The sequence below is a fragment of the Boleophthalmus pectinirostris genome, unplaced genomic scaffold (genome assembly GCF_026225935.1).
Source record: "Boleophthalmus pectinirostris isolate CB_2022bp ecotype Guang Dong unplaced genomic scaffold, ASM2622593v1 HiC_scaffold_10, whole genome shotgun sequence".
NCBI classification, from domain to species: domain Eukaryota; kingdom Metazoa; phylum Chordata; class Actinopteri; order Gobiiformes; family Gobiidae; genus Boleophthalmus; species Boleophthalmus pectinirostris.
The window spans coordinates 34,396,044-34,468,132 of NW_026570971.1; the positions used below are offsets into that span (position 1 = coordinate 34,396,044).

General features: G+C 39.1%; 3 protein-coding genes across 4 annotated transcripts in view; 2 read left to right on the top strand and 1 right to left on the bottom strand.

Moving 5' to 3' along the window:
- Nucleotides 1-1,384: 1,384 nt before the first annotated feature.
- LOC110153413 (sodium-dependent multivitamin transporter-like) lies at nt 1,385-31,271 on the bottom strand. The gene is given in 20 exon segments (XM_055162039.1): nt 1,385-5,065; nt 6,196-6,318; nt 7,347-7,468; nt 7,646-7,749; nt 8,058-8,215; nt 8,326-8,412; nt 8,494-8,564; nt 8,650-8,762; nt 10,338-10,426; nt 11,220-11,349; nt 13,436-13,493; nt 13,496-13,575; nt 13,812-13,966; nt 14,755-14,822; nt 14,902-14,953; nt 15,896-15,961; nt 17,969-18,213; nt 23,676-23,713; nt 23,715-23,876; nt 31,075-31,271. Coding segments are annotated over 18 exon segments (1,794 nt in total). The 5' UTR covers nt 23,780-23,876; nt 31,075-31,271; the 3' UTR covers nt 1,385-5,065; nt 6,196-6,225.
- Nucleotides 31,272-31,319: 48 nt separating this feature from the next.
- cenpo (centromere protein O) lies at nt 31,320-59,919 on the top strand. The gene is made up of 6 exons (XM_055161785.1): nt 31,320-31,467; nt 46,542-46,693; nt 48,489-48,627; nt 49,935-50,206; nt 53,336-53,495; nt 58,002-59,919. Exons 1-6 carry the CDS (start codon nt 31,446-31,448, stop codon nt 58,109-58,111), a joined length of 855 nt encoding a protein of 284 aa, XP_055017760.1. The 5' UTR covers nt 31,320-31,445; the 3' UTR covers nt 58,112-59,919.
- A 9,637-nt stretch (nt 59,920-69,556) lies between these two features.
- tp53i3 (tumor protein p53 inducible protein 3) overlaps nt 69,557-72,089 on the top strand; it is a 10,229-nt gene continuing 7,696 nt past the window's right edge. The window contains exons 1-3 of one of the 2 annotated variants that reach the window (XM_055159617.1): nt 69,557-69,644; nt 70,470-70,535; nt 71,593-71,748. In XM_055159617.1, the coding sequence (XP_055015592.1) occupies nt 71,608-71,748 (141 nt within the window). In that variant the 5' untranslated portion in view covers nt 69,557-69,644; nt 70,470-70,535; nt 71,593-71,607. Of the gene's footprint in view, nt 69,645-70,009; nt 70,122-70,469; nt 70,536-71,592; nt 71,749-72,089 lie in introns of those variants that run through there. The other variant, XM_020926846.2, reaches the window with a different exon arrangement.

Here is a 72,089-nt window from a genome sequence, read left to right on the forward strand (position 1 = left end):
AAGTGTATTACAGGGAAATAAAGCTGGGGGTTTCCAGTCAGTGTTTGTATCAGCCTCATTCCCTTAAACATACTGGAATATTTTGGGTTTTGTGATGTGTGGTTCGATTTTAAAAAGAAACAAAAAATACAGAAATACAAAATATCTTTATAAATGTATTTTTTCCCCACAATGAGTAAAATAATAAAAGGTGAGCTTAAAATTTTCAGACTAACAGCCACGAGAGGCTCTAGTCTCGTGTGTCAGTATCTAGTTCTACTATTACTCCTGTACCACTGTTAATTCGTACTCTACTGCGCATGCCTCCTGTAGAAATAGCTGCTGTCACGCTGCAAATAATGAAATATTCAGCCGAAAACGGTAATCGAGCAGCAGAAAAAAAGTTTGAAGTGAGAGAAAAATTTGTGAGGGACTGACAGAAAGCAGGGATAGAGAACACAGCTTCACGGCAACCGGGAGAGTGCAGCATGTAACTTTCCTGGAAGTCACTGGATGAATCGACAAAGCCTGAGCTTCAGTGACAATCAAAACCATCCTGTTGAGATTCAGAAAGGCCCGAATAATTCTAACTGGAACTGATGCTGAGTCTGACGACAGCGACACAGAAGAGGAAGCGGCGCTCTGTTTACCTCATGGATCTGTGGTTTATCTCCACAGGTCGTGCAGAAGTGACACCGAGGATGAAGTATTCAATGGATTTAGTGATTTGGAGTGAGATCATGAGTTTGGTAAACTTATCTTATGTTGTTTATGCTATAATTATCTGAATAACTGTTCATATGTTACGTTCACATATTAACGCCTGTTCGGCCTGTTGTTCTATTGTGTTTACTATAACTTGCCTGTCAAGATGAAATGTCGGTTCCTGATCTATGATTTTACTAAATACATTTACCCAAAAAGTGTGACTTAATAGTTCAGTGCAACTTATATATGTTTTTTCTTCTTCATAACGCATTTTTTGGCTGGTGTGACTTCTACTCCGGTGCGACTTATAGTCTGAAAAATACGGTAATTGACTTTTCAGTATCAACAGTTTGAGGTCTGTCTGAAAGGAAACGTAAAATAAGTCACTATTTTTTCATTCTAATCTTAAAGGTCCATTAATTAACTTTTTGGTTGGAGGCTTGTCCCTTTTATCTTATTGCTCTGCTAAGAATGTTCCACACTATGACTTTAAACAGCTCTTCCTTACATTTACTGAATTACAGGTGAATTTGTCACTCAAAAATACAGAGAAAAACAAACATTCTAACTGTGAGTGGAGTCGCCTCTCCACAGATCTGACCTGAAACTTTCTCTCCATGATGATAGAAAGGTTAAAAGCCACACTGTGAAACATTTCTGACAAAGCAAAAACATCTCCATGGAGAAAATCAGGTCATGGAGTTACACAAAGCACATTTAATGCCCATTTTTGTTTGTATGGATGAGAGAATCATTATGTGAGTATCAATACATAAATACTGACTCATGCATAGTAGTATCAATACCAACATTTGCACCATCTAGACTCATTAGCATATACAAATCTTAAAGGTGCACTGTGTAACTTTATTCAATTACAGGTGGTTTTAGACAAAAAAATGCAAAGAAAAAGAGGCATTCTGACTGTGAGCAGGGTCGCCGCTCCACAGATCTTCACCCGTAACTGTAACATTACATTTCAGCCAAAGCCAATAACGTCTCCATGGAGAAAAGCATTTAACGGACTCTCCACCAGAAAAGTTACACAATGCACCTTTAAGTTGGGCGTCAATCTGAGCCCATTTCTTCACAATACTTTGTCATTCAGAGCCAGTTTGAAGCCTTTTGTATACATATATACATGTATATCTTTAATTTAACTAAATCCCATCACCCTTAAGAATAGACCAGTATCAAGCATTGAGTATCGAGTATCAAAAACACCCCCTTCCCCCAAAGTATTTAGTATCGTATCAATATCAAAAACTGTGACATTGCCCATCTCTGTCCTTTGTCATTTCTCTTGCTGTTAATTTTTATTTTAGTATTTACTAGAGCCTGACTGATATAGATTTTTGTTGTGGCCGATATGATACCGATAAACTGGGAGTTGGAGCTGCCGATAGCCGATATAGTCGCCGATATTTCCAACACTCACCGCTCACACAGGCTCCTCCTCACATCACAAGTCTGCACTAATAAATGTCCTTTTAATTCAGACTCAAACCGATTGTCCGTAAAAAGAAAATAATCTCAGTGTTTGGATCTGTGTGTGTGAGTGTAAACAAACACACGTGAGTGACGTCACTCTGTGGTGTGTTCAGGGACAGTACGGACACACACAGACAAATGACTCCGCAGTTAAATACTGATGCGGAGCCACATATTAGGACATTTATCTGTCTGTAAACTGGATTAAATGAACATAATGTAGAGAGTCTAAGATTTATAACGACATATAACATGCCCACGTGAAATATCGGCCCATATCGGCAAGATTTAGGCCGATTGCCGATATGTTTCAGCCAAATGCTATATCGATCGGGCTCTAGTATTTACCTTTTTATATCTTTTTGGTTTGTTTTTAAAGCTCCTATATTACACAAAACTGACTGTTGTGAGCTTTAAGTCATGTTATAATGTTGTTCCCTCCTCAAACACAGACCTGGAGTTGTGTTTTGTTTCATTCACACATATGTACAGTGAGGAAAATAAGTATTTGAACACCCTGCAATTTTGCAAGTTCTCCCACTTAGGAATCACAGAAATCACATAAATCACAATGTATGATTTTTTAACTATTTATTTGTATGATACAGCTGCAAATAAGCATTTGAACACCTGTCTATCAGCTAGAATTCTGACCCTCAAAGACCTGTTAGTCCGCTTTTAAAAAGTCCACCTCCACCCCATTTATTATCCTAAAGCAGATGGACCTGTTTGAGGTCGTTCGCTGCATAAAGACACCCGTCCACCAAATACAATCAGTAAGACTCCAACTACTAACATGGCCAAGACCAAAGAGCCGTCCAAAGACACCAGGGACAAAACTGTCCACCTCCACAAGGTTGGAAAGGGCTATGGGGAAATTGCCAAGCAGCTTGGTGAAAAAAGGTCCACTGTTGGAGCAATCAGTAGAAAATGGAAGAAGCTAAACATGTCAAACTTTCTCGGACTGGGGCTCCATGCAAGATCTCACCTTGTGAGGTCTCAATGATCCTAAGAAAGGTGAGGAATCAACAAAGAACTACACGGGAGGAGCTGGTCAATGACCTGAAAAGAGCTGGGACCACAGTTTCCAAGGTTACTGTTGGTAATACACTAAGACCTCATGGTTTGAAATCATGCACGGCACGGAAGGTTCCCCTGCGTAAACCAGCACACGTCAAGGCCCGTCTTAAGTTTGCCAATGACCATTTGGATGATCCAGAGGAGTCATGTGGTCAGAGACCAAAATAGAACTTTTTGGTCATAATTCCCCTAACCGTGTTTGGAGGAAGAAGAATGATGAGGACCATCCCAAGAACACCATCCCTCCTGTGAAGCAGGGGGGTGGTAGTCTCATGCTTTGGGGATGTTTTTCTGCACATGGGACAAGGCCACTGCACTGAATTAAGGAGAGGATGACCGGGGCCATGTATTGCGAGATTTTGGGGAACAACCTCCTTCCCTCAGTTGGAGCATTGAAGATGGGTCGAGGCTGGGTCTTCCAACATGACAATGACCTGAAGCACACAGCCAGGAGAACCAAGGAGTGGCTCTGTAAGAAGCACATCAAGGTTCTGCCGTGGCCTGCCAGTCTCCAGACCTAAACCCAACAGAAAATCTTTGGAGGGAGCTCAAACTCCATGTTTCTCAGCGACAGCCCAGAAACCTGACTGATCTAGAGAAGATCTGTGTGGAGGAGTGGGCCAAAATCGCTCCTGCAGTGTGTGCAAACCTGCTGAAAAACTAAAGGAAACATTTGACCTCTGTAATTGCAAACAAAGGCTCCTGTACCAAATAAGAACATTGATTTTCTCAGGTGTTCAAATACTTATTTGCAGCTGTATCATACAAATAAATAGTTAAAAAAAAAATCATACATTGTGATTTCTGGATTTTTTTTTTAGATTATGTCTCTCACAGTGGACATGCACCTGCGATGAAAATTTCAGACCCTCCATGATTTCTAAGTGGGAGAACTTGCAAAATAGCAGGGTGTTCAAATACTTATTTTCCTCACTGTATAATCCTTTATCTTTACTTTGTCTACATCTCCAAAGCTCAAAATGCTCTGTTCCACCGTGTGATGTCATGAACCAGTAGTTTTCAACAGCTCCTTTTACCTTTAGTTCAGTAAAGATTGGAAAGTCCAGAGCTAAAATTATGCAAATGACTACGTGAGTGAAGGTGCATGGAGTTTAAAAACACTTCCTGTATTACTACATCAACTCCAGATCTATTTGTGATGAGGAAACAACATTAGAACATAGATCAGAAAACAGTATAATATGGGCGCTTTAAACTTTTTTATTATCTCTTGTTTTTGGTAAAGTCAGACATACGCCCAAATGCAACAATGCCTTTTCAGATAAACATTCTTTCATAGATCTAATCACATTCAGTTAAGTTACAAACATATTTAGCATTCCTTGAGATTGTCACGTGAGTAAGTGAGCGCTTTGGGGCCAGTTAAGTGCATTCAGTTGTCCTTGTTCACATAATTTATTCATCTTTCAAATGTTCAAGTATGTAAATTCTTCTCTGTGAATTCCAAATGGCCACCTTCATTCCAATCATTAGTAAATCAGTTTAAAGTGCGTATGACAGGCTTTCATGTTGATTTGGAGGGATAATACCTGTGGTCAATTTTTATCATAGTTTTACATCAGTTAAGTGGCAGTTTGTGAAAAATAAAAAGTACAAAAATACAGGAAGTAGCGATGAATTTTTAAACAAAATCCCTACTACCTCTGGCATTACAACTACATCCAAAATACCAGGACAATTTAGACACACAGCCCATTTTTCTGCCAGTTTAAGCCTTCATTTAACTAAATAAACATGGTAAATTGGAATTACCTCCACGTATGTCACATCTGCTGCCTCTGGCCAACTAGAAAGTAAAAAGAAAGTAAACTTCACTGAAATTAAATTTTAAAAATAGGCCAACATTTTTAGTCTAATCTTAAAAGCTCCTATGTTACGTGTCTCTTGTGAGCTTTAATCCATGTCAGAATGTTGTTTCCTCCTCAAAAACAGACCTGGAGGTGTGTTCTGTTTCATTCACATGTTTGAGTAAATCTTTATTATTAGTCTGTCTACATCTCCAAAGCTCAAAATGTTCTGATCCAACTTGTGATGTCATGAAGCTGTAGTTTTCAAGTTAACAGCTCCTTTTACCAGTGGCAGAAGGCAACGAAGTACAAAAGTAAAAGTACAACACTTTGTACACACAGTATACACATACTTGAGGTAGCTGTAGTTTACTTTAGAACATTTTACAGTGGATACTTTTCACTTTTACTTCACTACATTTGAGAGCAGATTTCTACTCCACAACATATTAGATCTGGACTGAGAAGTAAAAAAATACTTTTTTGTGGTGGAGACTTAAGATGTTTAGCACATTTATTTTGAGTTAACATTCCAATTTTGAGCAACCCAAATACACAAAAGCGGTTAGAAAAAAAAACCTGAATCACTTAAAATCAGGTAAATTCATTTTCATCTATTTCATCATACTTTTACATTTTACTCCTAAAGTACATTTTTAAACATACTTTTATTTAAGTAGATTTTTTCATTCTATACTTTTACTTGAGTAACTTTCTCCCCTTGTATCTTTACTTTTACTTAAGTAAAAGTAAAGATACAAGGGGAGAAAGTTACTCAAGTAAAAAAAATGAGTTCTTCATCCACCACTGCCTTTTACCTTTAGTTCAGTAGAGTCTGGCAATTCAAGGGCTCAAATGATCCAAATGATTCTAATGACAATGTACTGAGTTTAACAACACTTCCTGTATCACCACATGACATCACAAGGTGGTACAGAGTGTTTTCTGTTTGAGAGAAGAACTAAATGTGCAGGGTTTGTGTATTAAACATGTGAGAATGAAACAAAACACAACTGCAGGTCTGTTTGTGATGAGGAAAGAACGTTATAACATAGATCAGTGAACAGCGTAATGCGGGCCGTTTAAATAATAAATAATAAAGATGTTTTGGTGGACAGAGTGGTCTGACCTGTCACAGGCACTTTAACATTAGCTGTGTTCATACAGACGTCTCATGTTCTGTCAGTGTTGTCTGAGTTTCAGGTAGAAAAGTTCGTCTCTCCTCTGAAGCGTTCACACCGTTCACCTCCTTCTGCAGAAAAACAAAGATCATATTATTATCTTAAAGCTGCACTGTCTGGTGAAGGGTCCGCTGAACGCTTTTCTCCACGAAAATGTTCTCGCTTTGTCTGGAATGTTTCACAGTATGGCATTAAACCTTTCTATCTTCATGGAGACCAAAACCAGACCAAGTTACAGGTCAGATCTGTGGAGAGGCGACTCCGCTCACAGTCAGAATGTCTTTTAATGCAAAACCACCTGTAACTGAATAAATGTAATGTAGAGGTGTTTAATGTCACACTGTGGAACATTCCAGACAGAGCAATGACATCTCCTTAGAAACAAACAGGTAATGAACCCTGCACCAGAAAAGTTACACAATGCACCTTAAAGTCTGCAATGTTCCTATATAAAACCAAAATAAGAATGTAGTTGCTGTTGTGTCTCTGAGTAAGACAGTTTACCCATGTATGAATGTGTGAGAACTGCTTCTCTCCTCACAGCACCAGTGGAGAGCATCCTTATGCCCTATGATGTCCTCCATAATCAGGATGTTAAAATTAATTTCCATACAAACAATAAAACGTTGAGTGCCCATATCTTTATAATAATATGTAAATTTGTATTTTGTTTATAAATGTATTTTCTATTCAAACTGATTTCAAACCGATGGACTGAGAGATGAATAATAATGCATCAGTTTTATACAGGGCATTTCTGGACACTCAAAGACACTGAGCATTATTCATTCACTCCATATCCAATGGTGATAAGACTGACGAAAGCGAGGCTGCCAATCTGCACCATCTGCCCCTCCAACCACCACCATCACTCACTTACACACACACCACTTTCATACTAGACAATGTGGGTGAAGTGCCTTGCCTAAGGACACAATGACAGTTTTTTGTGACTGGTGCCCCCCTGTGGCACCTGATTTTCCCAGTGTCTCCCCTCCAAGAACTAAACAGACCCAGCCCTGCTGAGCTTCTGAGATGTGACAGGATCAGGCTGTAGCAGATTACACAGATATTCAGTCTGTGTGTGTTTTTCTCTCACCGTCTGTGGCAGAGGCCTCACACAGCAGAGCTTCTGTTTGATGTTCTCAGGAAGAAAAAATAAAAGTTTGCCCAAAAGTGGAAAAACAGTCCCTGGAGTCAAGTCCTCCGCCCTCATCGAACCTGAAATTTAAATATATATATTCAGATTAAACTATGTTTTTATATATAGTTAGTTACTACTAATTAAATTAGCAAATTTCCTTAAAAGTGAGAGATCTTTCCTTAAAAGATTATTCAAATTGTTAACTGTTAAAACAATATTACACCTTATTTTATATCATAGTTTGTACATGTGACCTGTGAGGAAGCTGATGATGAGTCCGATGAAGATGACAGAGACACAGGTGAAGCCGCTGTACCACATGTAGGACAGAGAATAGAACCTCTGCAGCCCCGATGGTCTGAGGGACGGAGAGAGGGAAGGTTTACACTTACAGCTGTGGGGGTACGGAGACTGTCAGGCAGGTTCACGTGTGCTACAGGTTCACGTGTGCTACAGGTTCACGTGTGCTACAGGTTCACGTGTGCTACAGGTTCACGTGTGCTACAGGTTCACGTGTGCTACAGGTTCACGTGTGCTACAGCTGTTGGGGTACGGAGATGGGCACAAACATGGCGCTAGTGCAAGTGTTCATTAGCAATTGAGTTTTAATGGATATTGTTCTAAAACATTGAGTAATTTTATATAGTCGTGCCGAGGCAATGGTACCTGAGAGCCACAGTGACGACAGCAGAGGAGGAGTTTGAGGCCAGTCCAGCTCTACAGTCTGACAACACAGCCCTGGGTCCTGGGGTCTGGGACAGAATACTCCCGATGCCCACCCAGAAGGAGAGAGACAGGCCCCCACCTAAACCTGCCAGAGCGCCCTGACAGGAAATATAAAGACTGTCATGTTTTTCTTAGAGTAATCTTGTTCAGACAGGCACTACTTTTCCCCAGAGAAAAAACATTACTTTGATATTAATACTGTACGTACTATGGAGTTGGCCCATGGGAAGAACATGCCGAGACAGAAGAGGCCGAGAATAGGACCGCCCACCATCCCAAAGATTTTCAGAGCCACCTAAAAAAACAGAAAATATTTTTTAAAAAGCAGATTTGGGAAATGGTTCAACTTACTCTTGAAATCAAAACTCATCTTTACCAGAAGCACAGAGTCTCCCATGTGGTGAGTGACATAAGCCATGGCCAGACACAGCAGACCATAGAACGCCGCTGTGAAGATAGATTTACATGTGTAATTTATAGATTGTGTTTTCATAATTTTGTCTTTCTGATTTGACATAAACAGATCACAGACCCAGAGCTTTTGACAGCAGCGTGGCTCTCTTCTCACTCAGAGCAGGAAACTGGGGCTTGATCAGGTCCTCCATCGTCACAGTGGCCAAAGAGTTAAAGGCAGAAGAGATGGTGCTGAAGAAAAAGAAAAAAACAGGTTTTCAGTTATCTATATAGTCACTGATGTGCCCTTTAGCAAGACACTGCACTCACATTGCCTCATATGAAAGTGGTGTGTGAGTGCTGATGGGACGGACTGACAGCCTCACTTCTGTCAGTCTGTCCCAGGGCAGCTGTGGCGTCTGTCCCAGGGCAGCTGTGGCATCTTACCACCTACAACTGTGGAGTGAATGAAAAATGCTGTAAAGCACTTTAAGTGCCTTGACCACTGCTATAAAATCCAGAGTATTATTATTACTACAAACGCACCGATACCAATACAGAAAAATGATCTGGATCAGACATCAGCAGAGCTGCGTATCATTTAGACGCTGCCTCTATGACACATACCACCATACATTTTTCCAGACAGTGCACTGTTGATTCAATACGATTCAATACTAGGAATGTAACAATATCCAAATCTCGATACGATATTATTACGATATGCATATCACTGTATGATATTTATTGCAATATTTTGAAGAGGCTGATATAATTGTAGATAGGACACGTTTCTGCTTTTAAAATACACTGACAAGATTTTGATGTGAATTATTTCTGATTATTCCAAGAATTCAAGTAAAAAACATAACTTCATGTTGTCTGCGCTCAAATGAATCATGGGATATGTAGTTCCTGAAGTTTATTAGCTATTGCTACTATAAAGCAATGCATTTATGCAAAGGAACTTGTGATTTGATATATTGTGACAGTCCATGATATTATTGTGATATTATTGAGACTTTTGACAATACAATATCACAATATATTGTTTATTGTTACATCCCTATTCAATACGATACATTTCAAATCTATTCGATATGGTTCAGTGAAAAAACAAAGGCTAAATTTTGGCTGAGATTCGAAAAGTCTTTCTTAAACCACCATAAGTCCTTCACACTGTTACCATCAGGTAAAGTCCCTCTGGCCCGTAAAAACATACAAAAAAATCCTTTATTCCAAATGCCATCGCCTCTCTGAACTCCACCAGATGAACTCAGACCACTGTTTTTTTGTTTTTTTTTTAATTGTGAAGTGTTTTAAATGTGTTTTTGTGTGTCTTTAGGATGGATGTTGTGCTTTGTCAAAAGAAACATTTCTGTCACCTTCCGGGACAGACAATAAAGCTTATCCATCGAAGTCTGTATTTTTTCACTGAAAACAGTGAAAATGTCACGTGTTGCATAAACAAGTTTCCTTTCTCCAAACAAAGAGCACAACTGTAGCTCTTTCACAAAATAATTTTGTAAAATACAATAAAAAAATATTCTTGGCGATATATCAATACAGGAGCCCATCAAATTAAACAACACGATTCATTGATTTTTTATATTTCTGCACACCCCTCGACATCAGCTTTCAAATATCAGTTCAACTGAGATCTTCTGTATGTAAATAAAATGTAATAAACAAAGAAAATAAAAAACATTGAATGAAATTGAAAAGTGTGTCCAAACTTTTACTGGTAGTGTATCTCGCTCTATCTCGATCTGAAAAGTGAAAGTACGTTAAGCAGCATATATGAGTTTTATTTGGTTTTATTAGTACCTGAGAGCAGCACTAAACAGACAGGCCACGAAGAGCCCGGGGAGCCCAGGCAAACCCTGCAGCATGTCCATCACAAAGTAGATCACCATCTGCAGGACAAAACAGGAATTACATCTGTCACTGTTCAAACTGACGAATGCAAAGTGTGTACTCTGCTTCCTCAGTTATGTCTCATCTCTTATCTCCACTTCCTCAAAGCGCTGCATAGAAATGCATTATATTCTGTCTTTTTAAAAATTTATTTGTGAAGGATTTAGGAGCAAGTGAATTTTTATTTTCAACGTTGTTTTAAAAGCAAAAAAAGCAAGCTTGATGGAATTTATTGCCCAGAAACCACCCTGTTCTGCAATGGTCATCTTGATTTAGACGTGGTTTAGATCTGGTCTAGTTTTAAGTTTAGTCTTAGTTTAGTTTTGAGTTAAAATTTAGTCCTGTTTAGTCACACTTTAGTTTACAGGTACAGCATATCTATCAAAGAAACTTCAAACCTCGTTTAGACCTGCTTGAGACGTTGTTTGGGTGGAATTACATCCTGTTTAGACCTGGTTTAGTCCTGACTCAGTCCTGTTTTAATCCTCCTTGTAAAACTGGTTAAGCCCTTGTGTAGTCCTGGTTTAGTCCTGGCTCAAGTTTAACCAGTATTAAAGGAGGACTGGTTAAATTCGAGTCCTGTTTTAGACCTGGGTTTAGACCTGGTTTAATCGTACTGTAGTCCTGGTTTAGACCTGGTTTAATCGTACTGTAGTCCTGGTTTAGACCTGGTTTAATCCTAATGCAGTCCTGGTTCAGTCCTGGCTCAGTCCTTGTTTAATACTGCCTAAACCAGAGTCCTGGTTTATTTCTTGTTCTCAGTTCTCATAAATCTTCACTGTAGGGACTGACCGCATCTGCCTTGGTGGACTGCAGCTGGTCTGAGTGATCTTCTCCACAGTATCGAGCGAACATGATGAGACCCATCACACAGCTCAGAGCCAGAGCTAGCTGCAGAGACGGGAACACCATGTAACACGACCTACGGGAGAAAACATTATTCAAAAACATGTCAGCGCCGGTATGCAGATTAGAACTATAGGGTGAGGACTTATCTGGAACCATATATACTTCTATATACAGTCTGTGTCCTGTCAATCATCATATCACCTGTGCACTGTTGTTCCTTACAAACTCTTGTATGTAGTGGAGATAAATTCAGATTACATTATTTCTCTTTATTTGTACATATGCATTTATATAATTATGCCTCATTTGACACCAGTCTCTTGCTATTTTTGCTACTTTTAGAATTCATTATTACCTTTTATATTTTTTTCTCTTTATTATATTAGGGTGACCATATTTCTGTTTGTGAAAACCCAGACACCGTACCAGGGGTGGGGCCTCGACACTGAGCTACTCTCACCTCACAAATAGTACACATGGCCTCCCACTTGTCCTGACCGGGATGGAAAATGGAGAATTTCTTGTACAATTCATTGTTAAATGTGCATTTTCTCTTCGGCATGTTGCAGGCTGACCGACTGTTTGTGTCTGCTCGCTCCTTCTGAGTTACAGAGCTACGAGAGACGCTTAATCTAATGTCCCCAATGATAGATCAAGAAAACCCGGACATTTCCATCACTTTAAAAAAGAAACCCAGACGTCCAGGACAGAACACAAAAAACAGACATGTCCGGGGAAGAACAGACGTTTGGTCACCCAGTTCGCCGAACCTGAATAAATGACTGTAATTATACTATAAGTTCGCCGAACTTGAAAAAATTACAATAATAAACCTTGTTAATGTTTTATTTTTCCTGCATTTCCGGCGTTTCCCAGTAGATGACGCACTTTAAATACATTGAGGAGAGGTGCATTATGTTGGCCGCAATGCTTTATGGGAATGTATTCTTTCGGGCGGCGTATTTGGACCATAAGTCAGGTAGAAGTGTTCAAGACATAAAGCTGCACTGGTTCCAGGAATGTTTCACATGTGAAAAGTCTGCAATCGTTGAGATTCAGAGTTCTGATTCTCAATGTAAACACGCTACTGAGAGCTCGGAAACGAATGTGTTATTATTACCCTTAAATTGTGTCAGTGTTTTATTAGTTTTATTTTCAGGCGTGGGTCTGCAGGAACCGCCATTAACTTTTTAAACTGGAACGAGGCATCATCTAATCCTCAGACACAACAAAATACATTTTCAGCATTTTAGTAAATTGTAAACGTCTCATTAAAAAAAAGTAACATTTGTGGTGTTACGGGTCAAAAATGACCCGGCAGAGAATAGTGGCCGTTTTATGCCGCCCTCGTAGATTCTACACATAAAAGCGAATGGACCTGATTCACTGCACACCACAAGAGAACGAATATCATGAGCTTAAACAGCTCGAGAATTAAGCTCACGCCGTTCAGGCTCAATCATACAGAAACATATACCTGCGAGTGCAGTAAAACCGGAATCCACCAAGTTATTTACACCGGCAATTACAACTCAGAATCTAGAGGTTTTGTATGTTTGATTACAACCTAGTTTAAATGGAAGCAGTGCATCCTTATATCTTGAACACCAACCACTTCACTCATGGTCCGAATAACTCCTGTAAGAACACTTTCCCATAAAGCATTGCGGCCAACATAATACGCCACACCTCAATGTATATATAGTATGCCATCTACTGGGAAACGCCGGAAATGCATGACAAATAAAACATCAAGGTTTATTATTGTAATTTATTCCAATTTGTCGGGCCGGATTAAAAGGTTTAAAGGGCCGCATACAGCCCCCGGGCCGTAGTTTGCCCACCCCTGGCTTAGAGTTATTCAAGATCACAACATTTGGGAAAAAATAATCCATATTGGTCTTAAAAATATACTTATACTTACATACATAACTTATCAAAGGCCCTATATTATGTAAAATAGATTCTTGTCAGTTTAAATCATGTTATAATGTTGCTGCCTCCTCAAAAACAGACCTACACAACTCCAGGTCTGTTTGTGATAAGGAAACATTAAAACATGGGTCAGAAAACAGCGTCATATGGGCCCTTTCAACCAAACATTCACCAAATATCAAATATCAATGGATTTCTAAAGTAGATGCTGTAGTCGTGTTTACCTGACCGCATCCTTCTCACTGCGAGAGCTCAGGTACCTCTGCACCTGAGACTGGTTGACCCGTACAGCGCCCACATGAGGAAGACGCCCCCTCCTGCCAGAGTCCAGAACGTGTGGCGCACCGTGGGGTCCGGGTTCAGACTGGACAAAGACAAAAGGCATGGATGAGGAGATATTTTTTAGACTATTGGAACTTGCAAGATTTTTAAAGAGTCTTAAAAGCAGGTCACTTAACTTGTGTTTGATGTTTCAAGACAATCAATTGTAATTATGTTATTATATTAAAATACTCCCGGATAACAAATATAAATAAAATACAAATAAATATCTAAAACTGAGCACTAAAAGGGAGTTTGTGGATGTTGTATGAAACTCACTCCAGCCCAGAGATGCGTCCTCCCTCCCAGACCTTGGTCCAGACCTCAGAGGGGCCTCCTGTCTGATACACCCCCACCACGATCACCGCCACCTGCCCCAGAAACATCACCAAAGTCTGGAACACGTCTGTCCAAATCACCGCCTTCAAACCGCCCTACAGAGAAAGAGACATGTGAGAATCCTCTGCTCCATCTGACCCTCTCCTCTGCTCCCCTCCATCCTTTACTCCTTTGACCCTTTCTTGTGCTCCTCTCACCCTCTCCTCTGGTCCTCTGCATCCTTTGCTCCTTTGACCCTTTCTTGTGCTCCTCTGACCCTCTCCTCTGCTCCATCTGATCCTCTCCTTGCTCTTCTGATTCTCTCCTCTCCTCCATCTGACCCTCGCCTCTGCTCCATTTGTTCCATCTGATCGTCCCCTCTGCTCCTCTGGATCCTTTGACCCTCTCCTGTTCTCTTCTTCTTATCTCCTATGCATCCTCTGACCCTCGTCTTTGCTCCATTTGCTCCTCTGACCCTCTCCTAGCTCCTATACATCCACCCACAGCATTCAACTCCAGTCAAACGAAGCTCACGAAGCTGGCAGTTATAGGGCCGAATTTGGAGCCAAGTTCTATATTAAGAACAGGAATGGATTTATGGACAAAATAACGAAACGAAAAACACCAGGATCATGCAGAGCGATGGAGCTGGAAGCACCTCCGAGACCACTTCCTGTTTGGCATGTGGTGGTTACCAAGTCAACAATGTCCATTTATATATACAGTCTATGGTCTGACCCAGATTTCTTCCCAAACATCTAACATGGACTGTCCAAATTATGGTTTAAAGTGGCCAAATATCGACAATTCCAAGTTTTTATAATAAGACATAAGTTTGTTATGAGATCAGATATATAAATGTTTAGTAAAAGTAATATTTTCAGATGAAGAGCAGGAGTCTTACCAGTGTAGTGTACAAAGTGCAGACCAGTCCAGTGGCCAGAACCGTTCCCCATAATTTAATCCCAGTGACTGAAATGAGAAAAAGGCCAAATATTTTAAACCAGACTCTTTACAAATAAAATTATAATAAATGTAACTAGAGTCTTACCAGCATTTAGTGCAAAAGCAGGAGTATAAACACACACTCCCATGTAGACAACCTGTTACAGAAGACAAAACAAATGACTATTATTAAAAATCTTAGACGATAGCAAATATAAGTTTATATATTTAAAAAGGTGCACTGTGTACCGTATTTTCCGCACTATAGGGCGCGCTCTTCAGCCTCCAAACGGCCATGCACCTCATAATCCAGAGCGCCCCATACATGAATCCACTCGGGTGTCCCAGCACGACTTCAGTAAACTACAAAGCCGCACCACCCACAGAACACACAAACACACACGGAGCAGACAGAGACCACACAGCCAAACACACCCACAGACACACTCATCACTCCACGCCGACGAGGAACGGAACGGAGGAACGAACCGAAAAAGTAAGTGCAATGTGCCACTTCTAGACACAACTGAACAACTGAGTCACTGTGAACACGCCGACAATCTGTTGGTCCCAGACAGCACCCTCCCTACACGCCACAACTGAACAAAGCCCAGAGTCACCGTGAACGAACAAACAAACAAAACCACTCACCCATCACACTGTTGGGTTTCCTTCCGTCCGGTGTTGTTTATTTGTGAAAAAAGTTTGAAAATAGACCATTTAATGACAGTGCGTCTTATAATCCAGAGCGTCCTATAGTGCGGAAAATACAGTAACTTTCTGACAGTGGTTCAGTACCTTCTATTCACCATGAAGATGTTACGGTTTGTCTGGAATGTTTAACAAAATAAAATTAAACTTAAAAAGGTGCATTGATGGCAAAAAATGTCTTGAAAAACAATGCATTATTACAAGTAGGGGGGAGGCCACACTGCAGATCTGGCGTGTGACAGGAAGGTAGACAGGTTTTAATACCGTAGGCGATATTGTCGAACATTCCAAGCAAGGCAATAACATCTCCATGGAAACTAGTAAAGGTTTCTGGGACCTTCCACCAGAAAAGTTACATAGCGCATCTTTATATTATTTATTTCACTGACCGTCTGAAAGATGAAGGTGAGGGTCCCACAAATTCGAACAGCTTTACTGAACCGAAGCTCAAGATACTGAAAAAACAAAGAGACAGTGTTGGTAAAAAAAAAAAAAAGAATAAATACATTTTCGTTAAGTTTACAAAACAGAAACATTAAAAGTGCAGAGTGTAACTTTTTGGTTGGGCGTCCGTTACCTGCTCGTTTCTATAGATATGTCACTGCTCTGCCTGGAATGTTCCACAATGTGACATTAAACAGCTCTACTTTACATTTATTCAATTACAGGTGGTTTTACAGCTCAAAAATACCTAAAAACACAGACATTCTGACTGTGAGCGTGGTAACCTCTCCACAGACAAAGCAATAACATCTCCATGGAGAAAAGCATTTGATGGAGCCTCAACAAATACAAAGAACAATAACAAAGTAAATTGTTTTAGATTTACAAAAATTTTAAAAAGCCACACTGTTATTTTGAACTCTGGTTTGCATTTTTGGCATTTCTTGACCCTGAAAAATGTTAAAAATCAAACATCTAAAACAGGCAATCTTAAAACTTCTTTTTCAGTGTTTGCAAATGTGTTCATTGTGTCATTATAGTAACTGCTCAACATTCCACCATACACATAGATGTAGAACACCCCCGTCCTCATGTCATTGCAAAGAATCAACACTTTGACTTAAACAATCAACATTTGTGAATTTTCCATTTGAATATTTAAAGGTGCACGGTGTAACTTTTTGATTAGGGTCCGTCACCTTCTTGTTTCTATGGAGATGTCATTGCTCTGCTAACAATGTTCCACAGTATAACTTTAAACAGCTCTACTTTACATTTATTCAATTACAGGTGGGTTTATAGCAGGGATGGGCATTCGATTAAATTTTCTTAATCGATCGTCAGGAGAGTTAACGATCGATTTTTGATTAATCGTTAACGTTTATATATTAACATTATCATCATTATTACTATCTGCACTACTAATCTGCATAAATAAACTCAACTTTACAACATATAAACCATAATCTCTCTAGAGCCACATCAGCCCGTTTGACATTAGAATGTGTCTAGTGCAGTTTTGCTCAAATCTCACAGAAACCAAACTTAAAACTGCATGGCTCATTTGCATAAACAAAGCGAAGAAATAAACAGCTCTTGTGTCGCTGATGCAGTTCAACTTCTGTCGGACTAAAGGACATGACTCAGTGGAAAATAGGTTAGTGTGACCATATTTGCGTTTGTCAAAACCAGGACACCGTACGGGGGGGAGGGGCCTCATCATCGACATTGAGCGACTCTCACCTGGCAAAGCTTCTTCATGTTTTTCGGTGTCCTGGTGCTTTGAGGTCCCTGACACCCCCACTGAACACTGACACATATGTGCTGCTTTGTACACTGTGCACATGGCCTTACACTTGTCTGGACCCAGACGAAAAGCGGGGAATTTCTTATACAAGTCATCGTTAAATGTGCATTTGCTCTTCGGCATGTTGCAGGCTGAGCGACTGTTTGTGTCTGCTCGCTCCTGCTGAGTTGCAGAGAGCTACGACAGCCGCTCAGTTTAATGGCCCCAATGAAAGGAAATGAAAACCCAGACATCTGCATCACTTTATAAAAAGAAAAAAAACGAACAAACAAACAAAAACAAAAAAACGGACATGTCCAGGGAAAAACGAATGTTTGGTCACCTATGCACAGCGACCTACGTTTGGTTTGTTGATTAAAAATGAACGTAATCGACGAAATACTTAATGATCAATTATCGATTAATTGACTAATCATGCCCATCCCTAGCTCAAAAATACCTAGAAAAACAGACATTCTGACTGTGAGCGGGGTCACCTCTCCACAGATCTGATCCACAGTAAGTTGGTCTGGTTTGGTCTGCATCAAGTGTTTTGTCTGTAATGTTTCAAAGTATGGCATTAAACCTTAACATCTCCATAGAGAAAAGCATTTGACGGAGCCTCCACCAGAAAAGTTACACAATGCAGCTTTAGGTGTAGGAATATCCGAGAAACACACAACATCACCACCACATTCTAAAAATCCACTCTCTGCAAACACCAGACTTATACCTGATAGGCACTTGACAGTTTCAGTCTGTACAGCACGGGAATGAAAACATGGGCTGGAATGATCAGTCCCAAAATGTAGGCGCACCCAATGAACCAGTACTGGGTCCCGTGGGTGTAGATCTCAGCGGGCACCCCGATAATGGCCACAGCAGACTGGAACGACGCCATAAGAGACAGGGACACGGGCAGGCACCCCATGCTCCTGTCAGCCAGTAGAAACTCCTGTGTGGTTCTCTGACGACCTCCTAGAAAGAGAGATGGAGAGTAGGATTGTCAAAAGCAGAGTTGTCAACAGAAATCTGGGGGCCCGGGGTAAGACTCACATGCCCCCACTTCTAATATTAAATACTGTAATTTCCAGACTACTGAGCGCAACTGAACATAAGCTGCAGCAACTAAATATTAAAATGAAAAAAAACAATTGTACATATATAGGCCGGAGCTGTCTATAAGCTGCAGGTGTCCACGTCTTCAAGAACGTTTTCAAGTTCGGGCCATCTGCTTTTAAATGGTCACATTTTTCTATAGCGCTTTTCCACCTTCAAGGCACTCAAAGCGCTTTACAACAAGGAACCACTCACCCATTAGTGTACGCAGACACTGTGGGCAAGGTGGGTTAAGTGTCTTGCCCAAGGACACAACAGCAGCCATTCATCTGTGGGAGCTGGAATCACATCAGCCAACCTGTGGGTCAGTGGATCTGACCGCTCAACCTGTGATGTTTTATGTCGAGAACTGGATTCGAACTAGGGCTGGGTGATATGGATCAAAAAATATATCTCGATATATTTTGCTATATCTCGATATACGATATATATCTCGATATATGTTCAAGAAAAAATAACCCCCTAAAACTGAAAACTGCAAAAACAAATCTGCCAAATTCCACAAGGTCCTTTTTTTTAATTGAAGTGTAAGAGGTCGACAGTTCATATAGGAACATTTAAGATTACAAAAAACCCTAATTACATAAATAATAATTTAACTGTAAAATAAAAGAAATAATACATATTTTCTTCTTTTCATTCATAAATAAAACAACTCAACACAAGTTCATCTTTGCATTAACTCTGTTATCCAGACCATAATCATAACCATGAGCTCATTTAGCAGAAGAAGCTCAGGATGTTCCTTATTTCAATAGATCCATGTTATTATCCAGCAGTAAGGAGCTCTGAGGTTTAATCCCACAATCCACTGCAGATCAAATCAAACATTTCCAAACACTATTGTACAAGTGACACTGCAGCAGATTATTAATTAAAATCTTCTGCATAAATAAACTTTACATTGCTAAACTTTACAATATATAAAGCATAACGACTCTAGAGCCGCATCAGCCCGTTTGAGATAATAATGTGTTTAATGCAGTTTTGCGCACGTGCGTTTACATTTTACAGAAACGAAACTTAAGCGCATGGCTCATTTGCATAAACAGTGCACTTCTCGTGCAGCTCAGCTCGTTTAGCTTCTTTCGGGCTAAAGGACGCGACTCGATGGAATAGGAGGATGTGCTGCTGATGTTCTTGTCTGTAAATGGTGGAAAAGGTTCGTGGTGCTTGAAGCTTTTCACTGGCACCAACTTTCGGCGTTCACGGCGACAGTGAGGAGTGAAGGAGACACGAGCAAGGTGACGAGAGAGAAGATAAACAACGGAAGCGGCGAAGTCAGAATTGAATATAAGCATTATATCGATATATACGATATGTCAGAATTCATATCGAGTTTAAAAACTATCTCGATATATTTAAAATATCGATATATCGTCCACCCCTAATTCGAACCACCAACCTTCAGATCAGTGGGCAAATGCTCTACCAACTGAGCTACTGCCGCCCCGTCTATTTTTATTATTTATTGTCTTTTTATTATTTATTGCCTCTTTTTATTATTATTTATTTCAGGTTATCCCCAGGTTTGACTGCCCCAAATTTAAGGCTTTTTAAAGACCTTTTCAAGACCACTTAAATGAAAATTAAGACCAACATTGCACCCATTACGTGGGCGAAAACACCAAATCCAATTCTAATAATGACCAACCAACTACTATATGTAGAATCTAAAAGCCACTGTGGATTAAACCTACACTTCCCCATCATCCATCCAACATCTTCCTCCACTCTGATTATTTACTCATCACCGCCAGCGCCAGAAACCAATGTATTGTTTGCGCATACTCCAAATCAGTTGTTTATTCATGTTATGAGATTTCACGTTGTTGTTTCTTTTCTTCCCTCCATTTAACATCGCACTGCAGCCCAGTTGAGTAAAAAAAAAAAATAGGCTAATGAAATTTAAGACCTTTGTGAAAAATATAAGCCTTGGACAACAGAATTTAAGACTTTTAATTTAGGAGCATGAAATTTAAGACTTTTTAAGACTTTTAAGACCCTGCGGCTATCCTGTATTTATCTTTTTATTTATTTATTTTTCTATTTATTGCCTCTTCTTTTGTCATCTTTTGCTTTGAGTCAGTTTGTCATGCTGCTGTCGCCATCTCACCATCGACTCTCTGATGCCGAGCTCACGTACTGCAGCTCTCTTTCCTTCTTCAACAGCCACATCAATTGCCTTTAACTTAAAGCTGCAACGTCTGCATTTCTTTGTGTTTTTTCCATGAGGAGAGTGTGCACGCATTCACTGTGCTGATAAACAAACAATCCGTCCATATATTAGCCGTGTCGTTGTATAAGCCACAGGGTTCAAAGTGTGAGAAAAAGTAAAGTAGCGGTTTATAGGCCAGAAATGATGTAATAAGTGGAGCTTCCAAATCTGGTCCCCATAACACCCTTGACCCCCCTGTTGACTGCCCGGGTCAACAGTATTAAAAAACCGATACTAAAAATAGTTTTGAAACTAGATACATCCTCATATCATCTTAGCACTGTTTTTCCTCACGATCTCTTGCATAAAGCTGAGATAATTACCTCCGCCAAGGAGGTTATGTTTTTGCCGGCGTTTGTCTGTTTGTTTGTTTGTCTGTTAGCAACATAACTCAAAAAGTTATGGACCGATTTTGATGACATTTTCAGGATTTGTTGGAAATGTGAAAAGGAAGAACTGATTTCATTTTGGGGGTCTGGATCACTTTGAAATTTTAGTTAACATTGTGGTAAATGGGGCCAAAAATTTTGTTTCTCAATATCTCGGTTAATTATAGACCAAACCCCATGAAATTTGACTCAGGGATGGACAATGGGATCCTCTTTCATATTCCAAATTGAAAGATACGAGACAAATATTTATGGAAAACACAATTAATATGAGGGGGACTGTAGTGCTTGGCGGAGGTCTGCGCTCTCTGAGTGCTTTTCTAGTTCATATTACTTTATTTCTATTTACTTGTACATATACAGTGATATAATTATGTCTTATTTGACAACAGTCTCTTATTCACCAACACCTATTTGGAATTTATTATTACCATTTATATTTGTTTCTCTTTATTATATTATATTGTGATGTGTGAGCTACTGTGTCCAAATCATTTCCCTAGTGGATCAATAAATTTTGTCTAAGTCTAAATCTGGACATTCATTTGAGCAGGCATCAACAGGCCTGTCACAATAACACATTTTTAAGTATGATACAGTACATTGGTAAAAAAAAAAAAAAAAAAAAAAAATCTAAACAATAAACGATAATATTGAAACTAATTTATATCACTGACACAATAACCCTAAAGCAGGATGTGGTGAATGCCTCTGCCACCACTCCACAGTGTTAGTATTATTTTATTTATTTAATTTCATTTACATTAAGTTAATAACATCACACATAATTTAATTCCTTTATTTAGACTTATATTCTAATTGGGTGCCCACATTTTAGTGGAAGTCTGAATTATTTACTTACACTTGTTCTTTTGTCTGAGTGCCAGACAGCGGAGCCTCGGGAGAGACCATCCATGAATCAACAAAGGGGGGAGCACTATTTAGTTAGATTTGCTAAGTTAGTTTGTCTAGTTTGTTTAAGGTCATGTTATTGTCACTTATTATTTTCTGTATTATAATTATTTGCCTTTTTGTTACTTTGATTAAGTTAGTAGTTTAAGTTAATTATTTAGTGTAATTCCCCCGTCTTGTGTTTAGTTTTAGTTGGCCCTCATGTATTTAAACAGCCCTGTTCTTTGTCTGGTTGAGTTAGTTTTGTTCTGTTCAGTTTGATTTAAGTTACCCCCAGTTAGACCCGGCTTCTTTTTTGCTAATGATTTACCTAATTTGAGCCTTTGCTAAATTACTTACTACACAGGATTATAACTGAAAAAATATTCTAAATGTACACTTTAGTGGTTAGTTTGGACATAGTGAGCAATCATAAAAGTGATTTCTTCAACTCTCTATACGTCAAATCATATTGTAATACATAAATGTAACACAAAGTTCCTGTCTAGAACATAGAAAAATAGTCACATGGTAAATGGTCACTTTTACACAGCTCTTTCCACCTTCAAAGAACTCAAAGTGCTTTACATCAAGGAACCACTCACACATTCATACACTAGTTTATGCAGAAACTAGGGGCAAGGTAAGGTCCAAGGACACTACTACTGCTTCTACTACTATTACAGTACCACTCCCTGTATTAATGTCTTCTGAAACATAACCTGCTTTTATTCTAGGGCAAATCTGCAGCTCTGAACCTTATTTGTTTGTATTTTAGGGTCAATAACAGTAACATTTACTGTTCCTGCAGAGATCAGACTTTTACCTTTATTATCAACAGCGTTTTGGTAAACAGCTTTTGCTCCAGTTGAGAAATTACAGGTTTAGTTTTTGATGCTTGGGTCCTAAAGCAGAGAATTACAACAGGATCAAGAGTCACCTGTATTAATTACATTTGACTGTACATTTTTATACATATTTTTAAAAACTAAGGATTTAAGTAAAAGATTTAAAAAGGTACACTATGAAACTTTTGAAATCGCATCACCAACCTGTGGGTCAGTGGATCAGACCTCTCAACCAATGATGTTTATGTCAAGAGCTGGATCTGAAACCAACCACCAAGCTACAGATCAGTGGACAAACGTTCAACGTCAACTGAGCTACTGTTGTATTCATGATAAATACTGACCCACAAAAACTATTATTCTGTCTTTGATATGGTAATTTTCAGGACAGGCTTAGGTGTCAATTAGGGTGACCAAACATCTGTTTTTCCGTGGACATTGTCAATTTTTTGCGTTCTGTCCTGGGTGTCCGTTTTTTTTTTTTGTTTTTTTTTTTTAAAGTGATAAAAATGTCCGGGTTTTCATTACCTTTCATTGGGGCCATTAATTTAAGCAGCTCTCGTAGCTCTCTGTGCAGTCTGCAACATGCCAAAGAGCAAATGCACATTTAACGATGACTTGTACAAGAAATTCTCCGTCCTGGTTGGGACAAGTGGGAGGCCATGTGCACAGGTTGTAAGGTGAGAGTAGCTCAATATCGAAGGCCCCACCTCCCACCCCCAGTAAGGTGTCCGGGTTTTCACAAACGGAAATATGGTCACCCTAATATCGATACTAAAAAAAGTCCCTTTGACAAAACAGAAATAAACCTTTCCTGAATGATCCTGAGCTGCATCAGAACAAGTATAAGAGCACATAGACTGGTATACGCCCATGGACCACTATGGAACCTACCTGGACCACTGAGGGATTACACAGATGGCTAGACACATTAAAAAAATGAAAAATGTGAATAAAAATTAAGCGCAGTTTTACCTGAGAGGGCGTAGTACACTCCTATGGCCAGAGGCGCCCAGGAGCAGAGCAAAGATGGCATAGTCTGCAGCGGTGAAGAGGAGTTTGTGAGGCGAGGGGACCATCTTGAGGGAGTGGGGTCAGCGTCTCTTCTCCACCAATGGGACACGGGATTAAATGAAGTGTGGATCTCCCTTTCTGGTCCATCAGTCAGTTATCAGCCTTGACGAGAGATAAACATGTTAAAAAGTGTGTCAAAGTTAAAGAACAGACCAAATATTATGTCTACTGTAGAGCTGCAGTGTATGGGAACAAAATATGAAAACCAGAACACCAAATTATAGCATAAACAACTTGGCCTTGGTATCTAATGTTTATATAATTAAGAATAAATCAGCATTAGAATTGTTATCAGTAAAAGCTGTATTTGATTTGAACATGTTTACCTCGTATCTGGGGACACAGTTAGGTCAAGTTTATGGCATTTAAAATCAAACTATCAAAATCTGACTTTAAAAGCTGCACTGTGCATCAAATCCTTTTCTCCATGGAGATCTTATTAATACTTTGCTTGGAATGATTCACAGTATGACATTAAACCTTTCTATCTTCTTGGAGACCAAACATGATCAAGTCACAGGTCACATCTGTGGAGAGGCGACCTCGCTCACAGTCACAATGTCTGTTTTTCTAGATATTTTTGAGCTATAAAGCCACCTGTAATTGAATAAATGTAAGGTAAACCTGTTTAATGTCACACTGTGGAACATTCCAGGCAGAGCAATGACATCTACACGGAGAAAAGCATCTGACGAACCCTCTACCAGGAAAGTTACCGTATTTTCTGGCGCGCTCTTAATCCTCCAACCCCACCAAAAAACGACTGCGCGCCCCACAATCCAGAGCACCCTATACACGAATCCACTCGGGTGTCCCAGCACGACTTCAGTAAACTACAAAGCCGCACCACCCACAGAACACACAAACACACACGGAGCAGACAGCGACCACACTCATCACTCCACGCCGACGAGCAACAGAACGGAGGAACGAACCGAAAAAACGAGTGCAATGTGCCACTTCTAGACACAACTGAACAACTGAGTCACTGCGAACACGCCGGCAATCCATTGGTCCCAGACAGCACCCTCCCTACACGCCACAACTGAACAACTCCAGAGTCACCGTGAACGCCACAAACAAACAAAACCACTCACTCATCCAACTGTTGGGTTTCCTTTATAGTCCAGTGTGGTTTATTTGTGAAAAAAACTCAAAAATAGACCATTTAATGACAGTGTGCCTTATAATCCAGAGCGCCTAGTAGGGGTGTGCAAAAATATCGGAAAATCGATATATCCTATCATTTAATGTGGTGATACAGTATCGATATCATGGGCTACTGTATCAATATATTACCAAGAGTATTTTTATGTGTGTTTTACTAAATTATTTTGTTACAGCTACAGTTTTGTTGCTTGTGGAGTGAACGGAAACTCGTTTATGTGTCACATTTGACATTTTGACACCGTTTTGAGGATTAAAATGTTTGTGTTTCATATGAACTTTGCACAAGAAGTGGTTTAACAAAGACTTTTAGAATCACAGCCATGATTTAGCCTTTATTTTTTATTGAACCATATCGAATCCATTTGAAATATATCATATCAAATCAAAAGCGCACTGTATCGAGATATGTATCATATCATGGCCTGTGTATCGAGGTGTGTATCGCTTCGGCAACTTTTTAATGATACCCAGCCCTACCTAATAGTGCGGAAAATACACTACCGTATTTTCCGGGTGATTAGGCGCTCCAGGTTATAAGACGCACTGTCGTTTTCCTGACCTTTTTTCACATATAAACCGCACCGGACTATAAGGCGCATTAAACGAAACACAACAGTTAGGTAAATCAGTCGTTGTAACACGTAAAAAACAAAAAACTGTCTGAGACCGATAAATTGTCAGTGTATTCACAATAACTCATAATTGTTTGGTTATAACTAAAAATAACACATTAGGGCATTTTCACACCGCTAGTTCGATTATTTGGTCGCACCAGGCAATAAAATTGTTATTATGTAGCAAATACACTCCAGTGTGGTCCGCGTTCACACCGACAAACGAACCAAAACTGGTTCGATTGACGTGTCTCTGTTTCCCGGGAAAACAGCGATACCTCCAGTTACCAACACCGATGTTCCTGTTAATACCATGGGCCGTCCTCATCTCAAATTATCATCATGAACTCATAAAACAGCAACATGTAGAACTTTGTACAAACTCACCGAATCAGCCCAGAGTTCGGGTAACAGCAGCAGCCAACAGCGCTCACAGTAGCGCGCAGCTCCTCAGGACAGCGCTGTCTGTTCCTTGGTCTTCTGTCGTCCTACAAGTGCGTTGGTCAGATGGTCCGGAGGCTCCATCCTACATGTGCTGGTTCCAAACGGTGGCGAGCAAGACCAGTGCTTGATGGACTGAGTCCGAGTGGGTACGTTCCGTCGTCTGCGCGCTGTTTCCGTGCGGGAAAAGCGAGAATGCGCTGTGGACTACAGGTCCGGGCGCGCTGCTCCTGTCCTCCGCGCTCAAGAACCGCGGCTGGTTCCGAGGTGGTGCAGCATCCGGACAGAAGCGTGAGTCCAGTTTGGTTTGTTATATGTTGTTCTGAGCGTCCGTACTCCGCGCATTTGGTTCTTCCCGGGGAAAGCGCTTCCTCAGGTCGAGGCTCCCCGCTCCAGCTCCTCTGAGCCCGGCCTGAACCGGAGCTGCTCCCACTGGTTCAGGACTTTGGTTTGGATCTAGTCCAAATGTATTTCTCACACTAGGCTAAAAGCAGGGACTTTTTGAAGTTGTATCAATTGAATAGGCTATTGCCATAAAATTATTTGGTTAATTAAAGCCTAAAATAACAAATGCTGGTTCCTACGTGAACACGGGGAACACCAGGACCTCACTGTGCGTGCAGGTCCTCAACAGACGTACACACCCCCAATTTTGACTCACTCTGGAGCCACATGTTCGCACACTGATACTTGCTCTGATCTTCGTGTGTTACATTCTCTGTATTGGCCATTGTTGGTAAAATAATTCGAAAATGAATCGCGGCTGCGTCTGGACAACAATCTGTTATTGCGCTGGAGTCGCAGATCAATAGGGACGGAGATGAGTGGAAAAAGTCATCCGGTCTCTTAAGGTAAACTTCTCGCAGCCAGTCGCTCATCTTTTCCTCGTCCACAGGAAAAATGAGTAATCACAGTACGTATTACTCCGCGATGCTCCTGACTACGGTAGCCGTAATGCTGCAAGTGGTGCGGCTTTGTCGTTTACTGAAGTTGTACTGGAACACTGGCGGAAATTCATATAAAAGGCGCTCCGGATTATAAGTCGTGCAGTCGTTTTTGGAGGCTTAAGACCGCGCCTAATCTAACGGAAAATACAGTATTTCTCAAATTTTAACAAAACAAGAATTTAAACTGAAATTTCTATGTTATGAAACTGGGGTTGTGCAATTAATAGAATAGATAAAGATTCAGTCATTTGTAACTGTCAATGATCATCTTGGGTCTTTTTAAGGGAGAGATCCACAGCCAAACCTCTGTCAGTAAAAGACTGTGTTTGAAGGAAGAAATTAAAAATTGACTTTTTGTGTTGATTTAGTATTGATATAGTATAGAGTTGATTTAAAGTTTTTCTTCTTTATGTTCACAAAATCAATATAGTACACTCCACAACCTTTCTGCTGGAGATGTTGTTGCTTTCCCTGGTTACATAGTATGATTTTAAACATATCCACCTATAATTTATTCATTATGAATGTTTTTAAAAAGTAAAAAATCCTTCTGTGAATAGGAGCGACTCTCCACAGATCTGAACTGTAATGTAGTGTAGTGCTGTAAACTGCGTGTCTCCCTTGTGATAAATAGGTTTAATCTTTACTGTGGAACATTTTAGATAAAATAATAACATTTCCATTGAGACAAGCAGGTGGCAGACCCTCCACTAGAAACATTAAGCAGCAAAGCCATTTTATTTAATTTTTGAATTGAAAAACAATCATCTGAAAAAAAGTTATTTATTTTTTCCCATATAGCCCTCCTTCAGGTGGGACTTGGAGCTCTTCAGTTTGTCAATTTTAGTTGATTTTATCCACTTTTTAAGAGGGTTTTAAGAGCCCAGAACTGGCCCTCTTCCTATTAATTTATATTAAAGGGGGGCCATGTAAGGCTCCTTGACCCGGGCCCTCAAACGTCTGCTAACGAGCCTGCGTATGTAGATTTTCTTTGGAATAATGAGGAAATTTTTGTTGTTTTTGTTGCAATAAAATCAAGAGTACACTATAGAGGGTAGAATAAGCAATTTCTATGGTTAATTATTGGTTCATTCGGTTATTTATTTGTTGCACCTTGGGCCTTTAAATGATGCTGACTATTTTATGGTTTACTGGGATTGTCCTACTTAATTTTTATTGTGTCAGTGGCATAAAGTAGTTTCAGTATTATCTTCTATCGTTATAGTTTTCTGTAGAAATATTTCATGCTTCAAAATGTGTTATCATGACAGGCCTATTTAGAACTTACAGTGGCAATGATATAGTCCACTTTTAGACCTGGTATAGTCCTAGAGTCAACCTGGAAATATCCTGTAATAGACCTAGTTTAGAGCTGCTGGTACTCAGAAAGCTACATTTTTGCTTTGGTTGTACTTGTTGAGAACAGTTTGAGAGCCACTGTCCACAATGAAACGTTTCTGAGGAGCTGAATCCTGACCACAGATACTGGTTTGACTCAGATTCTTTTGTTTCTTTGTGTTTCACCAAAAGACAAACATCACCGAGCGCAGGGTGGACAGGTCAACAGAACTGAGTCTCTACAGCGCAACAGGCAGCCTCCAAAGAATGTGCACTTAATTAGACAGAGAACTTGACTACATGTTTGAATGTACTTTTATTTTGAAAAGTAAAAGTATTTTTATTATTGTGTGAGACCTGCTGAAAAGGTCGCAAGGTTTACTGTTTATCAAGGTCATAGCTGGAGCAAACAAAAATAGCTACGAAAAAAATAATTCTGTAGTTTCTGCTGAACAATATTCAACACAAATCTTTATCAAAGTCACAACATTTGAAGCTTTATTAGATTTCAAATTCTGTGCAAAATAGTTTTAAGTTTGTTTTTTTTACTTTTTACTTTTGACATACATTTTTAAATGGGTATTTTAATTAGGGGTGTCAAATTATCGCGTTAATTGCGATTAATTAATTACAGTCATATTTAGCGCGTTATGTTTTTTAATCGCGTTAATCTCATTTTTAATCTCTAACTTTAGTGTTTCTGTATGCGAGTTTCTTTATTATAAAACCTGTTGTGTGTTTTTGGGACAACAACACACACACACACACACACAAAACACATTTATACATTTTTTAATTTCGGTAATTCCACTCATTGCCGGAAAGCCACACAAAACGCGCAGTAAAAGCGATGTAAACGTCATGTTAACGTTGGCGGCATCAGTCGCACAATGGACGAGGTCGAAGAGCCAGTAGAACAGAGGCAGCAGCGCACAGGTAAAAACACATTCGTGTCTTGGAAATTATTCTCCCAACGTGAAATATAAAAGAAAATAACAAATATAATATCGTCTGAAAACAACCTGCATAGGCTCATGATGTCTGCACTACTGTCCTATAATGACCTGCCACATGAGGGGACACGCACACAAACACACACACACAAACACAAACACACACCTTCATCATCGTCATTAACCTGAGAACGCGCGGACCACGTTTCCTTCCGTAGACACTGCGCGGACATCGCTGTCCTCCCGTGAGCCGCGTGTGGATCGTGTTTTCTCGCGTACGCGGCGTAAACAGCGCTTCCTCCTGTGCGCCTCTAAACCAGAACTAACACCAAGACTAAAACCAGGACTAAACCAGGTCTAAACCAGAACTAAACCAGAACTAAAACCAGAACTAAAACCAGGTCTAAACCAGGTCTAAACCAGGACTAAACCAGGACTAAACCAGGACAAAACCAGAACTAAAACCAGGTCTAAACCAGGACTAAACCAGGACTAAACCAGAACTAAACCAGAACTAACACCAGGACTAAACACTAAACAGACTAACCAGAACTAACACAGGAAAACCAGGATTAATCCATTCCAGGACTAAACTAGGACTAAAGCAGGTCTAAACCAGGTCTAAACCAGGACTAAAACCAGTGATCTCATATATAAAGCATTTCTCTATCAATAATATTTTTAATATGGTTAAGGAAAGACTGGACTTTTTATTGTCTTTAAGTAGACAAAAGTTATTATGTTCAGATTTCCTCGTCTTTGCTACTTTACAACAAACAGTTTCTTATTCATGGAGACTTGGGCTCAACAGACAATTTGGAGAGATTTGTTAAACAATAAATGACTTTATAAAGTCACTTTTTTAAATCTATATTCAGTCTTTTGATCTGCCACAATAATGTAATAATGAATTCAAATGAAAATACCTCAAATTGAAGGCTTTTCTCAGCAATTTTTAGGTGAGATTAAAATGAGATTAATTAGATTAATTAATTACAGATCATAATTAATTAATCTCTAAATTTTTTTAATCGCATGACAGCACTAATTTTAATACTTTCACTTGTTGTTTACATCTTGTTTTTTGCTTTGGGATCTATACTTTTACTTAAGTAACAAAATTGAGTACTTATTCCACCATTGGTAGTATCTCAGGATGTAGTAACAATTTTACATGTCAGAAACAGTGCTTAACATTTTAAAGTTATTTCTTAAGCTTATAACCACAAAATATTTCATAAATGAAGTTGACAGGAACATCTCCAGAAATAATTAAAGACTGTTTTAACATATTCTACTCGTGGAAGTATATTAAGATTTTATTATAGATCTATGATCCTACTCCATAAATGTTGTAAATGATACTGTCTTGTGCCTGTCACTGTCTTGTGCCGTGCACTATGTCTTTTGCTCTTTTGCACTGTTTACTTTTATTATTTATTTATACGCGCGGGAGTGAGAAACACAATTTCGATTCTTTATGTTTTCCATATGAAGAATTGACAATAAACTTTTTGATCTTTGATTACAATACAAAATAATGATTAGTTTTTCATTCACAACAATATTTCAATTAATGGTCAACTATACTCACTGGAATAAATGCACGGATGTATTAAGAGAAAAAAAGCACGTGTCCTGAATGTTTTAGACAATATTAAATTAACATAAGTAGTGTATAGACCATTGTTATTTTATTTTAAATTTCCAGATAATAAACATAGACATAATATACGTACGATCATTTTTCTTGGATGTGTAAAGAAGCTGAGTGAGTTGTTGGTCTTTGTAAAGTGCAGCAGCGGTTCATAAATGTAGGTGAATGTGTCACGCTTACCTCCACGACGCGCTCCTCTCGCCATAGTTTTCCGCTTTCCGTAACGTTAAACATACAGCTAGTTTACGAAGAATGATTCTGAAAACTTAAATAACATTGTTTTCATTCATATCCCGTGTTTTAATCCTGCTTGAGCCGCAGTTTAGCGCTGAACAGTGGCGCTCACATAAATCTTCCATGTGATCCCTGCGAACGTTCTGAACTTTCTTCCGGGGTTGTGTGTGCGTGATGACGTTTTGGGCAGCGGAGGAAGTTCTGACGCGTTGAGAAGAGGAGAGCCGCCAAAAACAAAAACAGAAACAAACATTACGCCTAAAATACTCTTCTGGAGCTTTATTTTATCGCGGATTCCAAGATAAACATTACAAACAATGGAAAATGTATCAGCAAAAGGTAGGGATCATATTCTTTAGTTTGTTGATCACTGCGATGAAGCTAGTTTTGCGAGTTCGGCTAACACCTGTAGCATTAATTGTAATAACCTAGTGTTCTGTAGAAAACCCGTGATTTGTCCCAGTTTTATACAAGAAATGTCCCAGGCGTCCCTAGTTTTGCCCAATCTGATCTAAACTATGTCTAAACTAAGACTAAACCAGGACTAAACTATGTCTAAATCAGGACTACATCAAGTCTAAACTAAGACCAAACCAGGACTACACCAGGACTACACCAGTAATAAACCAGGACTACACCAGTAATAAACCAGGACTACACCAGTAATAAACCAGGACTACATCAGGAATAAACCAGGACTACATCAGGAGTAAACCAGGACTACATCAGGAGTAAACCAGGACTACATCAGGAATAAACCAGGACTAAACCAGCACTAAACCAGCACTAAACCAGGACTACACCAGGACTAAACCAGGACTAAACCAGGACTAAACCAGGACTACACCAGGACTACACCAGGACTACATCAGGTCTAAACCAGGACTAAAACAGGACTATCATAGTTCTTGACTAATCTGATCCCTGCCAACATTAAAGAGCATAAATTATGATTTGTTTAGCAAAAATAAAAACTGTATTTACAAATGACCATAAAGCAACAGATGCCGCTAAGATTATGACTGACACAAGAATAGAGCTGGGTTGTTGATATGATACATACCTCGATACACAGGCCATGATACGATACGCTTTTGATACAGTGCACTTTCAATTCAATATGTTTCAATACGATATATTTCAAATCAATATGATACAGTTCAGTGAAAAACAAAGGCTAAATCATGGCTGTGATACGAGGCGCTCGCATTTGAGCCCCAACCCCAGGCCTGGCTCTAGGGTGGGGCCCCGGCTGCTCCATACCGGGCGACGTCACGGTCCTCGATATTTCTAAGTTCAGAAGGGTGCTGTGAACTGCTCTTAGTCTGCCCTGTCACCTAGGATCTATTTGCCATGGGAGACCCTACCAGGGGCGTAATGCCCCGGGCAACATAGCTCCTAGGATCATTCGGGTACAAACTCCCCCACCACGATAAGGTGGCAGTTCGGGGGGAGTGATATTTTATATGAAAACATTAATAACAATAACAATAAACAAATAAATAAATAACAATTAATAACAGTAAACATGACTTCCGGTGACGCCATGACAGGTTAAGCAGCTTGATTTTTGAGCTCTGGAGAGAGACCCTTAAAACTAGCCTAAATGTAATGAACCTGCACATATTCCGCCCAGAACTGGATTGTTAAGAAAGTTTAGAATGTTTGGCCAACGAAAGGAGACAAGATCTACCAGGAAAGAGGACAGACGGGAGCAAAGTGACGAAGCGGCCATGGACATGGATAAATCCGAAAACAATGTGACGTTGGTGCTAGCAGAGTTCAAAGACTTCAGGAAAGAGCATATGGAGGTTTCAAACCATACTAAATTTACGTTGGCAAGGGTAGAAAATGCTCTGAAAGACGTTGTTGAAAGGACAACGGAGCTTGAAGAGCAAATGTCAGACATGAAACAGAGAGTGAGCGACAACGAGGACCTGCTTCAGCACATAACAGAACTATTCGCTACATGCTACAACGCGAAACCACACTGTCCACCAAGTGTGAAGATCTCGAATCCAGATCCAGGCGCAATAACCTACGCATATAGGGGATACGAGAAGATGAAGAGAAAAACGATATGATTCGCTTTATAACCAACATGCTCCGCGCTACACTGAAAATACCGGAGGAGCTGGATCTTGGAGTAGAGAGGGCACACCGATCGTTGATCATGAAGCCGAAAGCCACTGCGTCACCGAGATGTATTATTGTCCGATTTTTGGATTACAGAATGAAAGAACGAATTCTACAAGAGGCATGGAAAAGCCGTGGAGTCTTATACCAGGGCCAGAAAGTGTTTTTTGACCATGACTACTCTGCCGCTGTACAGAAGAAACGTAAACAAGTGAGGGATGTGATTAAACAGCTCAAAGAGAAGAAAGTGAAAGCCACGTCTCCTTTCCCTGCCCAGCTAAAAATTCATATAGACACCGGAGTTAAGACGTTCTCTACACTCATGGAGGCAGCGCCAGTCCTCAAGCAGATGGGAAATAACGTTAAAGTGGACGAGAGAGAGAACTGTCAGAAGGAGTTAGTGCGCAACACCTGGGCCACCCAAGGAGCTAGAGAAGCAACGGTGACCACCGCGGATTTGCAATTGCTCCTATGAGGTGACAAATAACTGAAGGAATTGAGAATTGAGTAGCAAAGTAGGCAAGAATTGTGCGAATTATTTGATTTATAACTGTTAACTAATTAAGGCTAGTTACATTACGATGTAATCATTACAGTTTAATCTAAGGGGTCCCTCTCCTACTCAGAAGAAAGTGGGATGACTTTTTTGTTTGTTTATGTTTACTTTACGTTGGTTTTGGCGAAGGCAACCCTTTGCTCAGCGTTTTGCTGTAAGACAATTGCCACTACACTTTGACGTTTGGAAGTCTGTTTAAGTTCATGTTCAAAACTTTTGTTCTAATGGGTGCAATCTGTACTTTGAATAACATACTAATGGTGCAATCACGAAATTATAGATACATGTTGTATTGTCTTTTGTATAAGAAAGAAATTAAGATGTGCCTTAATAATTCTAGGTATTTTCATGAGAAACCTCAGTATTCTAACATATAATGTACATGGCTTAAATCATCCTATAAAAAGAAAAAAAAAATTCAACCAGTTAAAGAAGATGCAGTGCTCCATAGCTCTAATGCAAGAAACTCATCTGAGTGATTTGGAACTTAAAAAACTTAAAAGAGAATGGGTAAACCAAATATACTATGCATCATTTGGAAAGAAAAGAGGAGTAGCTATTTTGATTAACAAATCACTTATTTTTTCAAAAGAAAGTGTAATACAAGACAAATGGGGGAGATATGTGATGGTAGTTGGACAGGTTGGGGATGAGGAATTATCTATTATGAATTTATACAGTCCCCGACAAAAGTCTTGTGGCTTATCCATTTTGTAGAAACAAAAGCTTATAACCTGACTTTAAATTAATCGATTGGTTTTAGAAATGTCTCATATGAAAGCTAAAACCCTCCCAAATTATGCTCAATATACTAAAATAAATTTGCTTAACTGAAGAAAGATTGATCATTTAATGAACACAGAAAGGTCAGATTTTGGCAAGACAAAAGTCTTGTCGCTTTGTCATATGATGCACCCAATCCTAGATTACAGCCTCACCTGTGATCAGTTACTGATCAGTCAATTAGTGTTTGTGTATAAAAAGAACCCCAGCACACCAGACCTTCACATCAACTGCAACTTGACCTCTGACAACATGCCTAAGATCCACCCTGAGACCAAAGCGTTAATTATCAAGAGGCTGAAGACCAGATCCACTGCTGAGGTGGTGACACCTTCAATGTGTCTCAGCGTCAAGTACAAAGAATAAGAAAAAGATCTGAAATGACTGGAGATGTTTTTGACAAGCCCAGGTCCAGCAGACCCCGCAAGACAACTGCTCAGGAGGACCGTTTGTTGATTCAAAAATCCAAGGCCCCTTTTCCACTGCAGCAGACTCCACCAGGCCTGGTCACCTCAAGTCCCTGTGTCAACCACAACAGTTTGTAGAATTCTGTCTCGAAATGGCCTCCATGGTCGAATCAGTGCACAGAAACCAGCACTAAACAAAAGGCAATTAAAAAACCGTGTGGGATTTGCCAAGGTCCACAGCCTGCTAAAAGGATGGACACTGGAAAAGTGGCAGAAGGTGGATTTCTCAGATGAATCCTCGGTTGAATTACATCACAGTCGCTGCAAATATTGCAGGAGACCTACTGGAGTGCATGGATCCAAGATTCACCCAGAAAACAGTTAAGTTTGGTGGAAGAAAAATCCTGGTCTGGGGTTCCATCCAGTATGGGAGTGTGCGAGACATTTGCAGGGTGGAAGGCAAATATCAATAACCTAAAATATCAAGAAGTATTAGCTCCTCTTACTTTCCCAACCATAAAAGGGTCAAATTTTGCAGCAGGATGGTGCTCCATCACATACTTCTATCTCTACATCAAAGTTTCTCAAGGCGAAGAAGATCAAGGTGCTCCAGGACTGGCCAGCCCAGTCACCAGACATGAACATCATTGAGCAGGTCTGGGGTAGAATGAAAGAGGAAGCGTGGAAGGCAAAACCAAATAATCTTGATGAACTCTGGGAGGCATGTAAGACGCTTTCTTTGCTATTCCTGATGACTTCATCAACAAATTGTATGAATCATTGTCAAACCGCATGGATGCGTCCTTCAAGCTCATGGAGTCATACAAGATATTAAATATGGATCTCACAGCACCACTACTTAATTCACTGACATTATGCAACATATTTTTGTATTTGAAGTAAATTATTTGTTCAATTTTCTGTAGGCGACAAAACTTTTGTCTTGCCAAAATCTGACCTTTCTGTGTTCATTAAATGATCAATCTTTCTTCAGTGAAGCAAATTTATTTTAGTATATTGAGCATAATTTGGGAGGGTTTTAGCTTTCATATGAGACATTTCTAAAACCAATCGATTAATTTAAAGTCAGGTTATAAGCTTTTGTTTCTACATAATGGATAAGCGACAAGACTTTTGTCAGGGACTGTATGCTCAAAATGAATATGATGAAAATTTCTTCAAAGAAATTGCTAATATTATAGCAGAGAATGCAAAGGGTGTTATAATAGTTGGAGGAGATTTTAATGCTGTGCAGGATGGTAAACTAGACAGATCACCAGCAGAGACAGGTCCACAGACTAGGAAAACAAAAATGCTTAATAACACGATAACAGAACTTGGCTTGGGGGATCCATGGAGACATAGGAACCAAAGTATGAAAGATTTTACATTTTTCTCCAATGTTCATAATAGCTATTCGAGGATAGCTTTCTTTTGCATCTCTCAACAGCACATGCATAAAGTAATTGATTGCCATATAGAAACGATAACTCTGAGTGACCATGCACCTGTAAATTTACACCTTGATCTTTGTAAGGAGAATTTCTTCAAGTACTGGAGGCTAAATGTATCACTACTCAACAATGCAGAGGTAGTTCAATAACTAAAACAAACTATGAGGGACTATTTAGAGACAAATGACACTGGAGATGTCACTCCACCAACTCTATGGAGTGGAGCCAAAGCTGTAATTAGAGGAAAAATGATTCAAATATCATCACGGATAAAAGTTGCGATTAGGGGAACAAACTAACCTTGAGCATAGAATAAAATTATTGGAAATGGAACATAAAAATACAAGTGGAAATTGCACATTGCTTAAACTGAAAGAAGCCAGAAAAGAGTTGGATACACTTCTTACATATAAAGCAGAAGGGGCATTAAGATTCTCTAGGCAAAGATATTATGAGATGGGTAATAGAGCCAGTCGCCTTCTAGCTTTTCAACTTTGTAAAGCACAAACGGACAGAATGGTACACAAAGTAACTGATCCTACAAATAAGTCTATTGTGTACCGTCCTAAAGACATAGCCAATGCCTTTGCATCCGTTTACAAAAAACTCTATGAAGAACCAAATCCAATAAATGATGAGATTACACATCAGAGCAAATCCTTTCTCACTAATCTAAATCTACCTGCACTGTCTGCAGAAGAAGCTGCAGGAATGATCTCAAACATAACAGAGACTGAAATTAGAGAGGCAATTAAAAAAATTAAAAAACAATAAATCCCCAGGGACAGATGGACTCCCAGGGGAATTTTATAAATGTTTTGTAGATACTTTGTTGCCAGTATTATCTAGGGTCTTCAACTCTACACTTACAAAGGGTGAAATGCAGGACTCATGGTCTGAAGCCATCATCTCAGTTATTCATAAAGAAGGAAGGGGTGCGATGCATTGTGAAGGATATAGACCAATTAGTCTTTTGTGCAACGACTTAAAATTACTGACCAGTATTTTAGCGAAAAGGATTCAAAAACATATAAAAAAATTAATTCATCTGGACCAAACAGGTTTTATTCCAAGTCGTCATAGTGCTAATAATATAAGGAGAACCTTGAATATTATAACACAAGTGAGAAATCATAATAGCAGCTAGGGGTGGGCGATATATCGATATTTTAAATATATCGAGATAGTTTTTAAACTCGATATGAATTCTGACATATCGTATATATCGATATAATGCTTATATTCAATTCTGACTTCGCCGCTTCCGTTGTTTATCTTCTCTCTCGTCACCTTGCTCGTGTCTCCTTCACTCGTCACTATCGCCGTGAACGCCGAAAGTTGGTGCCAGTGAAAAGCTTCAAGCTAAACGAGCTGAGCTGCACGAGAAGTGCACTGTTTATGCAAATGAGCCATGCGCTTAAGTTTCGTTTCTGTAAAATGTAAACGCACGTGCGCAAAACTGCATTAAACACATTATTATCTCAAACGGGCTGATGCGGCTCTAGAGTCGTTATGCTTTATATATTGTAAAGTTTAGCAATGTAAAGTTTATTTATGCAGAAGATTTTAATTAATAATCTGCTGCAGTGTCACTTGTACAATAGTGTTTGGAAACGTTTGATTTGATCTGCAGTGGATTGTGGGATTAAACCTCAGAGCTCCTTACTGCTGGATAGGAACATGGATCTATTGAAATAAGGAACATCCTGAGCTTCTTCTGTTAAATGAGCTCATGGTTATGATTATGGTCTGGATAACAGAGTTAATTCAAAGATGAACTTGTGTTGAGTTGTTTTATTTATGAATGAAAAGAAGAAAATATGTATTATTTCTTTTATTTGACAGTTAAATTATTATTTATGTAATTAGGGTTTTTTGTAATCTTAAATGTTCCTATATGAACTGTCGACCTCTTACACTTCAATTAAAAAAAAAGGACCTTGTGGAATTTGGCAGATTTGTTTTTGCAGTTTTCAGTTTTAGGGGGTTATTTTTTCTTGAACATATATTGAGATATATATCGTATATTGAGATATAGCAAAATATATCGAGATATATTTTTTGACCCATATCGCCCAGCCCTAGTTAAGGCCTATATTTCAGAAGGATGACCATCTTTTGTAGGATTTTTATTCTGTTATGTTGTAGTGTGTGTGTCGTGTATATTATGAATGATAAATGAGGACACAATGTGTATGACTTTATTGTCATTTTACTTGTATTGCATCTTACTGCTGTTTCATAATTATGTGGCTTGCACCAAAATTATTTAATAAAAATAAGTTAAAAAAAACAACAACTCCATAATAATTCCACTTCTCTAGATGATGTACGGTGATATTCAGCCCTGTGGGTGAAGCGCCTTCAGAGGAGTGCGTTCAAACGCAACGTCAACAAAAATGCGGACTCAAACTTCAATCCAATCCAAGATGGCCGCCTTCTGGTTTGTCAGGGGGCGTGGCCATCATAAAATGTTTTGTTTGTTTTCACATGATGAATGTTTGTACCGAATTTCGTGGCTCTATGACAAAGTTGACGTTGGGACGTCTCCCATAGGCGCAATGTATTTTGACTTTTCGAGGTGGCGCTGTATCTGCATTTTTTAATGCCTGTGAACGCAACCTATATTTTATCGAATTTTTCACCACTTCTGAATTTTGGGCCAAGTTTGGTGAGTTTTTGAATGTGTTTAGGGGGTCAAATTAGAGTTTAAAGAGCAGAAGAATAATAAAAATAAAATAATAATAATTTGAGCAAAAACAATATATCCAAAAATATTAGAACATATTATACATTTTTGAAAGCTCTCGACCTTCCCCACATCACCGTGGGGTCATTGGTGAGTGACGGGCGCGTCTGCACCATGTCGCTGGGGTCACCCCCTGACCTCCCATTGACTTCCATTCATTTTAGCAGTAGTAAATATGGCTCAGGCCTTGGGTACTGGGATACTGCTGTTCGTGCCGGGGGCGACCGAGGACAATGTTGCATGTCGTCTTGTTACATTCGGCCATGTGCACGTCGCTTCCCATTCGATCCGCTTAGCGGAAGCAATAGGCCCTATGCCCTGTTGGGGCTCGGGCCTAATAATAATAAAAATAAAATGATAATAATAATTCGAGCAAAAACAATATATCCGAAAACATTAGAACAACATATTATATATACATTTTTTGAAAGCTCTCAACCTTCCCCACGTGGGGTCATTGGTGAGTGACGGGCACTGTAATAGCCTGGTGGCAACCTTAGCGGTTTTAGAAGGAACAGAGTCAAGTTGAGCCAGTTTACAGTGTAGATCCCAGTGCATTTATTAAAGACAAAAATAGAAAAAATATTTACAAAAATTCCCAAAAAGGTTAAAAACAGGCATAGCAGTTACCTGCGCTAATTGTTCCATCAAACCATTTTCAATTCAATTGAATGGACGATGACAACTTTTTAGTTCTCAAAGTACATTCAATTCTCCAGGTGGTCTAAGTGCGACAGAAGAACCGGGTTCTCTCTGCATTCCTCATAATCTTGTCCTGGAGCTCCTGCTTCTGTCTCTTCAGAGCAGCGTTAGTCTGTTCTGAAGAGATCAGAGCCTGAGAAAGCTCCCAGATCTTGTCCTGCAACAGGGCCATCTTGTTCTCCAGAACACTAGCCCTAACCTTATCCCTAACCTTCTCCCTCTGTAGAGCACTGAGCTCATCCTGGTGCTGCACCTTCAGCTGCTCCATCTCCTGCTTGGAGTTGTTTAGTTCCTGGGCGAGCTGGTCTTTAAGATGCAGAAGGGAAACATAAGCAGCGTCGCACAGCTCAATCACAGCCCTAAAAGTTCTTCTCTCTGTTTCGAGAGTCTGATTTAAGGCTTGTGACTTTGCCTTCTCCTCTTGAATTATTTGGCTCTGCTCTTTCTCTCTGCCATGGAGAACTTCAACAACACATACAGCTTCTGTCACAACTTCTGCCACAGTTGACTCCAGGCTCACCTTCTCATCCAGTAGGGTTTGAAGTTTGGCCTGGGCCAGAATGTCCTTTTCCTTGAGGGAGGACTGCAGTTCTGCCACAAGACACATCAGGTCCTGCTTCTCCACCTGCTCCTTTTCCAGGTGCTGGGTGAGAGTGGCGATCTGGTCCTTTAGCTCTTTCTCCTGCAACTTGACTTGACTAAGTTGCCCTCGAAGTAAAGAGTTGGCAGTGGTCTGTCGCTGGTGCACATCCTTTACCTCTGCCCTGATGTCTTTCATTTGTTTGTCAAATGCAGTGCACTTCTCCCTTCTCAGAAGGTATATTTGTTTCTCTAGATTTTCTGCATAGAGACACTTGCATTCATATAGTTCCTGATAGAGAGCTCTCTCCTTTTCATTTTCCTCCTCTTTCTCTCTTAATTGAGCTCTCAACATCTGTATTTTTTTCAGCAGATCTTCCTGGGAGACCTGCAGAACATTGTCATTGATAGTTTGATCCTTTTCCTCTTGGAGGAAGGCTCTCCTTTGCTTTCGTCGCTGTTTGCGACTCAGCACAGGGTTCCACTGCTCCTCCACCTCACAGTTGTTATCAGGTTTGCTACCCATTTGCTTCCTGTAAAACACTGTAGATGTGGAAGTTCTATGACGTATGTTAATAAAGGTACAAACGAACTTGCCTGCTTGCTTGCGGCTCACTTGCAAACTCACTTGTGTCACACAGTTGGTCTTCTACGCCCTGATATGTCTAAACCTACAACCGCTGTTACCCACAGACACAAAGAGTCAAAGTTTTATCAGCTATATCATCAAAGCCACGGAACATTCTGAACAAACATTCTGTTGCCATGGTTACCCACATTACATTACATTACATACAAAGGGGCCGCATCAAATAAGTTTACTTGTTGCTATGGTGATATAGAATGTGATGACATCACATTCTATATCACTGCTCTGCTGACAGTAAGTCCACTAAGTCTGTGCAAAGTAATAAAAAACACCAATTTTACTCAAAACAGTGAAAATGTCAAAACAATTGTAGCGTTTACACAAAATAATTTTGTAAAATATACCTCAAAATACTCTTCACGATATATTGATATTCAGCCCTGTGGGTGAAGCGCCTTCAGAGGAGTGCGTTCAAACGCAACGTCAACAAAAATGCGGACTCAAACTTCAGTCCAATCCAAGATGGCCGCCTTCTGGTTTGTCAGGGGGCGTGGCCATCATAAACATTTTTTTTTGTTTTCACATGATGAATGTTTGTACCGAATTTCGTGGCTCTATGACAAAGTTGACGTTGGGACGTCTCCCATAGGCGCAATGTATTTTGACTTTTCGAGGTGGCGCTGTATCTGCATTTTTTAATGCCTGTGAACGCAACCTATATTTTATCGAATTTTTCACCACTTCTGAATTTTGGGCCAAGTTTGGTGAGTTTTTGAATGTGTTTAGGGGGTCAAATTAGAGTTTAAAGAGCAGAAGAATAATAAAAATAATAATAATTCGAGCAAAAACAATATATCCAAAAATATTAGAACATATTATACATTTTTGAAAGCTCTCGACCTTCCCCACATCACCGTGGGGTCATTGGTGAGTGACGGGCGCGTCTGCACCATGTCGCTGGGGTCACCCCCTGACCTCCCATTGACTTCCATTCATTTTAGCAGTAGTAAATATGGCTCAGGCCTTGGGTACTGGGATACTGCTGTTCGTGCCGGGGGCGACCGAGGACAATGTTGCATGTCGTCTTGTTACATTCGGCCATGTGCACGTCGCTTCCCATTCGATCCGCTTAGCGGAAGCAATAGGCCCTATGCCCTGTTGGGGCTCGGGCCTAATAATAATAAAAATAAAATGATAATAATAATAATTCGAGCAAAAACAATATATCCGAAAACATTAGAACAACATATTATACATTTTTTGAAAGCTCTCAACCTTCCCCACGTGGGGTCATTGGTGAGTGACGGGCACTGTAATAGCCTGGTGGCAACCTTAGCGGTTTTAGAAGGAACAGAGTCAAGTTGAGCCAGTTTACAGTGTAGATCCCAGTGCATTTATTAAAGACAAAAATAGAAAAAATATTTACAAAAATTCCCAAAAAGGTTAAAAACAGGCATAGCAGTTACTGTCAGGGAATTTACCCTAAGACATCAAATTACATTAAATAAAGACACACCAGAAAGAGACGGTTAAAATTTATACTTGCGCAAGGAGAGTCGAGCACACTGTCTGTCAGCTCCCTGACCGACTCTGCTCAACAACTCTCCAAGTCACACTTTTATTGAAAATCATGTCACAGATAAGCATACTTGATGACATACATTTCACATGTTATCTTATAACTAACAATCGTCAACTGAACCACCCTCCCATTTCACATTTGATTACACATCCCAAATATAGACAATTTAGTAGTTCCCCAAGGCCTTCAGTTTTAACATAAGATGGGACAAACCCAGAATTGTTGGCGCCCATAGTAGATTAGCTTAATCTGTCAGTTGACATGTCATTCATATCTGCTGCTGGTATCATGTCCTGTACTTCCTGAACCAAAACAGACCCAAAGCAATGTTGATTACACCGTGATTAATATTTAAATGATTCACCCTTTAAATGATTAATACTTTAGTGAAAGAATTACATATATAAATGAGTAACACTTTAATGAGACTTTAATCAAAGAAATACATTTATATCATAGAATTCTCTAACAGTTACCTGCGCTCACACAGCACCTCTCCCTGAACAAGGTGAGGCTGGCTTCTTTTAAAGGCCCTGTCCTAATTGGGTGAGCCCACTTTAACGATCAGGTAAGCTCCAATAATTTGTACATTTAATATCTAAAAGCTAACTATCAAAACAGTGCCCAAACAATATCCAATTACATCAATTACAAAAATGTATATCTCTTTATTTAAATTAGCAGTGTTTAATGTTTTAAAATACTAAATAGAACAAGTTAAAAAATTGTGCTCCCTCCTCCAAACAACATGGTTGGCTGCCCCGGAACCTTCTTAAGGTGCTCTGGCTCCCCGGGGACTCTTTTGGTACAATCACTTTAACACAATTACTTTGATTTAAATGCACTTTTACTTTTACTTATTTCCTTTTCTTTTACAGGTAACTTCAATCTGCACATACTCAATTATTCCAATAAACCTTTCTAAAACTTTGTTTCAGTTTCTCATTATTTTACCCTTTAATTAGCCCTAGGCCCAAGTAATGGACTGGCTACATTACAAGCACTGACGCGCTCGTCATTCGCCATCTCGTCGAGGTCACCCATCGCCTTCCATTGACTTCCATTCATTTTAGCAGTAGTAAATATGGCTCAGGCCTTGGGCGTGGGTTACTGGGATACTGCTGTTCGTGCCGGGGGCGACTGAGGACATAGTTGCATGTCGTGTTGTGGCATTCGGACATGCGCACGTCGCTCCCCATTCGCTCCACGTAGCGGAAGCAATAGGCCCTACGCCCTGTCGGGGCTCAGGCCTAATAAACATTAATGAAAAGGTAAGAATGGAAAACATTTAGCCTTAGTTCCAATACAAATTTAAGAATTCATACGTCAGCTAATTGTTCCTTCAAACCATTTTCAATTCAATTGAATGGACGATGACAACTTTTTAGTTCTCAAAGTACATTCAATTCTCCAGGTGGTCTAAGTGCGACAGAAGAACCGGGTTCTCTCTGCATTCCTCATAATAACTATTAACCTCATAATAACCTCATAACAATGTCCTGGAGCTCCTGCTTCTGTCTCTTCAGAGCAGCGTTAGTCTGTTCTGAAGAGATCAGAGCCTGAGAAAGCTCCCAGATCTTGTCCTGCAACAGGGCCATCTTGTTCTCCAGAACACTAGCCCTAACCTTATCCCTAACCTTCTCCCTCTGTAGAGCACTGAGCTCATCCTGGTGCTGCACCTTCAGCTGCTCCATCTCCTGCTTGGAGCTGTTTAGTTCCTGGGCGAGCTGGTCTTTAAGATGCAGAAGGGAAACATAAGCAGCGTCGCACAGCTCAATCACAGCCCTAAAAGTTCTTCTCTCTGTTTCGAGAGTCTGATTTAAGGCTTGTGACTTTGCCTTCTCCTCTTGAATTATTTGGCTCTGCTCTTTCTCTCTGCCATGGAGAACTTCAACAACACATACAGCTTCTGTCACAACTTCTGCCACAGTTGACTCCAGGCTCACCTTCTCATCCAGTAGGGTTTGAAGTTTGGCCTGGGCCAGAATGTCCTTTTCCTTGAGGGAGGACTGCAGTTCTGCCACAAGACACATCAGGTCCTGCTTCTCCACCTGCTCCTTTTCCAGGTGCTGGGTGAGAGTGGCGATCTGGTCCTTTAGCTCTTTCTCCTGCAACTTGACTTGACTAAGTTGCCCTCGAAGTAAAGAGTTGGCAGTGGTCTGTCGCTGGTGCACATCCTTTACCTCTGCCCTGATGTCTTTCATTTGTTTGTCAAATGCAGTGCACTTCTCCCTTCTCAGAAGGTATATTTGTTTCTCTAGATTTTCTGCATAGAGACACTTGCATTCATATAGTTCCTGATAGAGAGCTCTCTCCTTTTTCATTTTCCTCCTCTTTCTCTCTTAATTGAGCTCTCAACATCTGTATTTTTTTCAGCAGATCTTCCTGGGAGACCTGCAGAACATTGTCATTGATAGTTTGATCCTTTTCCTCTTGGAGGAAGGCTCTCCTTTGCTTTCGTCGCTGTTTGCGACTCAGCACAGGGTTCCACTGCTCCTCCACCTCACAGTTGTTATCAGGTTTGCTACCCATTTGCTTCCTGTAAAACACTGTAGATGTAGAAGTTCTATGACGTATGTTAATAAAGGTACAAACGAACTTGCCTGCTTGCTTGCGGCTCACTTGCAAACTCACTTGTGTCACACAGTTGGTCTTCTACGCCCTGATATGTCTAAACCTACAACCGCTGTTACCCACAGACACAAAGAGTCAAAGTTTTATCAGCTATATCATCAAAGCCACGGAACATTCTGAACAAACATTCTGTTGCCATGGTTACCCACATTACATTACATTACATACAAAGGGGCCGCATCAAATAAGAGTTTACTTGTTGCTATGGTGATATAGAATGTGATGACATCACATTCTATATCACTGCTCTGCTGACAGTAAGTCCACTAAGTCTGTGCAAAGTAATAAAAAACACCAATTTTACTCAAAACAGTGAAAATGTCAAAACAATTGTAGCGTTTACACAAAATAATTTTGTAAAATATACCTCAAAATACTCTATATATATTGATACAGCAGCCCACAATATCAATACTGTAATATCAAATTAAACAATACGATATATATCGATCTTTCAATAGTTTTGCACACCCCTACATAAGAATGGACTATCTTAAACGCTCTTTTCACATTTTCATTTCTACCAAACATCCCAACACAGGTGTTGAATTTTGAAAATTTGGTCACCCTATAATAACCAAATAATATGAATGCTATATTTAATTTTCTAAGTATCACAATCAAGTCTATATCAGGCCTAAACCAGATCCTTCATTGGTAAATATAGAAACATACTAATACATTTGGTAAATGTAACTGTTTATTACTGTTGGGCTCGTCATTCCCTTGTGGATCAAGTCTAAACCCTCTAAAAGTAACACTGACTACGTTTTACATCCACACCCACAATCTTATCATTATCTGATTTCTGGATTTATCACATTATATAAACATCGCATCTGATGTGAGTATTTTGATTTCTTTGTGATTGTTCACACCTGTACAGGGTTTGACTAAGAAGAGAAAGACTAAGTATTGTGAAAAGGCAAGGTACCAGTTTTTTAATGATTGAAAGGTTTCTCTTGTGCTGTAAACACACACCAAAAATCAAATGTAATTATTGGGTTATCTGAATCTGGTTGTTCTAGTTATCTTATCTTTTATACTGCTGATAACCTGGACCTGAGCAGATTTCTGATTCTGATCTGACTTTTACTGGTCATGTAAATGTGTACTGAGGGCTGTCCCAAAGACTTAAATATGAATAATGTCTAGAACAGTAGCGCCACCATCTGTACCACTGTTTCAGAAACACTGACCTAATATGACGGAGATGGTTGATCATGTTCTTTGTATTTGTAGGAGTTTTGGGTCATTTGAGTTTCCTGGAGGCCCAGTCGAAACAAAAGAAAACCGGAGCACAGCCACAGAGTCGAGAGCAGGAGCTGAAGACTAAAGTGGAGGAGCTGAAGAAGGAGAGAGACAGACTGAGAGCCGAGATAGACGTGCACAAGGTAACAAGCACTTTCATTAACAGTAAACTGCAAAGAAGTGTACAAACAAAAAAAGTATCTTGGATTAAGTAGTTAAAGGCTTATATGAAATGGTCTGTTCCTCCTAAATTTTGATTTATTTAAGTGATCAACAACACATCGATACACTGCTGGAGTTTGAGAGGAGAACAGAAGATCTTAAATAATCCTAAACATATATAACGAAACGCAAATATGAATAACTCAGAACAATATCCGCTCCTACTGCACATAAAATAGGATAATTTATGCAGCATTTTAATCATTCTTTATTAGGGAAGGGACAAGATCTTTTACCACAAGATCTCACGAGACCAATTTCCCACAAGAGTGTTCACACATGCAAAACATGATCTCGTGAGATTTTTTCCCCATGTGTTTACATTTGGATCAGATAAAAAAGGGTTAAACATTTTTGAGTTAACATATTGGGAAGCCGTAGTTCCAAAAAGCGATGCAAAAATGACCTCAAAAGTGCACAATAGAATAAAAAAAAATGTAAAGGCCAAAACTGTGAACTGAACATCACAATTTATTTATAGTAATTATCATAATTTATATCAAAATCTTGCCTTGTCTCGATTTCGTGGACCTTAACTCATGTCTAGTCTCCTCTTGTGAGAATTCTGTCTCGTCCCACCCCTGTTCTTTATTGAAATCACACTGGGCTAGTCAGTAATATTGTAGGTTTCCAAAATTGTAGCACATGTTTTGGAATGTCCATCTTATACGCTGCAATCCATTCATCCATCAAATATAAAATGGCTTCTGGAAGGGGATTTAGAAGACAGAGTCCAGATAATCAGAGTTTAAACCCTCTCTACATTAACCCCATCATTCTTTAATAAACCAAAAATCATCTTTATTCATCCCGTGGTAAATGGGCCCGGTCAAGCAGAAGTAAACAACAAGGCCAAAAATTCAAGTTAATGCATCTGATATAAAAATGTATTGAACAGATACATATGTACTCTAGTTTATGAAACTGTTGACCTTTTTTCTGTACCATTTTTGGTTCTAAAGTTCCATATGTTTTAAACAGACAATGTATGAAACATGTTACAAATTATTTCCCAAATTTCAAAGACCTGCAAATCATGTAAATAAATGTTTGTATTTCATCATATCTTGTGTTATTCCATCTTTGAACTGTTGATGAAGGTACAGGATTTTTTTTTATTATTATTATTATTTAAAATGATAAAAATTTGCTTGGAATTACTGACATATTTTATAGAAATAGTTTCCTTTCATTTTGAAGTAATATTAAAGTATTTGGAAGAAAAAAGTTGACAAATGATGTAAAATCCTGCACCTTCTACTTGTTTGCACAATTTTCCCTCCGTTACTTTTCCCTCTGTTACCATGATCTTTCTTAATAAAAAATCTCATGAGTCAAAAAAGTGAGAGGTTTTTCAACCTAATCTTGTACCATATGGTGTAAAACTATATGAAGCAAATATTCAAACCAGTTTGTTAAGGATATGGAAGTGAGAACCAAGAGTTATCACTGTTTGGATTTATTGCCCAAAAAGTGCTGCATATTTCATTCCCTCCGTTACCGAGTTTTTTAAATTTTTTGTCAACAACTTGAAAGAATATCACAGGTTTAACTTGACCCTGTTGGAGTGTAACTCTTTCCTACATTCAGATACTTTACTTATTTCAATAGTCCCTCTAGTTTCTGAATAAGAGACATTTGAATGTCAAAAATCTGCCCCTGTTTCCCTCCGTTACCACTTGACCAGACCCATATGCATTTTTATATTACAACCAGAATCTCCAAAAGCTGAGAACATCTTTGGACAATAATGAAGACGTGGAAATGGACGATGATTCAGAAAACACAAAACTCCTGATTCTGATGGCGAAACAAACTCAACTCAAGGACGTGCTGTTGGCTCATCACCTCATGGGTAATGTTTAATAAGTCAAAAAACTGTGACCCTCTCCTTTGTTCCTCTGCTCCTCTGATCATCTCCTCTGTTCCTCTGATTCTCTCCACTAGGGCTGTATTCATTTAGTCATTTAAGCAGTCAGTGTCCATGTTAGTGAACTAAAATTACTCGAGTAATCACTTTATTTAGATTTTAAGGATTTCTTTGAGACAACAACGGAAAGTAGAAGTAAGTGAGTAAGGTGAAGATTTGGTATTTTTTGGTATTTATCTGTAAAAGTCAGATTAAACAGGTATAATCTGTCTTTATATAAATACACTCTTTGGTACATTTTTCTGCATAAATAGTACTACAAAGCATAATTTGGGGGGAAGGGGGGGGGGGGGGCAGATAACATAAGATTTCTCTTCTTTCTGCTCCTTTTCATTCATTTCTTGTATGTCTGATGTTGTGACACTCTCGATGTCTTTTTATACTTTATGAATGAAATAAATAAATCTAAAAAAATGTATTTAATTTTTTATTTAATTTAATTTAATTTACACATATATAACATATAACAATAAAAAAGCACCCTGGATAAAAAAAGTAGGTGCCGGAAAAGGCAAAAATCCAAAAGGGCTGATATTAAAGTCTCCACCTTATGAATACATTCAAATTGAACATTATAGGTGTGAATTAATAAAAAAAAAAACATTTACACATCTTAGATTAAATACATTTGATTCAAACATGGATTAAAACACAATGAAACATCCACAACTGAATGATTATCAAACATTATCATGAAATATCAAACATTTCCTCAAACTCTGTTTAGGCTTCTGATCTGGGATCACGAGCCAAATGTGAAAACTGGATCCAGAATTTACAGCCTCTGAGCTCTTGACATTTTGGAACATGAAAATGATGATTTTGATGAGTATTGTGTCTGTCAATCTGTGCATTGGTTTTAAAGTAAATGTGAAATGATTAGGGATTGTAGTTATATTATAAAGAATTCTTTACATAAAATACAAATGTGATGAATACTAATATCATACAGTAAATATTAAGAATGTTCAGTTTGATGAATAAATGAGCAGACGATGTGAGTGGCATGGAGTGAGTTGCATTTCCAACAAAACGTTTTTGCACTAATAATATCTTGTTCAGAGTAATTGAGAAAGTGCAGCCCAGACTATATTACAATATGACAGACACGATAAATTCAACTATAGTATAATGTAAGTCTAGATTTTGAGTCCAGAATTTTGCAAACTTTTCTTACAACACCAAGAGATTTATAAATTTTTCAGTTTCATTCATGTTTCTTTCCATTTTAGGAGGTTATGACGCTATCAAGACTAACCAGGACAAATCCCTGTGTTTCTCTCTGGCCACCGCGTATCAGGGCGCCATTCTGGACACTTATAACATTGAAATAAGCGTGAGCCAACCCCTGAGAATTATACGACACAACATCCCTCCGTTTATCCCTGTGAAGGCTCTGGCTGAAGAGACGAACGTGCAGAAAAACATCCGAGGCTTTTTGGACACTCTGAGCCTCCATCTCAACGCTTTCGCCGCACGCAAGCAACAAGTCAAACTCGTGAAGGTGGGGCTTCTTCAAAACAACTGATAATCACTTATCCAGAAAAGGATAACATGTTATTCATTGATACTTTGCAGCTGATATCATCAACATTAACTGAAGGTACAACTCAATCCGAAACTCTGTGACCAGTGTTGGGAAGGTTACTTTTAAAATGTAATCCCCTACAGATTACAGATTACATACCCCAAAATGTAGTTTGTAACGTAATCCATTAAATTACTTAAAGTGAGTAACGTAATCTGAATACTTTGGATTACTTGATATTGTCATGCTTTTTAAAACGACATGAATGTAGCGACCACATCCTGAAAATTCTTGTTTGTTCTCTTCAAATTGTCTGTTAACCCAAAGTCTCCATGAATAAGCAACTGTTTGCTGTAGAGAAGCAAAGACCAGGATCTGTTAGGATTAGAACTAGGATGTTAACATAAAATGTTTTGTCTCATAAAAGACAGTCTTTCCTTAACCATATAAAAAATATTATTAATAGAGAAATTATTTTTATATGAGATAACCTTTATGTCCAAATTGTAAAATGTTAAAATTATGTCCAACCTACTGTTAAGTGTCATATTGTTTAGACCTGGTTTAGTCCTGGTTTTAGTCCTGGTTTAGTCCTGATTTTAGACCTGGTTAAGTTCTGGTTTAGTCCTGGTTTAGTCCTGGTTTAGTCCTTATTTTAGACCTGGTTTAGTCCTGGTTTAGTCCTGGTTTAGTCCTGGTATAGACCTGGTTTAGTCCTATAGTTTAGACCTGATTTAGCCCTGGTTTAGACCTGGTTCAGACCTGGTTCAGTCCTGGTTTAGTCTTGGACTGGTTTAGTCCTGGTTTTAGTCCTGGTGTTAGTTCTGGTTTAGAGGTGCACAGGAGGAAACGCGGTTTACGCAGCGTACGTGAGGAAACACGATCCACACGCGGCTCACGTGAGGACAGCGATGTCCGCGCAGTAACTACGGAAGGAGACATGATCTGCTCGTTCTCAGGTTGATGACGATGATGAAGGTGTGTGTTTGTGTTTGTGTGTGTTTGTGTGTGTTTGTGTTTGTGTGCGTGTCCCCTCATGTGGCAGGTCACTATGTCACAGTAGTGCACACATCATGAGCCTATGCAGGTTGTTTTCACCAGTGCCAGTAGCTCCGGTTTGACATTTAAGTTGTAGGTGATTTTATATTTGTTAGGGTAACGTTAACGTGACGTTTACATCGCTCTTACTGCCGCGTTCTGTGTGGGTTTCGGGCAATGAGTGGAATTACTGAAATAAAAAAATAAATAAATGGGATGTAGCACAAAATGTGAAAACAGGAAAATACCGCCTTGTAATCCACTTATTTCAGCAAAGTAACTGTAATCCAATTACCACTCATTGAAACAGTAACTGTAACTGAATACAGTTATTCATAATTTGTACTCTGATTACGTAACGGCGGTACATGTAATCTGTTACTCCCCAACACTGTCTATGACTTACGTTAGACTTTAATCTGAGCTTTATTTGAACAGAAATAACTGAACAGGTGATCTTATTTGTGCTCTTAAAACATTGGTAACTGCTGAACATTTCACCATAGAGATACATGCAGCCACACTATCCCCAGCGTGACGTCACAGAAAAGTATAAATTGCAAAAAACAACACATTTCTGACAACTGGACAAAAGCTTTTACTCAGTTTTGTGATAGAAATTTAGATTGAGGAAAGATTTCTCTCATTCTGTCTTTGTGTAAATGAATGTGATTTGTACCTGAGACCAGACCCCCACAGGAAAATACTGATTATGATTGATTACATTAAAATAGTGATTAGTTTATCTTACACATTTGGTCTTGTAACTGAGGCTACGTTCAGTCTGCAGGGCTTAACGCTCAATTCCAGTTTTTTTGTGAAATCCGATGTTTTTGCGAGGTCGTTCACATTTCCAATTAAATGTGACTTGTATGTGACTCCAGTGTGAACAGTAAACGGCCCGAAAGTGTCCCGCATGTGACACTGGAGACACGATAATGTCAACCACAGCGAGCGTGCTCTGTGTTTATGGAAGTTGTCCAAACATGGACGCAGCATTGAGCACCTGGAGATTTTAAAGTTCCTCTCGTACCGGAGCCAGAACATGAACAACTTACTTGTTTTAAAGAGGAGATTGAGAAGGAGAAGGACGAGGTTTTTGGTCGTGGTGTTTTGTGGGACAGCGGCAGCGACGTCCATTGAAAGGAACATGTGGATGTGCAGACGGAGCCAAGAGTGGTGAGTGGTGATGTGCTTCACTTCAGTGACACTGAGTTCATTAACAATTTTCGCCTACTTCAGCGCAGAATATTGACGTTTGTGTCTTGTCGATAACGTGTAGGTGGATGAATGCACTTTGGCCGTTCAGACTGAAGTCACATGTCAAAAGATCAGATATGTATCAGTTTCAGGAGCACATATCCAAGTGTCCTGGGTCACATTTGAAAAAATCGGATCTGTGTCATTCAGACTGTCATTAAAAGATCAGATACAGGAACATAAAAGCCAAAAAATTGGATTTGGGTCACTTCAGGCTGCAGTCTGAACGCAGCCTAAAACTCATTTGGCTTGTTAGAAAGACCCTTCAATGTAAATACTCTGTTCCCTTTTGCTTGCTAATCATGTCAGGAAGTGACAAATGCAGGTGAATATGGAACAAATCAGATCAAGCACCATCATCTGGCCACGCCTCAGTAGGAGTCGTCACATTCTCACTTTGATATGTATGGTCTTGTATTTCTGTATAAATATTCAGAGCTCAAATGCTCTGGGCAGATACTGGGTGGATACATGGGGAGAGACTGGGAGAAATGGTTGGGAGATGTAGTAGGAACATGCTGCTGGTGGGGAGAGGCTGTTGGGTTTTGGCCGGAACAGACCGAGGCCCTGTCCATATCTGCTGGAACAAGAATAAACCTTGGTCTATATTCCAAAAACTCATTGGGTTTCGAAAATGGATTCATTATTTATCTTCAACAGATAGATCATTTTTTTCCATGACAGTTTCAATAAAAAAATGCAGGAAATGTTGTGATTCTGTTGTCTGTAACCATTTATTATGTCTTTATCCCTCCTCCTTCCTTCCTCCTTCTCTCTCTCCATGTCTTCCTCTCTCCCTTCTCACAGGAGCGTCACCCGTCGGTGGAGGTGTTGGAAACTAACGCCCTGTGCTCTCTCCTGGTCCTGATGCTGACGGAGCCACAGACAAACACGGCTCTGCTCTGTTCACTCGAGTATTTAGACCACACCAGGAGCCTGCCCACACGCGTCTCCGTACAGTGTGAAGGTACTGAAGACTACAGAGTGTGTACTGACAAACCAGGGTTGTCAAAGTATAGATCAGGGGTGTCAAACTCATTTTGGTCCAGGGGCTGTATCCAACCTACTTTGATCCCAACGGGGCTGGGAAAATAAAATTGGAAAAATTATCGCATATAAACCCCGAAAATAGCAATAAGTGCAAATATTTGTGCAGAGAAACACAAATCTATTACAGAAATCTTTTTAATTGATGAACTCTTTCTTTTACAAAATATTATAATATTATGAACAACCTGAAACTTTCAGCACAATGTTTTAATATTAACTTGTATTCAAATAGGAATAAGTCAATTTTTCTTGGAAAATTCTGCACTCGGCTCCACTTTTCTCATGTTGGACATTTTTCTGATGAGGGGGTCACGGTCAACAGTCAAAACGATCGTCCTTTAAGAGCGTTTGGAAAGAGACAATTCTTCATTTGTGCTGCTCTGGTGGGAGGGGCCACGTACAGAGACACTGGAACGCTGCTGTAATAAGCACTGCAGAAAATTAACCAGTATTTTAATAGAAAGTATAATTCAAATATTTTAGTAGAAAATCAGCCGAGGGCCGAGGACCAGGACACCCCTGGTATAGACAATCAAATACTAATCGATACTAAAAGTACACTAGTATCGAAACAAGATACTCATTTGAGCAGGTATCGATTCTAAAAAGTCCCATTGACAGGACAGAAGTGAATGTTTCCTGAATGTCTTTAGAATGAACTTGAGGTGTATCAGAACAAGTAGAAGAGCACATAGACTAGAACACACACACGGACACTCCGAACCTACTGCACCACTGAGGATTACACACATATAACACACATGGGAATAGAAAAGAAAGTTCTATGATTTAATGTTGAAAATCACATTGTATTGACATTTTATTAATATTTTATAGGGGTGTCACAATACAATATCGTCACGGTATGAACCTCACGCTACGATATTTATTGTGATGTCGTGGGAAAGCTCATGATACTGTGGGGAGGCTCACGATTAGGGATTTAACAATATTCCAAATCTCTCTGTACGATATTTTCACGATATACATCTCACAGTATGATATTTATTGTGATATTTTGTGGAGACTAATGTGCTGCTTTTTCTTCTTAAAACACCTTGACAAGACTTAATCCAAAGAACTAAGACTTAAAAGTGTTAGAACTGTTATTTCTTCCTGTAGTCTGCACTGAAATGGAGCAAAGAATCATGGTTTATGTAGTTCCCTCTGGTTTTTTTTTTAGCTATTGCTGCACCATAACTCTTCATTTAAGCACAGAGACTTGTAATTCGATATATTGTGATGGTCCATAATATTATTGTGAGAACTTTAACGATATGATGTCACGATATTTCGTTTATTGTTACATCCCTACTGTTTTACAGTGATTAGATGTGGTGTCCTCTTCAGAGAACAGACTAACTTCACTGACTATCCACTGAGTACCTTTAGACCACTATTAAAATGTGCTACTTCCTTTAAATATTTTCTTTTGTTCAGGATAATTGAAAATGTTAGATTTTTTCAAACAGATAAATTTTCAATGACAACATTTAAATATAAGTCCTTTTTTTCATAGTGAAACGATGCCTGCAGTTACATGCACACTCAATATCAGATTCTTATCAGATTTTTATTTTTCTTTTTTATTCTGTGCAGCTGTGGGGTCTTTAAAAGTCTCATAAAGGTCTTAAATTTCATGTGCCTAATTTAAGGCCTTAAAACGTCTTAAATTATGTTGTCCAAGTCTTAATTTTTTTCACAAAAGTCTTAAATTTCATTAGTCAATTTTTTTGTTTACTCAACCAGGCTGCAGTGGAATGTTAAATGGAGGGAGGGAAAAAAACGACAACATGAAATCACATAACATGAATGAACGTCTAATTTGGAGTATGGGTACTTTTACACTTTTACTGAAGTAGATTTTTTCATGTGAAAAACTACTTTTACTTTTACTTGAATATTTCTTTGCTCTCAGTGCAAACAATACTTTGGTTTTTGGCGCTGGAAACAATGAGGAAACAATCAGTAGAGTGGAGGAAGACGGATGGACAGTGTTGGGAAGGTGACTTTTAAAATGTATTCCCCTACAGATTACAGATTACATACCCCAAAATGTAGTTTGTAACGGAATCCATTAAATTACTTAAAGTGAGTAACGTAATCTGAATACTTTGGATTACTTGATTTACTGTAGAGAAACAAAGACTCGGAAATCTTCACATAAGATGTTATGTCTACTAAAAGAGAATAAAAAGTCCAGACTTTACTTAACCAAATTAAAAATGTTATTGATAGAAGATGAGGAAACATGGTCCACGTGGCATGATTTAGTCCTGTTAAATCCTGGTTTAGTCCTGGTTTAATCCTGGTTTTGACCTATTTTGGACCTGGTTTTAGTCCTGGTTTAGACCTAGATTTAGTCCTGGTTTAGTGAAACAGTAACTGTAACTGAATACAGTTACTCATAATTTGTACTCTGATTACGTAACTCCGGTACATGTAATCTGTTACTCCCCAACACTGTGGATGGATCATGGGGAAGTGTAGGTTTAATCCACAGTGGCTCTTAGATTCTAGATAAACGCACGGGCTTAAAAGTCTTAAAAAGGTCTTACATTTCATGTTCCTAAATTAAGGTCTTAAAAAGTCTTAAATTCTCTTGTCCAAATCTTATTTTTTTTCACAAAGGTCTTAAATTTCATTATCTTATCCTTTTGTAAACTCCACCGGGCTGCAGTGCGATGTTACAAGGAAAAGGAGGGTACAAAAAACAACAACATGAAATAAAGTAACGTGAATGAACGTCTAATTTGGAATATGCGCAAATAATACTTTGTTTTTTGGCGAGGGCGGACGTGAGTAAACAATCAGTTCCATCTACACTGCTGAAGACGCAAAACTCTGGTCAGATCTGCTCATGTCGCGTACGTGTTTACATCACATACATCACCACTTAACGTCACCACCGAACCTCCTGGCATGCACACTCAGTGTTGGGGAGTAACGGATTACATGTACTGGGATTACGTAATCATAGTACAAATTATAAGTAACTGTATTCAGTTACAGTTACTGTTTCAATGAGTTGTAATTGGATTACAGTTACTTTGTTGAAATAAATGGATTAAAGGGCGGTATTTTCCTGTTTTCACATTTTGGGCTAAACCAGGACTAAAACCAGGACTAAACCAAGACTAAACCAGGATTAAATCAGGACTAAACCAGGTCTAAAAGCAGGACTAAAGCAGGACTAAACTAAGACTAAACTAGGACTAAAACCAGGACTAAAACCAGGTCTAAAACCAGGACTAAACCAGGACTAAACAATATGACACCTAAAAGTAGAGTGAACATAATTTAAGGCAGCAGTGATCTCATATAGAAATCATTTCTATATCAGTAATATTTTTTATATGCTTAAGGAAAGACTGGGCTTTTGATTTTCTTTTAGCAGATAAAATTTATGTTAAGATTTCCTGCTCTTTGCTTCTCTACAGCAAACAGTTGCTTATTCCTGGAGACTTGGGCTCAACAGACAATTTGAATAGAACAAACAAGAATTTTCAGGATGTGGTTGATACATTCATGTAGTTTTAAAAAGCATGACAATATCAAGTAATTCAAAGTATTCAGATTACTTTACTCACTTTAAGTAACTTAATGGATTCCGTTACAAACTACATTTTGGGGTATGTAATCTGTAATCTGTAGGGGAATACATTTTAAAAGTCACCTTCCCAACACTGTCCATACCCAATCCAATTCCACACACTTTTGCATCACCGTATGCAGCAGAAAATGCTCGTCTAAACGCGGAATAAAAAGTGAAGACTCTACGCCACTTTTGTGTCTTCTGTTAGGACCGTCATCATATAAACGCAGCCTTAGATTCTGGATATAGTTCTGTAGTTGGTTGATCATTATTAGAATTGGATGTTGTATTTTTTGCATGCATAATGAGTGCGATGTTGGTCTTAATTTTCATTTAAGTGGTCTTAAAAAGGTCTTAAAAGTCTTAAATTTGTGATAGTCAAACCTGGGGATACCTTGATATTAAAATGACATGAAAACAGTAAAATCTGGTTTCTTTCTAGTTCTGATCTCTCATAGTGTGACTTTAAACAGCTCTACTTAACATTTATTCAGTTACAGGTGGTTTTATAATACCTAGAAAAACAGACTCGCTTCTCCACAGATCTGACCTGTAAGTTGGTCTGGTGTGAAGATAGAAAGTTTTAATGCCATATTGTGAAACATTCCAGACAAAGCAATAACATCTCCATGGAGAAAAGCATTTGACGGAAAAGTCACACAAACATGCACCTTTAAAATCATCAAAACAAAAATAAAAGAACAGATAATATTAAGATTTTGATTTGATTACAATAACTGGTCAACAATCACACAGTTTCTAGAAAGGATATGACTGTTAATTTCACTTTTAATTACACCATCATTCTTCTGTTTGTTTGTTTTCCAGAGACGGATCTGTCTAGCTCCCCCCAGTGGCAGAAGAACAAAGCGCTGCTCCAGGACACTCCAGTCCACGAGGCTTTACTGATCATGAGGAAAACTGGACACATCAATTAAAACCATTTACACCAAACAAACGAGGACACAATATTTCAACTCTTAAACTGTACACTGAGGTATTTCATATAACAAAAAAAAAACACAACTTTGTCTAATCTCTGTAGTTTAAACTGAGCTGGGGACAGGTCAGAATTCTCAGGTGGAGTTTGCTGTAACTGTCAGATTTCAGATTTGTTGACCTGGTTTATGTTTATGGTTTATTTACAAAGTAGATTTTTAACTTTCTACCATGCTCTAATGTTGTTCCCTCATCAAAAACATGCCTGAAGAAGTTTTAAATGTCATCCATGCACATTTCAGTAATCTAGTGATCTCTCCTGGGCCCCATTCAAACCGTCCTTACATTTAGCTGTAAGATTTTGTACAAAGCTCCGCCCACAAAGCCTACATCTCCCATTCACACGACAATTCTCTGTAAATATACAAAAACATGACACAAAACTGTACACAACTACTTCACAAACCTGACGCGATGTGCAGTAGTTTCATTAATGGGATGCACGCTGATTTTGCTGTGGTGGCGCTCTGAAGGGGGAGTGACTTAGCAAAGAGAGCAAAGGGAGAGGAGACCCAGAAACGAAAATGAACATTATAAAAGATATTAATACATACTTTTTTTTGGCAAAATACAGTATTTTTAAATCAATAAAAGGGAACATGGGGATCCAAACATGTATCTGTTTGTACTTAATATCCCATAGAAGGAAAATACAGCCTTTATAACTGCAGAGCGCTAGTTTGTCCTTTTAAAACTGTGGTTGAGAAATGAACTCTGTATAATCCAGCCAAAGTAGTGCTTTTCCCTGGCAGGTCCGACCAAGCCAGGCAGTTTTCAGGATAGAGGTCAGTCTAAAAGCAGCAGTGCCGTCACCCATTGGCAGGAGACTTACTGGATGAAGACTGGGCTGATATATTTGTCATACGAATGGTGTTTCTGTTTATGCAAATTAGGACATATTGAGTAAGAGTGGAGCTCTTCAGACAGATTCAAATTATGTTCAAAAGAAACTTGTAATACAAAAAAACTTACTTTGGGGTGTATTTTGGGCATATTTGATTGTTGTATAGCTCATTTGTATATTAAAATTCATTTTCAAACCAACTTGTAATACAAAAAATGTGACTTTTCATGTCTACTTTCATTGTGTAAAGTTTCATTTTGTAAAGGCAGAGGTCGGGACTTGTAAATCATGACTTGAACTCAGAGTCAGACTTGAGTCACTATTTTTAGGATTTAGACTTGACTTGACAAAATGGACTAAGACATGGGACTCCACTTGGACTAGATCAGGAGAGTCAAACTCAAATTCACAGAGGGTCAAATGAAAAACTGGGACTAAGTCGTGGGCCAGACTAAATATTTATGGAAAAATTTCAACAACATCTGCATGTTTTCTCTTCTTTCGAGACTTGTAATGTTAAACCTTTTCTTACTAAAATAAATGTTTAATAATAGTTTTGCTTAAACATCAAATCCAGAACAAGCAGAATATAAAATAATAACAACATTGTAAATAAATCATGTCTCTAGAGTCTATCTGTAGCCGGCGGGCAGCTCTAATACATACTTGATATGATCTTGTGGGCCAAATATAATTATACTGTGGGCCTAATTTGGCCCCCGGGCCTGAGTTTGACATGTTTGGACTAGAGGGTCATTGACTTGTCACTTGACTCGGACTTGAGGCCTGTGACTTGAGAAGACTTGATGCTTCTAAAATATATATATGTTTTTAGGAAATACTTTTCTCTTTACAGTTGATAAATACGGTGTTGAATTTTACAGGAATAAACTGGAACATGTCCCTCCCACTTCTGTTTGTTACTTTGGATGTAACTGAAGTACTGTGATAAGGTCTCCTCAAATGTACTACAGTAATACACAGTACAATGCAGTAAAAATAAAAGGATCCAGAAGTCGCCTATTTGGGCATTAAATGTAGAACATTTCTTTTTCTTTTCAACATTGAACCAGTAATACTGGAACAAAATAGTTAATAAAATAATTACAAAAAGATTCGAAATGATACAAAACATGTCTTAACATCTGAACATTTCTAGTGAGATAGTTTGGTCTGTGTGTGTTTTTGTAGTGTGTTCAGTCCGGCTGCAGGAGGAGACACAGCAGCAGATCAGGAGCAGCTTCAGTCTGTTTCTGTGTTTTGTCTTCATTTTTATGAGCACAGAAAATCACATTTCACACAGATATGTAGTAGTGAGTGTAGTCAGAGTCTTTTTGGACAACCAAGTAAATATTTCTCAACTTAAGCTGCAGGAACTCTCGTTCAGTGCAGGCAGAAAAGATTCACTGACTCACTCGCTCTCTCTTGTGTCAGAAATGTATATCACAGACCTACACACACATTGTGACAAGGCGACACAAAGAAACTCTCTTGTGAACCACCTGAAGGTCATGACCCAGTCTTTAAGAAACAAAGTTGTAAATTGTCCAATATTGTCCACCGCAGTCTTTAGTTACAATAAAAGTAGCTTCACTTGGTTGGTTAATAGGCTCTATTCTCGCTTATCAGAAGACGTTTGGAAACACGTGGATGACGACTTCTGGTGTAGTTCCTGACACTGGGCTTGTGATAAAACGGTGGATTCAGCAGCAGCATCTTCACAACCTGATAAAGCTTTTCGCAAAATTGTGTTTTCATGTCACTTACAGACAGCTGGTCGAAACTGTTCATCTGCCGAACATAACGGAATACTACAATGACGTCAATGAAGAAATAACAGCTCTAACACTTTTAAGTCTTAGTTCTTTGGATTAAGTCTTGTCAAAGCATTTTAAGAGGAAAAAGTAGCATATTCACAATTTTGTCAGCCTCCACAAAATATCGCAATAAATTTCATACTGTGAGATGTATATTGTGAAAATATTACACCGTGAGATCTGGATATCATCACATCCCAACTCTTTTCTTTTACTTTTACTCACACATGTGCAAACTTTATCTACACATTGTATATTATTTACATTATAAGGTCATATTGCCTTCAACAATAAAAAGTAGAATGACATATTTTCAAAGATAAAACATAAGCAGAGTGTTTTCAGCTTCTGCTCGAGTTTGGGTAATGCAAACACGAGTCCAGGGTGACCAGATTTTCCAAATAAAAAACGGGGACATCCCTAGTTTGGGTTGGTTTTCTAAAAGTAAAAAAAAAGAAAGAATACAATGACATCTAGATGAAGAAAACCCAGATTTTCTCAAAGTTCCTGTCGCCAACAGAGCCCAAAGGAAGTCGCCATCCACATGTTTCCAAACGTCTTCAGGTTTTGTGACGTCAGCGTGAACAGAGCCCATATTGTTCCTAAGGAGGTTCTTCTAATGAATCCGTTTTACTTTTCTCCTTCAGTCTGTCGATAAACTCTTGCACTCGCCTCTCTAGCGCCTCCATCTGGGCTCTCCTCGCCTTCTCCATCTCCTCTCTGGCTTTCTGCTGCCTTAAAATCCTCTCCTTTTCTGAAATCGAATCAATTAACGCAATGTTCTTCATCTGTAAAAGTGAAACGCCGCTTTGAACGTGGCTCCTTTGTCTCACTGGGGCAGAAATGGATCGACTTTGCTTATCTTCAACTCCAAGTTTTATGTTTTGTCTCGTCCCGTAAGCAGTGCGAACCCCTCTGCAGTTGCTGAACTCATCTATTTCTTTCATTGCGATATCCACGATAGCTTTTGGTTCACAAATCTTCACCGTGCCAAGTTTTCTCTGCTCCCTTCTCCAAAACTCTTTCCTTTGTTGCAGCGTTTTGTAGGAAAATCTGAATTGTTTGTCTATAAGTTGTAATTTTTGCCTTCGATCGTGCTCTGCTTTTTGGTTAAGCACTTCCAGTTCTCTTTCCAAAGCGATCATTGGCCTTCTGTACTCGACTTCCATTTTAACATCCAAGAAATGTTAGAAAATGTAAAAATCCTTGGTCCAGTTTAAGTCGAGGTATGTAGTTAATAGTATGGCATGGGGTAACATAAGCAGGCTTTGTATTGTGAGTGAATGGGAGGTTGGTAACTATGCGCTGACGTGCCAAAAGTATACAAGGGTAGGATTTCATATTGTCAGAAGACGAGTGTCACGAGACCGGGCAATCATGTTTAACAAAAGCTTCAGTTGTGGAGGGAAGTGAAGATTACACTACTTAAAAATTGACCTTCTAATCTTATTATTTTTATGCGTTTTCTGAAATTCCAAACAAATTATAAAATGTGACTTCTCTACATCTATTGGACACAAAATGCTTGATCAGAGAAGCCTTTATTCATTCACACTAAGACTATGTTTACACAGAGCCGGGTATGTTGAGAAACGAATATTTCCCTCCCTCCGTTTTCTAAAATAACATCATGCACACAGCGTCGTTTTCAAAAAAGTTTTTGTTTACATCGACCTGCATAAATCCTCCATCGAGCTCTGTCATAAATACACCGAGCCTCTGAGTGACGCCTGGATTAGATTCAAACCTGTAGCATTTATTTCATTACAGTTGTAAGGTTTACTCACTAATATATGGAATAAGAAAGCTGTCAAAAATATTCGTGAGCATAAAATAGAAATCTGTGCGTATTTGGGAAATCCGTGCATATTTGGCTGTAGTTGCGCATAAAATAAATATTTGTAAACTCTCAAATGAGTCCAGTCGTACATAAAATATATTGTGTGTATTTTATCCATCAGAATATGAATTGAAAAATTACGACGTCATGAATTACAATCACGAAATGAAAATTTATGATTACGCTTTCATCAGTACGAATACGAATTCACAGACGGAACTTTACTGTCAAAAATACGTCATCATTTCACAGACATTATTCATCGAGCAGAAGAAACATCGATCAAGATCAAGACTGTGCAGCTCAAGTTTGTAGCAGAGTAAAAACAGAGTAAAAGCACAAGAAGCTACAACAGAACAACAAGTGGGTTCATTAAAATCTATTGTAAAAATGTCTTGAATTCGGGAACTGAACGCTGCTGTATAATATTGTGTAGAAACACCTCCTTTGAACGGGAAATTGCACCTATATGTTAGAAAACATAGTGGAGCCAGTTGGCGAACATCCGACGTAACATTATCCCAGGGCTAATTAACAAATATCAGGTTCTCTGTAGGTTTAGATTAAAACATTCACGACTACAGCCACAGCGAACATGGTCTGGCATTTTGATTTTTGTTTAAATTTTTTATGCAATGAAGTGTATATGAAGTGAATATTATTCAGTACATCTATTACATTGTCTCCCAAAGACTGGGTAGTGACCCTCAGGTGGGTCGCAGGAGATTTTTTTGGGTCACCTTGTCATGATCTGCATGTCGGTCTGTGATATAGAGTTGAGCCTGTTCTCCTGATCTGCTGCTGCGTCTCCTCCTGCAGCCGGACTGAACACACTACAAAAACACACACAGGCCAAACTATCTCACTAAAAATATTCAAATGTTGAGACATCTTCTGTATAATTTCGAATAGTTTGCTAATTATACTGTTGACTATTTTGTTCCAATAGTGCTGGTTCAAGTGAATGCTGAAAAGGAAAAGAAATGTTCTACATTTAATGTCCAAATAGTTGACTTCTCCCTTTTTATTTCTGCTTCAGTTTTTCATTGTGTAAAACTTAAGTCATATTAATTGTTCAGAGACACGATTACTCAGTCAACAATAAAATATCCTCATGAATGTTCAGAAATCACCTTCATTTTGTGATTTATCAATAATGCCTATTGACTTGGGTCGTGAATAATAATAATAATAATAATGCATCAGTTTTATAAAGCGCTTTTTTGGACACTCAAAGACGCTTTACAGATCATTATTCATTCACTCCAGACCCGGTGGTGGTAAACTACTACTGTAGCTACAGCTGCCCTGGGGCAGACTGACGGAAACGAGGCTGCCAATCTGCGCCATTGGTCCTGCCGACCACCACCATCACTCACACACACACACACGCACGCACGCACACACACACACACACACACACACACACACACACACACACACACACACACACACACACAACACACATACAGTGAAATATTCAAGACAAATAAACGACTGCACAGGTGACAGATCCTCCTCGAGAAAAAAGACATGGTGCACCTTTAAATGATTTTGTATCAAAAGTTGGGAAACTGGACCAACTCCATAAAACATCATTATTCACCTAGACACATGTGGTTGAGGGACAATGTCAAGGCAATACATGAAATAGTTCAGTAGGGGGCGTTGATGAAGCCGTACAGAGCTTGGCATGAGGAGAAAGAGGTGTGCTGAGTGACCATCTGGTAAAGCCCGTCTTTTACAATCACCATGATTCTCCACATTTAGACCTTTTTGGTATGAGTCTCCCATTTTCTTTCATCTGCCCACACAGAAAACACCGGCGGCTTAATGCAGGTAAGACATAAGGCACACAGCAGCTCCACATGTTCAGAGGACACACAAAGCTTCTCTTCTCATGCATAGAACATTTGGTTGAGCACTGAGCAAATCGCCACGATTGTGTGAAGCAGTGACATTCACAGGCTGAACATGTGAGTCTATTGAAAATCACATAACGTAGACAGTTTGAAGTACAGCACTATTGTTGTTTGGGTTCCCTTCAACAAAAGCAGTGAAGAGTTTTGCCATGACAGTAAAGGTACCAAAAACTAGCAAGCTAACACACTCTTCCTGATTCTTGGATAATGAAACACTTTATTAGGGACAATAGCTCAGTTGGTAGCGTCCACTGATCGAAAAGTTGGCAGTTCAAAAGCAGCTCTCCACATTAACACCATTGGTTGAGCGTCAGATCCACTAACTCACAGGTTGATGGTGTGATTCCAGCTCCCACAAACCAATGCTGCTGTTGTGTCCTTGGACAAGGCACTAAACCCCTCTTGCCCCCAGTGTTGGCGTGCCCTTGTATTTGAATGTGTGTGTGAATGGGTGAGTGGTTCCTTGATGTAAAGTGCTTTGAGGGCCTTAAAGGTAGAAGAGCGTTGTAGAAAATGGGACCATTTACCATTGAAATGAGTTGCAGACAGCACATATATACAATATTACAATCATAATCAAAGAAGAACATTTAATAATAATACAAATATAGACATCATTTTAGGTAGGGCCTTTACTAAACTTGAATCATGATCTCATTTTTCATTATGATTTTTTTTTTTTCTTTTGTAGCACTAAGTACAGTTATTATAAAGTTGTACTGATTAAATACATAAATAAATGGATCAAATTTCAATAGGATTTTCTTTCCAAAAGCATTGATTTATTTATTGTGTATTGTTAGGGGTTGTTTATTTTTGTGTTTGAATCCTAAAGCTTTGATGTCATCACTTGATAATTCTGAGTTTCTATGGTGACCTATGGTTTCTATGGTCACAGTTCCAAAACATGACTTTATTACATAACTGATCAAAGTCTGTATGGTAGCTGCCATCCAGAGCTCAGAAATCACTTGAACTTGTCAAGAGAAGCAGCATTTTAGCAAAGCTCCCAAGATGGTCAAACTTTTCAGGACAAGCAGCAGCCTGGTGAAAGACCTGAGAGGTCGGCTCAGTACAGCTGAGGAGACCATCCACGCTCTCCAAAATGAGATCGAGAAGGAGAGAGCGGAGCGAGCCACTGTGGAAAGGGCTCTGCATGAGTCCAACATCACCTCCAAAAACATCCAGGAGGAGACAGACCAGAGAACTGTTCATCTAGAGGCAGAACTAGAGAAAATCAACCAAACTCAACAAAATGCTTTGGTTGAAAAAGAGAAACAAATCCAGGAGCACAAACAAATGACCAATGTGCTGCAGGATAAGTTGAGGGTGGAGAGTCAGAGAAGCCAACAACTGCAAAAGGAGGTCTCCAGACTTGATAAAGAGAATTGGGAGTTGAATGTGAAGTGTATGGAAATGGAGGAGGGGATGAGGTCTTCATCACCGTTAACTGAGGCTAATAAGATTACGGTGGAGGACGGTAAAAAAATAGACGACCTGGAAGAAGTGGTCTCCAGACTTCAAAACGAGGATGAAAACGAAAGGATTTGGAGAGTGGTAACAGAATTCATGGAAATGGGACTAGAGGATTTCGACAACAAACTTCAGGTCCAAATCCAGATCAACAAACGTCAGATTGGAGAGTGTGAAGAGAGCAAAAGGCAGTTGAGGGAAACTGAAGCTAGAAACAAGTGCCTGCAAGAGAAGATTGCCAGTTTAGAAGATGAACTGCATCAGACAGAGATGATTCTGAGGCGTAGTGAAGAGATGGGTCAGCGGGCGCTTGAAGAGGAGAGAGAGAGAGAAGCGCAGAAATGGAAAAGGCTCTGAGAGAAAAGGACAACATCATACGCCACCTGCAGGACGTGATTGAAAAAGAGCAGATCACAAAACCTGCCATGGTGGAAGATTTCCAGTCTATGAAAGAGGCAATAGTGACTCTAGAACAGAGCACGGAGGAGCAGAGGAGCCAGTTTCAATGTGAGCTGGACCTGAAAGAAGAGAAAAACAGAAAACTGGAGAAAGAACTGTCTGCAGCAAAGAATATATTAGCAGAACAAAGCACAACGCACCAGGAAGAGGTCGAACATGTGAGAGACGACTTCAAAAGGTCTGTGCAAAAGGCTAGAATGAGGTCTGAAAAAGATGTAGAGGACATAAGTAGTCAAATGAACAAGAAACGTGCTCGACTGGAGATGGAACTGTCCAAGAACCAGAAAGAACTCCATACCCCGAAGAAGGTTATGGAGGAGGTTATCTGTGAGGAGAAAGAGTCAAACAGCTCCACAGAGATCCTCACTGAGATCAAGGACAGAGAGCCAGAACCTAAGAAGCAGAAAAGGGAGGTCCACAGACAGCAGGCTACTAACCAGCCTCCTGAAAAAAAGACCGAAAGGCTGGAGAACGTCCTCACTAGCCACAGACCTCCAAGGAGCAGAAGAAAGAGACAATGGAGAAGGTCAAACCCTACCTTCTAAATCCTACCTCCTGCCTCCAAACCTGATTTGGAAAAAACACTTGACTGTTTTTCATCCACTTTATTGATTTATTGATTGATTGCTCCAGTTTGTGCTTTTTCGTGTACAGTTTTTAATTGATTTGAACGAGCTTCTAGAGGAAAACGTCTTTCTTTATTGGTCCTCTGCCTCGTCTTCAGCATGCATTAAAAATAAATAATCAAAAAAAATACAAATGAAAAGGTTTTGTGTCATGTGTTCTATTGAATCATTAGGGCTTGGTATATTCTGATGAACTGACTTTCTTTCTAACCATAGTGTATGTAGGTTGATCATTAGAAACATACTTTGAGTAGAAAACATTTCTAATAATGTAGCACTTGTGGTGGGATAAAGAGGCTTCAGAGAGTGTATATTTACTTCCATTTAATGCCGTATGCACTGAAACACAAGAGACACATTTATGATCACGCTGTTCACGTCCAGGCACATTTTACAATGAGGACCTGCGAGGCCCCCCCGAGTTGCCTTCCCCTGCCTGCGTGCATCCCCAGCATATCTCCTGTGTAGAATCATATCTGTTTCTTGTGTACATAAAAATATATAAAAAAATACAATTTCCTTTATACCAATTTGGTATAAAATAATCCAAAATAAAATGAGGTGGGTGGTGCTTTCTAATTCACTCTCATTACTGTGCCTGCTTAATACTACTGACCCCACAATAATAAGAAACAAACAAGACAAGTGTTTTACAAAATATGAAAGACATTCAAATCACAATCAAAAGTCATAATAAAAGAAAAGTGCAGATAAAAAAAACTTTCAGTCATCAGTGTTGGGAAGGTGACTTTTAAAATGTATTCCCCTACAGATTACAGATTACATACCCCAAAATGTACTTTGTAACGGAATCCATTTAGTTACTTAAAGTGAGTAACGTAATCTGAATACTTTGGATTACTTGATTTGCTGTAGAGAAGCAAAGACTCAGATATTTTCGCATAAGAAGTTTTATCTTCTTAAAGACAATAAAAAGCTCAGACTTTCCGTAACTGTATTAAAAAATATTATTGACAGAAGAGGAGGAGACACGGTCCACGCGGCATGGTTTAGTCCTGTTAAATCCTGGTTTAGTCCTGGTTTTAGTCCTGGTTTTAGTCCTGGTTTTAGTCCTGGTTTTAGACCTGGTTTTAGACCTGGTTTTAGACCTGGTTTAGTGTGCGGCAATGAGTGGAAATACAGAAAAAAAAAAGAAAAAGAAAAAGGGGGATATGTAATATAAAATACCGCCGTGTAATCCACCTATTTTAACAAAGTAACTGTAATCCAATAACCACTCATTGAAACAGTAACTGTAACTGAATACAGTTACTCATAATTTGTACTCTGATTACGTATCTCCGGTACATGTAATCTGTTACTCCACAACACTGCATACTTTGAGTAGAAAACATTTATAATAATAATAAGCAAACAAGACAAGTGTTTTACAATGTGATGATACAGTATCGATATCGTGGGCTCCTGTATCGATTTATTACCAAGAGTATTTTTTGGTTTATTTTACAAAATTATTTTGTTACAGCTACAGTTTTGTTGCTTGTTTAAAGGAAGGAAACTTTTTTTATGGGACACATTTGACATTTTTACGACAGAGTAAAAGGGTCAGATTTAAAAAATAAATAAAATGCTGGCGCTATGAGAATAAAGTTGTAACATTTCGACATTAAAGTCGTAATATTACGAGAATAAAGTCGAAGCCAGAAAAAGTCATAATTTTATAGGAATAAAGTTATAATATTACGAGAATGAAGTTGTAATAAAGTCAAAGTCAAAGTGAAAAATGCCGCAGAAGAAGAACCTCAGTCCCTCTATCATTCCTTCATTCGTTTTTCAATATAAAACCAAAAATAAGAAAACGAAAAAACATCAATTTTCTTCATTTGCGCCTCTGGACCGAACCAGGACTAAACCAGATCCAGGACACCCACACACACCCACACACACACACGCACGCACACACACACACGCACACACACACACCACTTTCATCCTAGGCAGTGTGGGTGAAGTGTCTTGCCTAAGGACACAACAACAGTTTTTTTCCACTGGCGCTTCACTGTGACACCTGATTTTCTCAGTGTCTCCATCCAAGTCCTAACCAGGCCAGGTCTTGCTGAGCTTCTGAGATGTGACGGGATCAGGGGAATGTTTATGACTTTTAAATTATGGATCCCCACAAAAAAAGGTTTGGGAAATACTGATTTATTATGTCTAATAAGTGACATTTTACCTAAAAATACAGATCACCAACTCTTTTAATCACTTACTTATACAGAAAAGTAGGTAAAGTCTAACCAGCTCCTTAGTGCGTGAGGCGGGACAGTGAACACGGGACACAACGTTCCAAGCTCCAATAAAAAGCATGTGTGTTATAAACGTGCACTGTGCCTTTAAAACACAGTGAGGCACAGTGCGGGGCTTTTCTTTACTCTCAACACTTCTATGAACAAACATCGATGGTGAAACGTCACTTCTTCCCAGTCGTGCATTCTTAGAAAACACCCGGGACTGCGCAAATCTACAGTTGGTGAGTGCAGTTTTGGACACGTGAACGCACCAGTGCACGATCCTTTTTTAAGTTTATTTTGTAGCAACTAAACACGTGCAAACAACGTGCTTTCTCAGCTCTATCCCTACACTCTTAAGATGAATTTGCTGCCATAACTACTGCACTTTTGTCATTTTGAAAGTACAGTTGAATCTTTTCTATGAGTTAAATGACGTCTGGCACGTCATCTATTGTAGGTTGCGTAACTGTAACGTAACAGTGGACTTAACATTTGCAACACAAATGTATATATTGCTTTCCATTATTACTCAATGCCCCTTTCATTTCTGTAATTAAATGTCGAAATGTACCAGTTTAATGTGTTGTCGCGGTCGCGCTTCCGTAAAAGTAGTTTTGGTTTTAGTTTGACAACCACGCCCCCTGCTGTTGTGAAGGAACCACAGCAGCTCGAGTTATTCTGTTTAGTGAGACTTATTAATGAAGAGGGGCACCATGGTAAGGCGTTTGTTTTGTTTTGGGGTTTTATTCTATTTTATTTAATTACCACAAATACAGAGTTAGACATGGCTATAAAATAGATTAATAATAAATTAATTCAACTTAAATTAAAATTGAAAACCAAGATTCTAAAAGTATTCTATTTTTTCCCCATTCAGTCTATATATATAGTTTTTGTTTTGTTTTGTTTTTGTTGTTTTTTCATGGATACAGTCTGAGCTAAACTAAATTCACCCCCAAAATAGAAATATGAAACATGACTAAAGATATTTCATCATGTTTCTCCATACTTTGACTTATATAAATGTAACTCATGTTATATGGTGATTACTGTTTTAAAAACAGCAGCTGAGTCGGATTCACCACTTCTTAAAGACTGGGACATTTCTACTTGGAAAAACCTACAGCACAGTAAGTCTATTTAACTATTACTAGTTTAAATAAACCTGGACTAAACTTGGACTAAGCCAGGTCCACTTCAGGACCAAACTGGGATTGTCACTTATCATTTATCTAATTACATTTGAACACACACTACATCAAAATCAGGACTAAACTGGGACTAAACCTGGACTAAACCAGAACTAACCTGGGACTGAATTTGGGACTAAACCTGGACTAAAACTGGACAAAATTTTAAACATAAAGTGGACTAAAACTGGACTAAACCATGGCCACGCCTGCAATAAAAGTGGACTAAACCTGGACTAAAGTTGGGACTAAAATTGGACTAAATCCAGACTTAACCTGGTCTCTAACTGAACCAAACCAAGTCCACATCAGGACTTGTCCAACCTGTGATTAAACCCAGACCCAAACAGGACTGTGCCCACAGTCTGACTATATAAAAAAAAAAAAAAAAAAAAAATGTGTTTCTCACCTTCCACGGTGGTTGGTCTCTCACCCTCATTGAGCTCGGGTCGTCTACCAGAGGCCTGGGAGCTTGAGAGTTCTGCGCAGTATCTTTGCTGTCCCCAGTACTGCACTTTTCTGGACTGAGATGTCCGTTGTTTTTCCCGGTATCTGTTGTAGCCACTCTTCCAGTTTGGGGGTTACAGCCCCGAGTGTCCGATCACCACAGGCACCACTGATGCCTTTACTTTCCAGGCTCTCTCCAGCTCTTCCTTGAGCCCCTGGTATTTCTCTAGCTTCTCGTGTTCCTTTTTCCTGATATTACCATCGCTTGGTATTGCGATGTCAACCACCACGGCTCTGCTCTGTTTCTTATCCACCACCACTATGTCTGGTTGGTTCGCCATCACCATTCTGTCAGTCTGTATCTGGAAGTCCCACAGGATCTTGGCTCGGTCATTCTCCACAACCTTTGGAGGTGTTTCCCACCTTGATCCTGGGGTCTCCAGCCTGTATTCTGCACACATGTTTCTGTACACTAGGCCCACCACTTGGTTATGTATATATATATATATATATATGTATTATTTAGACGTGTACTTGTATATTTCTTCAGTCTCGTGCGGTGAACATGATGCGCGCTGTGTGGGTAGATGAACCAGGAGGACCAGAGACTCTGCAGATCCGGACCATCCCCAGACCCGAGCCTGGACCTGGGGAAGTCCTGGTCCGAGTCCACTCCACGGCCCTGAACAGAGCCGACCTCCTGCAGGTGAGAGACACTGTGAAAATACATGAATTTAATTCATTACAAATGCATAGAATTATAATAAAGACTGACTTTTTTTTGGACATTCAGTGTTTCTTTTTATAATTTCCTGCATGATTCATTCACTCCACACTGGTAAGGTTAGGCACTACTGCAGCCGAGGTAATGGACACTATCATTATGCCCGTGGGCAAGACACTTTATTTGCTAATTTGTCAAATGAAAAAACTAACTGAACCAGGACTGAACCAGGATTAAAGCGATCTCAGTCCCAGTCCTAGTCCTGGTCTGGTCCTTGTTTGGTCCCGGTCTGGTCCCGGTCTCAGTCCTGATCACCTGACAGT

Excerpts from the sequence above, each read along its gene's own strand:
- cenpo (XM_055161785.1), top strand. The coding sequence starts at position 31,446 with ATGGAAAATGTATCAGCAAAAG. Across the intron at positions 46,694-48,488 it reads CCGAGATAGACGTGCACAAG|AATCTCCAAAAGCTGAGAAC; the intron begins GTAACAAGCACT and ends TATTACAACCAG. Across the intron at positions 48,628-49,934 it reads GTTGGCTCATCACCTCATGG|GAGGTTATGACGCTATCAAG; the intron begins GTAATGTTTAAT and ends TTTCCATTTTAG.